Source organism: Rhinoderma darwinii, chromosome 12, assembly GCF_050947455.1.
Source record: "Rhinoderma darwinii isolate aRhiDar2 chromosome 12, aRhiDar2.hap1, whole genome shotgun sequence".
Classification (NCBI taxonomy): domain Eukaryota; kingdom Metazoa; phylum Chordata; class Amphibia; order Anura; family Rhinodermatidae; genus Rhinoderma; species Rhinoderma darwinii.
The window spans coordinates 22,510,574-22,582,662 of record NC_134698.1 but is presented as its reverse complement, the minus strand read 5'-3'; the positions used below and the strand labels follow the sequence as shown (position 1 = coordinate 22,582,662).

General features: G+C 45.3%; 1 protein-coding gene across 1 annotated transcript; it reads left to right on the top strand.

Annotated features, from left to right (window-relative positions):
- The first annotated feature begins 32,717 nt into the window (after positions 1 to 32,717).
- Positions 32,718 to 59,688, top strand: LOC142664426 (BAR/IMD domain-containing adapter protein 2-like 1). Its single transcript, XM_075843493.1, has 12 exons — positions 32,718 to 33,360; positions 40,831 to 40,892; positions 42,257 to 42,328; positions 44,278 to 44,415; positions 46,193 to 46,345; positions 47,168 to 47,335; positions 48,328 to 48,478; positions 49,363 to 49,570; positions 54,626 to 54,697; positions 55,152 to 55,341; positions 59,056 to 59,096; positions 59,253 to 59,688. The coding sequence occupies exons 1-12, from the start codon at positions 32,718 to 32,720 to the stop codon at positions 59,326 to 59,328; spliced, it is 1,974 nt and encodes a 657-aa protein (XP_075699608.1). The 3' UTR covers positions 59,329 to 59,688.
- Positions 59,689 to 72,089: the final 12,401 nt, after the last annotated feature.

Genomic DNA, 72,089 nt, shown 5'->3' with positions numbered 1-72,089 from the left:
TAATGGCAGCATTACTGTATGGGGGGCATAAAGGAGGCACGTTTACTATATGATTGCACAAAGGGGGCACTATTATTGTGTGGGGCACAAAGTGGGTATCATTATTACTATCTGGGGCACTGTGGGTGATGAGTTTGTTTAGAGGATGCGGCATAGGTGGGATGAATGCTAGAAAAGCAGGAAACCAACTTGTCTGTATTTTAAATTCTGCAGAGGCGATCGTGGCTAGAAGAAGTCGTCATAGCGCTCTGGTCAGGATGGAGAAGAAAAGGTAAAATGAACAAATCTAATCTGAGAAGACATCACCTCTGAGTCACTGGATGTCACTGTGCTGTATATGGTCTACAGACCTGTGTAGGAACAGTATTTACCACTATATGGTCACTGGATGTCACTATACTTTAATCACTTATATTGCCTGTAGAGCCCCTGTGTAGAACCGGTGTCTACCACTATATGGTCATTGTACTGTAATCACTTATATGGTCTGTAGGGCTCCTGTATAGGACTGGTATCTACCCCTATATCGTCACTGGATGTCACTGTGCTGTAATTACTTATACCGGTCCTACACAGAGCCCCTGTGTAGGACCGGCATCTATGACTTTATGCAGTGGCTTAACTACCGCCGTAGCGGCCGTAGCGGCTGCTACGGGGCCCGCGGCATGAGGGGGCCCGTGTCGCCCGCCGGTACGGGCCCCCACTATGGCTGGAGGCTCCGCTAGCTGCCGCTATGGCTACTACAGCGCGACGCCACTAAACACTATGGCAGAGCAGGGAAGTATCTCCCCGCTCTGCCATTAAAGGGGTTGTTCCTACAAAAGACATGTATCCCCTATCCACAGGATAGGGGATACATGTGTGATCGCTTGCAGCCATAGGGAGAACGGGGGACCGAAAGTCCCCTGAAGTTCTCCATCACAAACCTCGGACTTCCGGGGTCTGTGTCGGCAGCTCCGTAGAAATGAATGGAGCGCCGGTCGCGCTTGTGCGCATGCGTGACCAGCGCTCCTTTCATTTCTATTGAGCTGCGCAGACTCCTGAAGTCTGAGGTTAGTCATGGAGAACTTGGGGGACTTTCGGTCCCCCGTTCTCCCTATCGCTGCCAGCGATCACACATGTATCCCCTATCCTATGGATAGGGGATACATGTATTTTGTAGGACACACTATAGGTCAGATATTTTTGGGGGTTTGGGGCTGTATGGCGTTACCTACAGGGGGGGCTGTATGGCGTTACCTACAGGGGGGGCTGTATGGCGTTACCTACAGGGGGGGCTGTATGGTGTTACCTACATTGGGGGGCTGTATGGCGTTACCTATAAGGAGGTGGGCTGTATGGCCTTACCTACAAGGGGGGGGCTGTATGGCATTACCTAAAGTGGGGGGCTGTATAGCGTTACCTACAGTGGGGCCGTGTAGCGTTACCTACAGGGGGGGGCTGTATGGCGTTACCTACAGGGGGCTGTATGGCGTTCTCTACAGGGGGGCTCTATTGCGTTATCTACAGGGGGCTGTATGGCGTTATCTACAGGGGGGGCTGTATGGCGTTATCTACAGGGGGGCTGTATGGCGTTATCTACAGGGGGACTGTATGGCGTTATCTACAGGGGGGCTGTATGGCGTTATCTACAGGGGGGCTGTATGGTGTTATCTACAGGGGGGCTGTATGGCGTTATCTACAGGGGGGCTGTATGGTGTTATCTACAGGGGGGCTGTATGGCGTTATCTACAGGGGGCTGTATGGCGTTATCTACAGGGGGGCTGTATGGCGTTACCTACAGGGGGCTGTATGGTGTTCTCTACAGGGGGACTGTATGGCGTTATCTACAGGGGGGCTGTATGGCGTTATCTACAGGGGGACTGTATGGCGTTATCTACAGGGGGGCTGTATGGCGTTATCTACAGGGGGGCTGTATGGTGTTATCTACAGGGGGCTGTATGGCGTTATCTACAGGGGGGCTGTATGGTGTTATCTACAGGGGGGCTGTATGGCGTTATCTACAGGGGGGCTGTATGGCGTTATCTACAGGGGGGGCTGTATGGCGTTACCTACAGGGGGCTGTATGGTGTTCTCTACAGGGGGACTGTATGGCGTTATCTACAGGGGGGCTGTATGGCGTTATCTACAGGGGGACTGTATGGCGTTATCTACAGGGGGGCTGTATGGCGTTATCTACAGGGGGGCTGTATGGCGTTATCTACAGGGGGATGTATGGCGCTATCTACAGGGGGGCTGTATGGCGTTCCCTACAGTGGGGGCTGTATGGCGTTATCTACAGGGGGGGCTGTAAAAAAGGCACTATCTACAAGGGGGGGTTGTGTGACACTCAGGGGGGGGGGGGGGGGCCCAGTCAAAAGTTTGCTATGGGGCCCAATCTTTCCTAGTTACGCCCCTGGTTTTGTTCAGTATTTTTATTCAGTAACAGTATGGTAATATTATTCACTATATGATCATTGTGTGGCGGAAGTATTCAGAAACAATATGCCGGTAAGAGCAGATTCACATCTGCTTTGGAGGTTCTATCACAGATCTGGGTAAAAATACCGGAAACAATAGCGCAGACTGCTGCGCTTTTGTTTTTGGTATGACCACGGACACCATGACTTGAAACCAGACGATATTTTTGTTGTTCTGCTGCTCAACGGAAACACTGACGCAGGTGTGAACAGGCCCTAAGCAGGATTAGTTTGCGTGTGCAATCCCAACATGAAAACACAATCAGCTGCCGTCTTTTAACAATTTAAAGCCCAGTTTCCTCTGCCGCCTTTATAGTGAAGGTGGAGGTAAACAGGTTAAGGATGGGCCGCTACTCTTGGTCCAGTGCTGTGGGCTTGCACCCCAGGCTAAAATGTGCCAGCCAGCCCCTGTGGCCTGCATATCAGGATGTTTTTTTTATTCAATTTCTCGAGATTCAAGGTGATCATAAAACAGCCATTGGGGCATTGTCTTTTTTACAGCGTTCACCGGGTGGTATAAACAACATATTAACTTTATTCGGCGGATCACTGCGATTACGGCCATTCCAAATTTATATAGTTTTTTTTATGTTTTACTTCTTTTTCACAATAAAAACACTTACATAAAGTCGCCATATTCTGAGAGCCATAACTTTTTCCATCTGCAAAGCTGTGAGGGCGTTTTTTTGCGGGACATGCTGTAGTTTTTATTGGTACCATCTTGGGGTACATTTTTTTGGTAGCTTTATATTCCAATGTTTTGGAGGTGATGTGACCAAAAACAGAATATCTGTAATTTTTTTTTATATTTTTCTTACAGCGTTTACCGCGCAGGATAAATGATGTGATTATTTTTGTGTATTTATGGATGTGGCAATACCAGTTGTGTATAGTTTTATATATTTTTTTAATAATGACTTTATAAAGAGAGAGTGGCAGTTTTTGTTTATTTATTTTTCTAAAGCATTTTTTTTAGTTTTTTGGTCCACTAGGGGACTTGAGGATCTGATCACCTCTTAGCTGGTATAATATACTGCATTCTGGCAGGGCCTAATAGGCTTCAGTACATGGCAGACCAGGAGGCCATTGTTAGGCCTCCAGTTGCCATCGCAACCGTTGGCACCCCCGCGATAACCTGCTATTGTATAGAAGAAGCCCCCTCCCTCTGTCAACCACTTAGATGCTGCGCTCGCTATTGACTTTGTCGACTTAGGGCTTATACGGCCTATCAGGACGCGGATCTAGTTGAACTCTAAGACAGAGACCCCTGCCGTTCTCTGTTTTGTAGGATTCAGACTTTCAATCACTGTATCACGCCGCCGCTCCTGGCCATTAACCTTAAAGGCTAAAAGAGGCCTCATCTGCTCTGCTTGTTGTGCAATTCACCGGGTTTGGTGAATATAAATTTTAGTTGCACATTAAAAATAATTTGTTTTTGCATCTCCGCTTTCCAAGAGCGGTAATTTTTGTATTGTTTCGTCAATATCGCTGTATAAGGGCTTTTTTTTTTGCCAGACAAGTTATTTTCTTTAATGGCACCATTTTTGGGTACATATGATATATTGATTAACTTTTATTATATTTTTTGTGGGGGGTATTTTTTTTATTTTTATTACGGTCTTCACCATGCTGTTTAAATACTATGTTAACTTTATTGCTCTGGTCGTTACTATCGTGGCGATACCACATATGTGTATTTTTTTTCACACTTGTACAAAATAAAACCCACTTTTTATGAAAAAAATGGTTTTGTTTCATTTTTACTGTATATGTAAATGCCCGTGTTGTACGTTTTATGGGTGTGATTACGTTTAAGAAATCCAGTGGAATTGACCACATTGATTTGAGAATTCTTTGAGGTGATAGAAACTTCCCCAGAGGGTGTAGTGAGACCCTACTGTCTGTATTCTTGTACCATATTACGTTTTATATGGCCACCGGTTCACTGAGATACGCTTCTTGTGATGTCATCTAGAATGCGGGCAGATTCTTTTTCTCTACACCTCTTAATCTGGATGTGTAAACATCTTATGACATCATCAAGTCTATAAATTGGGGTCACACATTGACCACGGTGTCGGTTTCTCTTGCTGGCTCTCATCATGAAGGTGTCTTTGATGAAGAGGAGGATAGTGAAGATGTTTTTCAAGATGAGGATTGTAGAGAAAATGGAGGTTGGCGGACGTCAATTTCCTGATGATGTAGAGATGGAGGACTTGGAGGAGGACGAGAAAATGGAGGTTGGCGGACGTCAATTTCCTGATGATATAGAGATGGAGGATATGGAGGATAAGAAAGACAAAAAGGAAGTTCGCGGACGCAAACTTCCAGAGGATGTGGAGATGGAGGACCTTTCGGGGGTTACCGTTACCACCAGGGCCTCAAACCCCCGGAAGAGAAAGTGGGCATTTTAATTCATCTGACACTCGGGGCCCATTTACCATCAGGGCCCCGAACCCCCGGGAGAGAAAGAGGCCTGTTCAGTTCCATCTGTCGCTCGGGGCCCATTCACCATCTTTTGTCACCCCAACATGGTGGTCTTTACCACCTAAACCATCTGAAATTGTCATGAAGACTCCTCCAGCGCTGAGAACCAGTGATGTGCAGAACAGAAGCGAGATCCGGTAAGTCTACGTCTTCTGCTCCGTCTTCATCTCCTTGTGGTGAAGGTTTTGTGAATTTTTGGGCTAATTCAGATTTTTTGTCTTTTCTAGGATACAACTGTGAAAAAATAGAAAAATGTTTTACGCTCTCTTATGATCCAGGACTGAGCTGTGTAAGCAGGGCCGCCATCAGGAATTTCAGGGCCCCCTACATCTACATTTTCTGGGCCCCCCTACCGTGGCACCGCCTGTTAACGGTACTCCGTCCAGTACTATATCATGGTACCCAGGGCCGCCAACAGGGGGGGTATTATGGATACTGATGTGAGAGGCCCGGCCAAACCTAATTGAAAAGGGGGCCCGGCAAACTGCCGCGACTTGCCTTTGGTAGAAAAAAACAGGCCCCTGCAATGGGGCCCGTTTTTTTCACCAAAAGAATGTCATGAGCTGCGGGCCCCCCTTTCAATTAGGTTTGGCCGGGCCTCTCACATCAGTACCCCTAATACCCCCTTGATGGCGGCCCTGGGTAGCATGGGGGCCGTCAAACACCGCCGCCCGTGCGACCGATCACGCGCACCCGCAAACTCCCGCGCATGCGCACCGGCGACCGCCTGGAACCGCGCACCGAATTTTGAGGCAGATTTTGACCTGCCCACACTATCTTGCCGCGTTTTTTGCCTGCGGCGATTGAGGACAGCAGACAGAAAACGCAGCGAAAAATGCATTTTCTGCCTCCCATTGATTTCGATGGGAGGTCAGAGGCAGAACCGCGGCAAGAAAGGACGTGCTGCTTTTTCTTTTTTCCGCGACTGGCTCCCATTGATTTCAGATTAAATCAATGGGGGGCGGTTTTGGAAGTTGTTTGGTGCTGATTCTGACGCAGTGTCCAAGTCAATATCAAGGCCCAAAAACTCTGGGAACTGGGCCTTATTGTTAGGGATTATTCAGACGAACGTGTAATACGTCCGTGAAACGTGTGTGATTTTCACGCGCCTCGCACGGACCTATGTTACTCTATGGGGCCGTGCAGACTGTCAGTGATTTTCACGCAGCTCGAGTCCGCTGCGTAAAACTCACGACATGTCCGATATTTGTGCATTGTTCGCGCATCACGCACCCATTGAAGTCAATGGGTGCGTGAAAATCACGCCCAGCACTTCCGCAGCCGTATAAACTATGAATGAAAACAGAAAAGCACCACGTGCTACAAACATACAAACAGAGTGTCATAATGATGGCGGCTGCGCGAAAATCACGCAGCCACGCATCATACGCTGCTGACACACGGAGCTGTTATGACCCTTTTGCAAGCGCAAAACGCCACGTTTTTGCGCGCGCAAAAAGCACACGCTTGTGTAAATCCGGCCTTAGGGTAGGAACACACTAGGCGTGAACGCTGCGGATTTTATGCAGCACATTTTATTGTGTAAAATCCGCAGCGTATCACAGTCGCAGCAGAGTGGGTGAGGTTTGAACAAATCTCATCCACACGCTGCAAAAATAATGGACCTGCAGTGTGACTGCAGTCGCATGTCAATGTATTCTGTGGGATCGCTGCTCCTCTGTTGCAGAAATGCTGCGGTTCTGCCGCAAAAATCACAAATGAGAAAAAAAAAAAAAGGCACTTTTTTAAATTTATAAAAAAGTTTAGACTTGCCCCGGCCGTAGTCCTGGTGACGCGATCCTCTATTCTTAGCGCAGCCCCGCCTCCTGTCATGACGTTTCATCCCATGTGACTGCTGCAGCGGTCACATGGTCTACAGCGTCATCCCAGGAGGCGGGGCTACGTTCAGAAGAGAGAGATGCGTCACCAGGACTACGGCCGGGGCAAGTCTAAACTTTTTTTTCCCTGCAGGATTCCCGCAGCGGACACGCCTCACGAAACCTGCGCCACTATTTGGTGCGGTTTTGCTGGCGGAATTCCCTGCGGCTCCCGGGATAAGCTGTGTAGTTTTACTCAGCATATCCGCCTAGTGTGTCCCTTATGATGTCGCTCCTGGAGCTGCTGCCGCTCTCTAAATAGGCAGTTGGTCCAGTAGAATTTGGAATTATTTTTTTTTGTGAACCAGCTTAAAAAAATACAAAACTTTTGTGTTAGGGCCTGTTCACATCACCGTTCGCTTCCGCTCCGGGGTTCCTTCTGAGGTTTCTGTCGGGTGAACCCCGCAACGGAAAGTGATAGCACAGCTTCCGTTTCCATCACCATTAGCGCAGTCGACTGCGCTATTAATTCCGTCCGAAAACCAGCCGGAATGGTGACGAACGGAAACCATTAGCGATGTTTCCGTCACCATTGAGATCAATGGTGACTGAAACGGAAGCTGTGCTGTCACTTTCACTTTCCGTTGCGGGGTTCACCCGACAGAAACCTCAGACGGAACCCCGGAGCGGAAGCGAACAGTGATGTGAACAGGCCCTAACACAAAAGTTTTGTATTTTTTTAAGCTGGTTCACAAAAAAAAATAATTCCAAATTCTACTGGACCAACGGCCTATTTAGAGAGCGGCAGCAGCTCCATGACCTGCCTATGTAGAGTCGTGTGTTAACCTTAGACCATACTATCCCCCCACCCCCACTTAGTAAAGACACATGACACCGAGGTTGGATGTGAAATGGCCACAGCAGCCGTTTATTAATTTCACAGTTTTATAAAAACAATTTAAATCCGAAACATTCGGATAACTAGTTAGGAATCCACCAGAGAATTCCTCCTAATAATTCACATGACCCAACATGGGTCAGAATCATAAATGACAATTAAACGTTAACATTAACCCGAGCAGAGGAAGTCCTTGAAGCCCCTTCAGATGTTCCTTTCAAGAACACACCGAATTAGCCATCTGCAAACCACCAATTACCTCCAGCCGTAAACCAGCTCGGAAGCACCGTTCACCTCTGCAGATGGCTCCAACCACTAGAAGTCCACTTCAAGGGGATAACACCCGATGAAGCCCTCAAGTGATATACCGACCACTAGAAGTCCACTTCAAAGGGATAACACCCGATGAAGCCTTCAAGTGATATACCTTCTACCAGAAGACCACTTCAAAGGGATAACACCCGATGAAGTCTTCAACCATGTACCTTTTTTGGGGGACGCATACCCCCGATGCGACCCCCCCACCATTTTGTACTGACTGGCCTCAAGGACTCCCCCCGCCAGCTGCCATGACAACAGAACCTACTCCGGAAAAAAGAAAAACAAGTTAAATAAGCACACAAAATAAATCACAACGCTCCTAAACAGACGTACATAAGACCTAAGGAGTAACAAACCAAGGGTGGGAGGGTGGGAGCTTGCTTGTGCTATGTTACTCCTCCCGCTGCTTCCGGCTCAATGCCGAGAAACAGCGGGAAGCGTAGTAACGGCCCCCCGTCCCCCTTAACTCCTCCCCGCCCCTCCTTAGCTTCTTTCACCTCTCCCTCACCTCATTAACCCTTTCCCTACCAGGGCGGTCATGTCGGCTTCCCTTAAGCCTGCGGCTGCGTCCTGCCTCTTCTGGAGCGACATCATAAGGGACACACTAGGCGGATATGCAGAGTAAAACTACACAGCTTATCCCGGGAGCCGCAGGGAATTCCGCCAGCAAAACCGCACCAAATAGTGGCGCAGGTTTGGTGAGGCTTGTCCGCTGCGGGAATCCTGCAGGGAAAAAAAAGTTTCGACTTGCCAGGGCCGTAGTCCTGGTGACGCATCTCTCTCTTCTGAACGTAGCCCCGCCTCCTGGGATGACGCTGTAGACCATGTGACCGCTGCATCAGTCACATGGGATGAAACGTCATGACAGGAGGCCGGGCTGCGCTAAGAATAGAGGATCGCGTCACCAGGACTACGGCCGGGGTAAGTCTAAACTTTATCAATTTAAAAAAGTACCTTTTTTTTCTTGTCTTGTGTGATTTTTGCGGCAGAACCGCAGCATTTCTGCAACAGAGGAGCGGCGATTCCACAGAATAAATTGACACGCTGCGGCTTAAAAAGCCAAAGCCGCACTGCAGGTCCATTTTTTTTGCAGCGTGTGGATGAGATTTGTTAAAACCTCACCCACTCTGCTGCGACTGTAATACGCTGCGGATTTTCCACAATAAAATGTGTTGCATAAAATCCGCAGTGTTCATGCCTAGTGTGTTCCTACCCTAAGGCCGGATTTACACAAGCGTGTGCTTTTTGCACGCGCAAAAAACGTTTGCTTTTTGCGCATGCAAAAGGTCCATAACAGCTCCGTGTGTCAGCAGCGTATGATGCGTCGCTGTGATTTTCGCGCAGGCGCCATCATTATGACACTGTTTGTATGTTTGTAGCATGTGGTGCTTTTCTGTTTTCATTCATAGTTTATACGGCTGCGGAAGTGCTGGGCGTGATTTTCACGCACCCATTGACTTCAATGGGTGCGTGATGCGCGAACAATGCACAAATATCGGACATGTCGTGAGTTTTACGCAGCGGACACACGCTGCGTGAAAATCACTGACAGTCTGCACGACCCCATGGAGTAACATAGGTCCGTGCGAGGCGCGTGAAAATCACTGACAGTCCGCACGGCCCCATAGAGTAACATAGGTCCGTGCGAGGCGCGTGAAAATCACGCGCGTTGCACGGACGTATTACACGTTCGTCTGAATAAGCCCTAAGAATAAGGCCCAGTTCACAGAGTTTTTGGGCCTTGATATTGACTCGGACACTGCGTCAGAATCAGCACCAAACAACTTCCAAAACCGCCTCCCATTGATTTAATCTGAAATCAATGGGAGCCAGTCGCGGAAAAAAGAAAAAGAAAAGCAGCACGTCCTTTCTTGCCGCGGTTCTGCCTCTGACCTCCCATCTAAATCAATGGGAGGCAGAAAATGCATTTTTCGCTGCGTTTTTTGTCTGCTGTCCTCAATCGCCGCGAGCAAAAAACGCAGCAAAAAAACGCGGCAAGATAGTGTGGGCAGGTCAAAATCTGCCTCAAAATCTGCCTCAAAATTCTTTAAGGAATTTTGAGGCAGATTTTTTTTTGCCTGCAAAATACTGTGTGAACAGGGCCATACATAAACAACACTTTGAGATAATTTACTCACTGTCAGAAGAGCTGCTCCCACTCCAGTCCTCTTCCGGCGATGTCTTCCAGGGGAGGTCTTCGGTCCAGACGTCCAGTCCTTCACCTCCAGCCAGGCTCCAGGTAAGTTTTGTCCATGTGGGTCCGCGGCTGCGCGCGCTTCGTTCGCGGGTGCGCGGGCGGCCGGTCGCGGGTGCGCGCGCGGTCGATCGCGGGTGCGCGCGCGGGCGGTCTCCAGTGCGGGCGTTCGTGGATGCGCGCTCGCGAGTGCGCACGCGCGGGAGTTTCATTGTGCGCGCGATCGGGTGCGCGCGCGCGGGCGGACGGTTTGACGGCCCCCCATGACGAGGGGAGGGGGCCCGCAGCAGCAGCAGCAGCAGCAGCAGCAGCAGCAGCTCACGACATTCTTTTGGTGAAAAAAACGGGCCCCATTGCAGGGGCCCGTTTTTTCCTACCAAAAGAATGTCGAGGCAGTTGCCGGGCCCCCCTTTCAATTAGGTTTGGCCGGGCCCCTCACACCACTACCCCTAATACCCCCCTGATGGCGGCCCTGTGTGTAAGGGTGGACTGGCGGCCATATCCACGTGTGAAGAAGGACCCTCCTCTTCTTCATGTCACAGATCATCACATGTTAAAGGGCCGGAGAAAACCGCACAGCAATTCTACTGGATTCTGGAATAAACATATATTTTCTTTACAATTTTTAGTGTTTTCATATATATATTGGGGAATTTATCCAGGGAGCCTTTTATCTACAGGGATCATAAGGTTGTGGAAAAGTCAGGTGTAATAATCTGCAGGATATATCAATAAGTATCTATCAGCAGGTAGAGAGGACAGAGCAATATTCTGCAGATCTCCAGAGAGGTCAGTGGTGTAATAATCTGCAGAATATATCACTATGTATCTGTCAGGAGGTAGAGGAGCAATGTTCTGCAGATCTCCATAGAGGTCAGTGGTGTAATAATCTGCAGAATATATCACTATGTATCTGTCAGGAGGTAGAGGAGCAATGTTCTGCAGATCTCCAGAGAGGTCAGTGGTGTAATAATCTGCAGAATATATCACTATGTATCTGTCAGGAGTTAGAGGAGCAATGTTCTGCAGATCTCTAGAGTAGTCAGAGGTGTAATAATCTGCAGAATATATCACTATGTATCTGTCAGGAGGTAGAGGAGCAATATTCTGCAGATCTCCAGAGAGGTCAGTGGTGAAATAATCTGCAGAATATATCACTATGTATCTGTCAGGAGGTAGAGGAGCAATGTTCTGCAGATCTCCATAGAGGTCAGTGGTGTAATAATCTGCAGAATATATCACTATGTATCTGTCAGGAGGTAGAGGAGCAATGTTCTGCAGATCTCTATTTCAGTGGTGTAATAATCTGCAGAATATATCACTATGTATCTGTCAGGCGGTAGAGAGGAGAGAGCAATATTCTGCAGATCTCCAGAGAAGTCAGTGGTGTAATAATCTGCAGAAAATATCACTATGTATCTGTCAGAAGGTAGAGGAGCAATGTTCTGCGATTCTCTAGAGAGGTCAGTGGTGTAATAATCTGCAGAATATATCACTATGTATCTGTCAGGAGGTAGAGGAGCAATGTTCTGCAGATCTCTAGCGAGGTCAGTGGTGTAATAATCTGCAGAATATATCACTATGTATCTGTCAGGAGGTAGAGGAGCAATGTTCTGCAGATCTCTAGAGAGGTCAGTGGTGTAATAATTTGCAGGATATATAACTATGTATCTGTCAGGAGGTAGAAGAGCAATGTTCTGCAGATCTCTGGAGAAGTCAGTGGTGTAATAATCTGCGGAATATATCACTATGTATCTGTCAGGAGGTAGAGGAGCAATGTTCTGCAGATCTCTAGAGAGGTCAGTGGTGTAATAATCTTCAGAATATATCACTATGTATCTGTCAGGAGGTAGAGGAGCAATGTTCTGCAGATCTCTAGGGAAGTCAGTGGTGTAATAATCTGCAGAATATAAAACTATTTATCTGTCAGGAGGTAGAGGAGCAATGTTCTGCAGATCTCTAGAAAGGTCAGTGGTGTAATAATCTGCAGAATATATCACTATGTATCTGTCAGGGGGTAAAGGAGCAATGTTATGCAGATCTCTAGAGAGGTCAGTGGTGTAATAATCTGCAGAATATATCACTATGTATCTGTCAGGCGGTAGAGGAGCAATGTTCTGCAGCTCTCCAGAGAGGTCAGTGGTGTAATAATCTGCGGAATATATCACTATGTATCTGTCAGGCGGTAGAGGAGCAATGTTCTGCAGATCTCCAGAGAGGTCAGTGGTGTAATAATCTGCGGAATATATCACTATGTATCTGTCAAGAAGTAGAGGAGCAATATTCTGCAGATCTATAGAGAGGTCAGTGGTGTATTAATCTGCAGAATATATCACTATGTATCTGTCAGGAGGTAGAGGAGCAATGTTCTGCAGATCTCTAGAGAGGTCAGTGGTGTAATAATCTGCAGAATATATCACTATATATCTATCAACAGGTAGAGAGGATAGAGTAATGTTCTGCAAATCTCCAGAGAGGTCAGTGGTGTAATGATCTGCAGAATATATCACTATGTATCTGTCAGGAGGTAGAGGAGCAATGTTCTGCAGATCTCCAGTGGTCAGTGGTGTAGTAATCTACAGAATATATCACTCTGTATCTGTCAGGAGGTAGAGTAGCAATGTTCTGCAGATCTCCAGAGAGGTCAGTGGTGTAGTAATCTGCAGAATATATCACTCTGTATCTGTCAGGAGATAGAGGAGCAATGTTCTGCAGATCTCCAGAATATATCTTTGTGTATCTGTCAGGAGGTAGAGAGGACAGAGCCATCTTGACTAGCCTAAGTAGAGTCATGTGCTGAGTAACCATTTTACCTTTATTCCCCTTCTTTCGCCTTCCCAATAAAGACACGTGACAACCGAGGTTGGATGTGAAATGGCCACAGCAGCCGTTTATTTATTTAACATTAATTAAATGCAATTTAATCCGAAACATTCGGATAACTCTTTTAGGAATTCGACGAGAGAATTCCTACTATAATTCACATGACCCAACATGGGTCAATTAACACTAAACGGAGCAGGGGAAGTCCTTGAAGCCATTTTTCCGATTTCCTTTAAATTAGCCATCTGCAAACCACCACCAACTATTTACCTCCAGCCGTAAACCAGCTCGGAAGCACCGCTCACCCCTGCAGATGGCTCCAACCACCAGAAGACCACTTCAAAGGGATAACACCCTATGAAGTCTTCAAATGATCTACCATTTTTTGGGGGACGCATACCCCCGATGCGACCCCCCCACCATTTTGTACTGACCAACCTCAAGGACTCCCCCCGCCACAGCGAAACAGGCCTTGACCACCTTAAGCCTGTGAGTCCCTCCAAACCACCACCGCCCTCTCAATTCCTTCTGCTAAAGCCAGGCTCCACATATCAATTCCAACCTGGGTCAAATGTACTCCATCACTCCTCCAATAATTACCGACTCCTGACTCCAGATCCTTGTGTCGAACACAAATGCCCCCGTTCCTAGCAACAAAACGCGACACCGCCCGGTTTACCTTAATACGGGCTTTATTGACCCTCTCAACCGATCTTGCCAAACGCCAAAACTTCATCGGAACGATGTCCGACCAAACATTCACCAGGTGAGGAGAAGATGCCCATAAACACAATAGATCGTGTTTAATATCCCGCACTAACTCGCGAAACGGGCGCACCCCCAGATCATTCCCCACCCGCATGTATTACCAGAACCTCCGGAACCCTATCTAACTGAGAGTATGTCTGAAACTCAGCAAGTACCCGGCTCCACAACATACCTCGGAAGCCCAGCCAGTGTAAAACCGCATCGTGCCGCAGAATGCGAAGCTGGCGGCCATCTGGGCGAACGTCCGCCCGCAATGCCCCCAGTGCACAAAAGAAAGTCCTAAAATCCACACTAAGTAAGGGTGGTGATCTGAAAAGAAAGAACAAAACCGCAAACAACACTATCCGCTTACCCCGACCCGCTTGATCAGTCTTGGACCGCCGCAAAAACAACTCGAGTCTATCTTCATATAGCCCCATGTCCGCCTGCCGCAATCCCCCAGCCCTAGCCGCACTAGGAGAAAACCTAGCCGCACTAGGAGAAACCAACTCCCCAATTCTGAGTGCTCCGAAAAACGCGAGGGAAAAAGCCAAACGGAACAAGACTACCTCATCAGGCGAATTACAAACAGCCCCCAGCGATGCTCCCAACGACCCAAGGAGGGAAAAAGAAACGGGTTGCCTCTGATCTGCTACCGCCCTGCCCCGACGCAAACCTTTTAGAGCTTGCCTTACTAAAAAATGTTTGGACACATCCTGAAAACCCCATAATTTGAATCCAAATGCCAAACCAGCAAGAAAACGATTCACTTTTGCCGGGGAAAACCCCGCCTCCCAAGCATCCCCCAACCAGTACAATAATGGCACAAACCTGTCTTGCGCCGTGCTGACGTTACCCAACACTCTTACCCACTCCTCCCACTGCTGCCAACACGCCGAATAAGCGCTCCAAGTCACGCTAGCCAATGACCTTTCAATCAACTGTTCCACGGGACCGAAACCAGACCCCAGAGATGTTCCGGGCAAGCCAAACCGACCAGCTCCGCTCCCGGTGCCATTTGACGAAAACGATCCCACTGCGAGCGAGAAAGAGCATCAGCAATACAATTGGAAACCCCAGGTACATGCACCGCAACCACCCACGTGTTTAAAGACAAGCACACCAAAACTAGGTGACGCAACAACTGAACCACCGGTGGAGAAGATGCTGATAAGTTGTTAATTGCTAACACCACCCCCATGTTATCGCAGTGGACACAAACCTTTTTATCCCTGAGCCTATCCCCCCAAATGGTCACCGCCACCACGATGGGGAACAGCTCGAGCAGGGCCAGATTTCGCGTAAGACCACCAGTCACCCAGCTGTCCGGCCACACCATTGTCCTCCTGCATACGCACCAAAACCACCAGACCCTGCCGCGTCAGTAAACAGCTCCAACTCGCCCATCTCCTGTACCTGCGACATCCACAACGATCTACCATTATACTGCCCGAGGAACTCGTCCCAGACCTGCAGATCCGCCCTGTGATCCCCACCAATCCTCACAAAATGATGCGGCGCCCGGATACCTGCCGTCGCTGACGCCAACCTCCTACTAAAAATTCTACCCATTGGCATAATTCGAAGGCAAAATTCAACTTTCCAAGCAGCGACTGAAGATCCCGAAAAGTGATCTTCTTCAATTGGCAAGCCCGCCTGACCTGCCGTAGTGGCAATAATTTATCCTCAGGAAGCCTGCACTCCATTGCCACCGAATCAATTTGGATCCCCAAAAAACTGATGGTAGATACCGGGCCCTCTGTTTATCCAGGCGCCAAAGAGATTCCAAAATCCGTTGCAACCTTCTGCAAGGAATACAATAAATTACCGCAAACCGGGGAACCGCTAGGGCCTACGCACAAAAAATCATCAAGATAATGTATTAAGGAATCGACCCCAGCTACACCCTTCGTCACCCATTCCACGAAACTACTAAACGCCTCGAAGTATGCGCAAGAAAGGGAGCAACCCATTGGAAGGCACCTATCCACATACAATTCCCCGCTCCAGAAGCAACCCAACAGCCGTTGGCTTTCTGGATGTACCGGCAGCAAGCGAAAGGCCGCCTCAATGTCAGTCTTTGCCAACAACGCACCGGGCCCTGCCTCCCGCACTAACGCCACCGCTTTGTCAAATGACGTGTAAACAACCGAACATAAGTCGTGATCTATCCCATCGTTCACCGACGCTCTCCTGGGAAACGACAAATGCTGGATCAAACGGAATTTGTGAGGCTCCCGCTTTGGCACAACTCCCAAGGGTGATACTACTAAATTCTCAATCGGCGGCTCGGCAAAAGGCCCGGACATCCTACCCAAAACCAAACAAAAACCCCTCATAAATTAACTTGGCCGCAACCCTATCCAGATATTCACTTAGATACGGGGCCATCCTTTCTACCCTCACCGGCGACCGCCCCTTGACCAACTGAAGAGGACTGAGGGCCTGACCGCCTCCCTTTCCGCATACATTTTGAGGCCCCATGTGAGGAGCCATTGCACTCCGAACAGACATGTTTAAATTTACAGGTGGCCCTGAACTTACACGGCCATCATTGAATTGCCAGCAGAACCCCAGTTTTGACCCGGAACCTTGCCCGGATTGACTAGACTGGCCCCCTTGGCCAACGCTCCCGGGAAAGGACTGCTTAACCGGCGCCGTAACCCGCAACCACAATGCAATATCCTTTTGATCCCACCGGATCGCCGTCCGGACCGCCTTCCGCTGGCGAAATTGCTCGTCGTACCGCAAACACGCCTGGCCCCTGTACGCCCAATAGGCCTCCCCGATGGCATCAAAATAACAAAACAATGCCGAGCAATTTTCCGGCGCCTTTTCCCCGATCACGCTTGCCAAAATAGCGAAAGCTTGCGACCAGTTGGCGAACGTCTGCGGGATAAGCCTATACCGCCGACGTTCTTCCTCCTCTTTCTTACTCTCATCCCGCTTGCCCTTATCCAATTTGAATTTCGCAAGCAGCAGAAGAGAAAATATCTCCACGTATTCATCCTTCCAAATCCTTTCACGTACCTCTTGCTTAAGGTGAGCCCCTAAAGGGCCCTCAAAACAGACGTAAACCTCGCCCCGAGCGCGATCATCAAGCCGAATCCTATCCCCATCCTTCTGCGCCTCGGTTTGGACAGACACTGCTACCGCTTCTTTTGCCACCCCCGGGACCTCCACCACCATGGACCGCGACTGTACATCACGAGGACCTTCCCATACCACAACCGGAGACCCCGCCGGCACTACAGGCGCCGCTGCCCTATCTAAGCGCCGGACTAGCTCGCGCAAACAACCCACTAAATCTGTCAAGCCATCGCGCACGGCAACGCCACTACCGACAGCCGCTACCCCGCTCGCTGACCCACCCCCAACACCCGACATGAAAATTGCTGGATACGGTAACGTAGGAGTTACACACTCACCAGGCTGCCCAGGTGCTGTATTCCCGCCAGCCGGAAAATCCTGACCACGTTGCGACTCATCCAGCTCTCCATCTTCCAAATCCTCTCTCGCCGCCGACTGGTACTCGCACCGACATCTTCGACACGGGGATCCCGGCACGCTGACAGGTGGGCCGACAACCTGCCGCCCGACCGCAGGGACCCAGACTTCCGACCGGACCTGTTGCCTCGTCGTCGTCGCTGATCTTGGCGTCCTCACCGATGCTCTCGAGGAAGCCTGCCCCCTGGCCGGAACATCACCATGCGGGGCGGCCGTATACTGCCCTCCGAACACAGCGTCTGAAGGCGGGGGTGTGACAGGGAGCCCGGCCTGCGACTCCCAGTTAACCGCCGAGCCCCGTCGCGGCTGGGGATTCCTGCCAGGACGCAGGCCCTAGGAAGAGGCACCCGTCCCAGCAGCCTGGCCTGCAGCGTCCTTAGAAGGGCTCCCCCTGCGACGCCGGGCCCGCGGGGCCACGTCTGGACTAAGACGCTCTGGTGGGCGAGTCCTATGGGAGCGGCGGGGTGACTTAGCCTGGGCAACCGCCGCTCCCGCCGAAGCCCTCTGCTTTATTACAGCAGGGGCCGACATTAACAGCTCTCCCCCCACCGCCATATCCCCAGCGTCTGAGAGGGGAGCGGGGGAAGGGAGCGCATCAGCGCGGGCTGCCGACCAAGACGACGGGCCCGCCTGAGGGATCCGGGCCAGCGATGCCACAGTCTCCTCCAGCCAGCCCGGATCGTGATAAGCAGCTTCTGCCCGCAGCTGATCGAGCAGCAAGGCCGGAGACGCCATAACAGGTAAGTAGCACTATCTAACCTGACCTAAGTTTTTTGCTTGTTTCTCCTCCCGCTGCCTCCGGCTCAATGCCGAAAACAGCGGGAGGAACAGTTAACACACCCCGGCTCCTCGCATCTCCCCCTCCTCCCTCACCTAACCTGTCCTTCCTATTGGTTGAACCCTCCCTCCTACGGCAATCATGGAGGCTTCCCGTTGAGCCCTCCGTGCTGCCGTCCAGCCTCTGCTGTAGATCTCTAGAGAGATCAGTGGTATAATAATCTGCATAATATATCACTATGTATCTGTCAGGCGGTAGAGAGGAGAGAGCAATGTTCTGCAGATCTCTATTTCAGTGGGAGGCGGATGCTTCTTTTTACCGCTAGCTGATTTTTTCAACTAGTGGACAAAAGAAGCGTCCTGCCCGATCTGAAGTGAATGGGAGTAGGAATCTTTTGGCTGACGGCAGGAATAATTCTTCGGCCGATTTTGCAGCAGGACCCACCAAGCAAAATCCACCGTGTGAACATGGTCTTAGTGACCCCTTTTGTGGTGCAACTTACTCGGCGGCAGCGGCAGTAAAATGGAAGAAACTAGACACCAAAAATAAAAAGTTAAGCCCCCTGTGTTTTATCATAGATAAGTTAGACTCCCTGTGTTTTACCATAGATAAGTTAGGCCCATGGCCGGCCTTATATACGTTCGACCAGAGCGGTCGCACAGGGCGCCAGCTGCCACACTGCAAGGGGGGCGCCAGCGAGTGTGTGTATCCCTGCGCCGTTGCAACTAGCAGCGCGGATACACACACTAACTACAGTCGCCTTTCCACCCGGGCGTTTCTTCACTTAGTGGCCGTCGCTACCGATGTATCAGCCATAGCAGCTGCTAGCGGTGACACCGGGCATGAGGGCAGTGGCGCCGCTAGCAGCTGCTGCGGCTGCTATAGCGGTAGCGACGGCATTATATCAGAGCAGAGAGGTATCTCCCTGCTCTGCTATCTACTAGCGCCACTGTAGCTCTCTGAAGGAACAGAATCCCCGTGTGGCCGGGGATTCCGCTCCTGGAGAGCTGCTTGATGTCTCTGTCCATATATGGACAGTAACATCAGGGGAAACTCCTGAAGTGGAATCCCCGGTCACAGCGTTGCAGACGCTATGACCGGGGATTCCACTCCATGAGAAGCTAATGACGTCATGGACACAGACGACAGGAGCTTCTCCTGGAGTGGAAGCGAAGGTCACAGCGTCAGCAACGCTGTGGACGAGGATTCCGCTTCAGGACTTTCCCCTGATGTCACTGTCCATATATGAACAGAGACATCAAGCAGCGCTGCAGGAGCAGTATCCCTGGCCACATGGGGATTCAGCTCCTTCAGGGAGCTACAGTGGCGCTATCTATACTGGAAGGGGGGGGGGGTTTCAATCTACAGGGGGGTGTGGGCTGAGTGGCACTACCTACAAAAAAGGACAACTGTGCAGGAGCACACAAAATACCAAGCTTTCCCAGCTATCAAATAAATGTGTGGAAATAAACGAAGATATAATTTTTATTTAATCTAGCTAAGAGGATTAATCCTTTACCTAGACTAAATAAAAGTTATATCTTAGTTTATTTCCACACATTTATTTGTTAGCTGGGAAAGCTGAGTATTTTGTGTGCTCCTGCACAGTTGTCCTTTTTTGAATGTCTATTGCCCGCCAGCTATCAGGGTCATTTCGTAGTCCTTGCACTACGTACAGGGGGGCTGTGGGCTGTGTGGCACTCCCTAGCAGGGGGCTGTGCGGCACTCTCTAGCAGGGGGATTCTGCGGCACTTCCTACCAGGGGGCTGTGCGGCACTTCCTACAGGGGGCTGTGTGGTGCTCCCTACAAGGGGGCTTTGTGGCGCTACCCACAAGGGGGCTGTGTGGTGTTACCTACAAGGGACTGTGTGATGCTACCCACAAGGGGCTGTGTGGCACTACCCACAAGGGGCTGTGTGGCGCTACCCACAAGGGGCTGTGTGGCGCTACCCACAAGAGGCTGTGTGGCGCTACCTACAAGGGGCTGTGTGGCGCTACCTACAGGGGAAATCTGTGAGTGGTGGACTGATGGTCATTTTACTGTGAGTGGTGGGATGATGGTCATTTTACTGTGAGTGGGGGGCTGATGGTCATTTTACTGTGAGTGGGGGGCTGATGGTCTTCAAGTGGTTTCCGCCTCTGACCTCCAATTGAAATTAATAGGAGGCAGAAAATACCTGCAGCGCTCGTTTGGAGCTATTTTTCCTGCGTCTTTTGCATTCGCTTCAACAGCTTAAGAAAAAACACAAAAAAAAGGTCAAACAACGCTGTCAGTTCCTGAAGGAATTTTGGGGCAGATTTTTTTGCCTTAAAAAAATGTGTGTGAACAAACCCTACGAGTGTAGTGCTTGTTCTCAGCTTTTTTTCTGTCTTTCTCAGAACTATTCTTGGTAGGGGGACCCTGAGGAAATTTTATTTTTCCAGTCCTGCCTCGGGTCCGAAAAGGTTGGGAAACTCTGTACTAGGCCACAGGATCCCATCGTGGAGCAGCTCAGTTCGTCATGGGAACGGGGCCTAGGTGAGTAAAATTTTTGTTTTTGTTTGGGGACACGGTCTACAAGGGGGAGGTGGGGGACTGTATGGCACTGTCTACAAGGGGGAGGTGGGGGGGGCTGTATGGCACGATCTACAAAAAGGAGGTGGGGGATTATGGCACTGTCTAGAGGGAGGCTATATGGCAAAATCTACAGGGGGCACTATACTGTGTGGGGGCCACTAAGCGGACATTATACTGTGTAGGGGTACTACAGGGGGCATAATACTGTGGGCACAATTAGAGGACAATATACTGTGTCCTTGAAGGGGTTGTAATATATTATATTGTTAAATATTATTATTATACTGTCTGGGGGCACTAAAGGGGCATTATAATTGTTTTTATGGGGCATTTTTTTTTAATGATGGGGTGGGGCGCCGAAAGATCATTTCGCAATGGGCACCATCTATCCTAGGGCCGGCCCTGGTTTGGCCCCTGTGTTTTACCATAGATAAGTTAGGCCCCCTGTGTTTTACCATAGATAAGTTAGGCCCCCCTGTGTTTTACCATAGATAAGTTAGGCCCCTGTGTTTTACCATATATAAGTTAGGCCCCTGTATTTTACCATAGATAAGTTAGGCCCCTGTGTTTTACCATAGATAAGTTAGGCCCCCTGTGTTTTACCATAGATAAGTTAGGCCCCTGTGTTTTACCATAGATAAGTTAGGCACCCTGTGCTTTAACATAGATAAGTTAGGCCCCTGTGTTGTACCATAGATAAGTTAGGCCCCCTGTGTTTTACCATAGATAAGTTAGGCCCCCTGTGTTTTACCATAGATAAGTTAGGCCCCCTGTGTTTTACCATAGATAAGTTAGGCCCCTGTGTTTCACCATAGATAAGTTAGGCCCCCTGTGTTTTACCATAGATAAGTTAAGCCTCCCTGTGTTTTACCATAGATAAGTTAGGCCCCTGTGTTTTACCATAGATAAGTCAGGCCCCCTGTGTTTTATCATGGATAAGTTAGGCCCCCTGTGTTTTACCATAAATAAGTTAGGCCCCCTGTGTTTTACCATAGATAAGTTAGGCCCATGTGTTTTACCATAGATACGTTAGGCCCCCTGTGTTTTACCATAGATAAGTTAGGCCCCCTTTGCACCAATAAAAATAAAACTCACCTTACCCATTCCCACGATGGCCTGATGGGTCCTGTCACAGATTTTTAGCCTCTAAATGACCGAACAATGAAACACAAAGTATATTAGAAAGTTGTAGACATTTTTACTGTATATTGAATAAACTTTAACCTCTTAATTTCACGGCCAATTTGAGTGTTTTCATTTTAGCCTTTTCCTTCCCGTCTTCCGAAAGCCATAACTTTTTTTGTATTTTTTCGTCGACATAGCCATATGAGAGCTTGTGTTTTGCGGGACAAGTTGTAGCTTTTCATAGCACCATTTATTCTACAGCATAATATACTGGGAAGCTGAATCAAAAATTTTTTGTGATGTGAAATAGGCAAAAAAACAGCAATTACGCCATATTTTGGGGGGTTTTGTTTTAACGGCGTGAACAGTGAACAGTGAGGTCCCTGTTTTTCTCAAACCTTTTTCCCTACCTACTTGTACGACCCGACCTAAACGACAGCGCACAACTGGGAGGCGTTCCCTATACTGGTAAAAGTGAAACTGACAAAGAAATAAGACAGAGACAGTGCGAAATAACAAAGGGTCACCTGGGAAGTACACGTAGGGAGAGGCAGGGTAATTGCGCAGCGGACAAGTCCGGGCACAAGAGGCGGAGTCAGGCAGGCAGGGTCAAAGCGGGAGAATGCGGAAAAACAAAAGTCAGAAGGCAAAGAAAAGTCAGGTGTAATGATGGGGTAGGGAGACAGACAGGTGAGCCCTAATCTACCCGCCACTCAGTCCCTGCCTACTTGCACGGCCCGTCTTAGGCGACGGCGTTCAACTGGGCGATGGTCCCTACGCTCAATATGTGCACGACAGACAAACAGACAAGGGTACACAGAAGCTAAGGGAAATGGGGCAGTTGCCCATGGCAACACCGTGAGCAACAGGAGTAGTGAACGAGCCGAGTCAAACCAGGAGTGTAAGAGGTACCAAACGCAGAGCAGGAGCGTAGTCAGTAAAGCCAGGGTCAAAATGAAGCAAGGTCAATAATAATAATAGAAGGAGCAGCAGAGCCAGGAAACAGGAAAGCATCACAGGCAAAGTCAAGCAGGAAGTGAAGGTATAAACAGACCGAGGGCGGGAGCTAGAACCGTCTGGCCAGGCTGTGATAGGTTCTCCCACTCCTGAGCCTACCAGCCTGAGTGTTAGCAGATCGAGTCACTCTATCAGACCTAGGAGCAGGTGCAGACTGATTAACCGCGAGCGTCGACACAGAAGCTGTGTCTGGCAGATCCTTTACAGTACCCCGCCTTTTATGAGGGGCCACTGGACTCTTTCTAGGTGGACCTGGCTTATTGGGGAACCGAAGATGGAACCTCCTGAGCAATACCCCAGCGTGAACATCCCGGGCGGGTACCCAAGTCCTCTCCTCAGGCCCGTATCCTCTCCATTGGACCAGGTACTGGAGGGAGCCTTGGACCATCCTGCTGTCCACAATCTTGGCCACCTCGAATTCTACCCCTTCAGGGGTGAGAACAGGGACCAGAGATTTCCTCGAGGTAGCCAAGGACGGGGAGCAGCGTTTCAGGAGGGAGGCATGAAATACGTTGTGTATTCGAAAAGACGGGGGTAACTCCAGTCGGAAGGAGACAGGGTTAAGGACCTCAATGACCTTGTACGGCCCTATATACCGGGGAGCAAATTTTTTGGACGTGACTTTAAGGCGCAAATTTTTTGAAGACAGCCACACCGGAACCCCGCCCACAAACAAGGGGTTAGCAGAACGTCTTCTATTTGCCTGAGTCTTTTGTATGCTCTGGGACACCTCTAGGTTCTTCTGAACCTGGGCCCATACTATGCACAGTTCCCGATGAACGACATCTACCTCGTCATATAGGAGCCCAAGAGCAGAAAAAAAAAGATCAACAGAGGAAAGTTCAGGGGCGTCAGGAGCCAAGGAAAAGGCCCATTCTTGGGGCCCGTCCTGGAGCCGGGACATAATTTTACCCACTCACTGGCTCTCAGAACCTGAGGAGTGGGGCCTTAGACGAAAATAGAGCCTACAACTCTCCCAAAAGGAGAAAAAAGTCTTCCGGTCCCCTGAGAACCGGTCAGGCAACTTGAGCTGGGGTTGAAGAGGTGAGGTGGGTGGCACTACCAGGGTAGCACCACGCTGGTTGCCCCTCTGAGCCAGGGCTTGGACCTGTAGGGAGAGGCCCTGCATTTGCTGAGCCAGGGTCTCAAGCGGGTCCATAGTTGTGTCAGGGACCAGGGTAGAAAAGGTATATGGGCCTGTGATTATGTAATGACGGGGTAGGGAGACAGACAGTTGAGCCCTAATCTACCCGCCACTCAGTCCCTGCCTACTTGCACGGCCCGTCCTAGGCGACGGCGTACAACTGGGCGACGGTCCCTATGCTCAATATGTGCACGACAGACAAAAAGACAAGGGTACACAGAAGCTAAGGGAAATGGGACAGTTGCCCACGGCAACACCGTGAGCAACAGTAGTAGTGAACGAGCCGAGTCAAACCAGGAGTGTACGAGGTACCAAACGCAGATCAGGAGTGTAGTCAGTAAAGCCAGGGTTAAAATGAAGCAAGGTCAATAATAATAGCAGGAGCAGCAGAACCAGGAAACAGGAGAGAATCACAGGCAAAGTCAAGCAGGAAATGAAGGTATAAATAGACCGAGGGCGGGAGCTAGAACCGTCTGGCCAGGCTGTGATAGGTTCTCCCACTCCTGAGCCTACCAGCCTGAGTGTTAGCAGATCGAGTCACTCTATCAGACCTAGGAGCAGGTGCAGACTGATTAACCGCGAGCGTCGACACAGAAGCTGTGTCTGGCAGATCCTTTACAGTACCCCGCCTTTTATGAGGGGCCACTGGACTCTTTCTAGGTGGACCTGGCTTATTGGGGAACCGAAGATGGAACCTCCTGAGCAATACCCCAGCGTGAACATCCCGGGCGGGTACCCAAGTCCTCTCCTCAGGCCCGTATCCTCTCCATTGGACCAGGTACTGGAGGGAGCCTTGGACCATCCTGCTGTCCACAATCTTGGCCACCTCGAATTCTACCCCTTCAGGGGTGAGAACAGAGACCAGAGATTTCCTCGAGGTAGCCAAGGACGGGGAGCAGCGTTTCAGGAGGGAGGCATGAAACACGTTGTGTATTCGAAAAGACTGGGGTAACTCCAGTCGGAAGGAGACAGGGTTAAGGACCTCAATGACCTTGTACGGCCCTATATACCGGGGAGCAAATTTTTTGGACGTGACTTTAAGGCGCAAATTTTTTGAAGACAGCCACACCAGAACCCCGCCCACAAACAAGGGGTTAGCAGAATGTCTTCTATTTGCCTGAGTCTTTTGTATGCTCTGGGACACCTCTAGGTTCTTCTGAACCTGGGCCCATACTATGCACAGTTCCCGATGAACGACATCTACCTCGTCATATAGGAGCCCAAGAGCAGGAAAAAAAAGATCAACAGAGGAAAGTTCAGGGGCGTCAGGAGCCAAGGAAAAGGCCCATTCTTGGGGCCCGTCCTGGAGCCGGGACATAATTTTACCCACTCACTGGCTCTCAGAACCTGAGGAGTGGGGCCTTAGACGAAAATAGAGCCTACAACTCTCCCAAAAGGATAAAAAAGTCTTCCGGTCCCCTGAGAACCGGTCAGGCAACTTGAGCTGGGGTTGAAGAGGTGAGGTGGGTGGCACTACCAGGGTAGCACCACGCTGGTTGCCCCTCTGAGCCAGGGCTTGGACCTGTAGGGAGAGGCCCTGCATTTGCTGAGCCAGGGTCTCAAGGGGGTCCATAGTTGTGTCAGGGACCAGGGTAGAAAAGGTATATGGGCCTGTGATTATGTAATGACGGGGTAGGGAGACAGACAGTTGAGCCCTAATCTACCCGCCACTCAGTCCCTGCCTACTTGCACGGCCCGTCCTAGGCGACGGCGTACAACTGGGCGACGGTCCCTATGCTCAATATGTGCACGACAGACAAAAAGACAAGGGTACACAGAAGCTAAGGGAAATGGGACAGTTGCCCACGGCAACACCATGAGCAACAGTAGTAGTGAACGAGCCGAGTCAAACCAGGAGTGTACGAGGTACCAAACGCAGATCAGGAGTGTAGTCAGTAAAGCCAGGGTTAAAATGAAGCAAGGTCAATAATAATAGCAGGAGCAGCAGAACCAGGAAACAGGAGAGAATCACAGGCAAAGTCAAGCAGGAAATGAAGGTATAAATAGACCGAGGGCGGGAGCTACAACCGTCTGGCCAGGCTGTGATAGGTTCTCCCACTCCTGAGCCTACCAACCTGAGTGGTAGCAGATCGAGTTACTCTATCAGACCTAGGAGCAGGTGCAGACTGATTAACCACGGGGGTCGACACAGAAGCTGTGTCTGGCAGATCCTTTACATCAAGAGACCAGCCGAGGTCAGGTCACAAGATGTCAAAAAGCAAGGGGAGTCTGAAAACAAGGGAAAGCACCAGGCAAGGAAACTCTAATTACAGACAAAGGCCTACTATCCCAGGCTGAACTAAATAAGGTGAGGACGGGAGCTCAGGAACATCAGCCAGGCTTTGATTGGCCTGACGCTCATGAGCTCCTATTGGCTGCAGACTGCCTCAGTCTGCCAGGCCGTGCGACGCCCGAGCAAGTAACTCTCGATGTCCTGGAGAGTACGTGACAGTACCCCCCTTTTACGAGGGGCCACTGGACCCTCAACCCCCGTACCAGGTCTATTCGGAAACTTTTTATGAACGTTTTTTATAAGGGTCCGAGAGTGGAAATCTCGGACTGGGACCCAAGTCCTTTCCACTGGACCATATCCTTTTCAATGGACCAGGTACTGGATAGACCCCTGAACCTTTCTACTGTCCAGCAACCTGGCCACCTCAAACTCCTGTCCCTCGGATGTTAAAACTGGGATGGCGGTTTCCCTATGGGAAGGATGGGGGGGAACAAATCTTTTCAGAAGGGAGGAATGAAACACATCGTGGATGCGAAGAAGGGGGTGGTAATTTTAAGCGTAAGGAGACGGGGTTGATCCTCTCCATGACTTCATAAGGACCGATGTACCTGGGGGTGAACTTTCAGGAGGGTACCCTCAGGCAGAGGTTCTTGGAAGATAACCAAACCGGATCTCCCACCGAGAAATCAGGATTAGCCGAACGCCTTTTATTGGCTTGAAGCCGCTGGTGGTCCTGGGCTGCTCTGAGATTACTCTGGACGTGGTCCCAGATGACCCTCAATTTCCCAGTGAGAAGCTCCACTTAAGGGATATCTGATACACATGGGGAAAATGAAGATAACCGGGGATTAAAACCATAATTAGCAAAGAAACTCCTGACGATGTGCTGATGTGATTATTGAGGGCAAGTTACCCAAGCACCAAAAACCTGAACCATTTATCCTGAGCGTCGGCCACGAAACATCTGAGATACTGTTCCAGAGACTGATTGGTCCTCTCAGTCTGGCCATTAGTTTCTGGATGAAAGCCCGATGAAAAGAACAAGTCTAGTCCTAACTGCTTGCAGGACGCCCTCCAAAACAATGATACAAATTGGACCCCCCTGTCAGAGACGATGTTAACAGGTACCCCGTGCAAACGTAAAATATGTTTAATAAAGAGGTTAACTCTTTAGCATTGGGCAATTTCTTCAGGGGAATGAAGTGAGCCATTTTACTAAACCAGTCTACAACTACCCAGATCACCGACCTGCCCTGGGATGAAGGCAGATCGGTGATAAAATCCATGGCTAGATGGGTCCAGGGTCCTTCGGGCACCGGCAAAGGACACAGCAAGCCTGCAGGTCGGGATCTGGGAGTTTTAGACCGGGCGCAGGTCTCACATGAGACCACGTAGACTCGGACATCCCGTAGCAGCCCTGGCCACCAGAAACCACGGATGACAAGGTCCCTGGTACCAGAGATGCCTGGGTGACCTGACTGGACTGAGTCATGACACTCCTGGAGGAGCCTCAGCCGGAGGTCTAGGGGTACAAACAATTTGCCCTCTGGAAGGGGCATAGTCCTGGCTGGCCGTGATCTCTGTGGTCAGGTCAGAGTCTACGGTTGCCAGTACCGCACCAGGAAGCAATACTCCTTCGGGTTTGGTCTCAGGCGGAGGGGTGGCCAGAAAACTACGGAACAAAGTATCCGCTTTAATATTCTTTGAACCAGGCCTGTAGGTAAGAACAAAATTGAACCTGGTAAAAAATAGAGCCCATCTAGTCTGTCTGGGTTTGAGTCTCTTGGCTGAATCTAGAAAGACTACATTTTTATGGTCAGTGAGGACTGTGACCCGATGTCTTGCCCCTTCGAAAAAATGGTGCCATCCCTCCAAGGCCCATTTGATGGCCAGCAGTTCCCGATTACCCACATCATAATTTTGCTCAGTGGGAAAGAACTTATGGGAAAAGAAGGCACAGGGTCGGAGGTGAGTGAGAAGTAGGACCCTGAGACAAACTTCTCCCACACCCACCTCGGAAGCATCCACCTCCACAATAAAGGGTTGAGTATAATCCGGTTGGAATAGTACCAGGGCAGAGGAACAGCACCCCTTAAGGAGCTCGAAGGCTCGGACCGCCTACAGAGACCAGTGGAGGAGATCCGCACTTTTACGGGTGAGGTCAGTAAGGTGTTTGGCAATTACTGAAAATTTTTCGATAAAACGTCTGGAATAATTAGCGAACCCTAAAAACCTTTGGAGGGCTTTCAGGGAACAGGCCGAACCCAGTCAGATACCGCCTGGAGCCTGGCAGGATCCATGCGGAAATCCTCAGGGCTAAGGATGCGTCCCATGAAAGCTATCTCTTGAATACCAAAACTACATTTTTCAAATTTAGCGAACAAATTATTGGCCCTGAGAATGTGCAGGACAGTCCTGACATGTTTGACGTGCGGGTCCCAGTCTTTGGAAAACACCAAAATGTCATCTAAGTATACCACCAAGAAGAGCCCCAGATAGGGGGGCGGAGCTAACCGCACTGTGAGATGGTCGCTTGATCCCGGCGCTCCTCACTGAGACACAGATTTCCACGGCTGGAGGGCTGTTAATCGCACGAAAATGGTCCGTACGAATCGGGATAAGTCAAGTGACTCCCGGGGGACATCGAAAACCGGCAAAGCGCAATCGGAAATGGAGAAATTCCTCCATAAAAAGCACTTCTCCCCGGCCGGGAAAAGCAAGATGGCGCCGGAGAAAGCAATCCCGCCGGAAACACGCCAAGGTGACGACTCTGATGAGGAAAGCTCCTGTACGCACTCGGATGCTGGAGGTGGGTCAGATCCCTTACCCATAACTAGAGCTTTCCTGAAAAAAGCTTTGGCTAGCGCGATGTCCCCAGTTCTAAAGGAATTGTCTTCCATTAAAACGGACATACAGCAAGTGGGGCAAAGAGTAGCAGTATTGGAGGACACTCAATCTGCCATTATTCAACAGGTTGAGGCCGTGCAAGGTGCCGTAGCTTCGCATTTCTCCCACTTAAACCACACTTACATACAGCTGGAGGATCAGGAGAATCGTAGCAGGCGGAAAAATGTTAGGCTGCGAGGCATCCCCGAGACGGTCCTTACGGAGGAGATCCTGCCAACGGTAAAGACCATCTTCTCGATCATTTTGGGACAAGAAAAAGCGGCGCAGGTTGTCATTGAGAGGGCCCATCGAGCATTACGACCTAAGCCGTCTAGAGACGAACCTCCCAGAGACGTTATTTGCGGCCTGCTCAATTTTTTAGACACGGCTGCCATTCTTTCGGCCGCAAGAGGAATTCCCGACTTGGCATTTGAGGACCACAAGATACTGGTCTTTCAAGACCTGGCTGCCAGCACCTTGGCCAAGCGACGGCTGATGAAGCCCTTGACCGAGGCCCTGAGGCTAAGGAAGATACCTATACGTTGGCTATTTCCGTTTGGCTTGGCGATTCTGCGGGAGGGCCGACAGATTACCATTAGAACGCCAGAAGATCTCGAAAAAGCCTGGCCGAAAATAGGCATGGAGAAAATTGACATACCGGACTGGATGCCGATACAACGAGATATCCCGGCATGCGAGATTTCTGATCCACACGCCTGGCAGAGACCCCAGAAATTTAAGGCTCAGCGGAATAACACAAGGAGAGGGTTTGAACGTCACCCGGAAGCCCCCTGAGCACGAAAGAGGACCCCGCTAGAAGGGACTTGTTCACTGTATATCCTTTAATTGTTGGCAGAAATGTGGTCAGATTTATGCTCTACCATTGTGTTATTTTGGTGCTCAGCACTATGTTCGCCCTCCTTCTATTGCACATAATTTGTAGCTTACATAGAAGTCTGTGTTCTCTCCTAACATTGAATAAGGTTGGTTTCATTGTTTCACCCCTCCCCCTGCAACTCTTCAGTTGAGCCGCGACATTTTAACATAAGGGACAACCTCTATGGGATGGGAGGTCCCCCTTTAGCCCTTTTTCTCCTATGGAATGTCGCTGCCTCACTATATCTCTATTTGTTATCTCATTTGTATATAGTTCTATGTGTGTTCTGCATTCATCCGGTATTCACGCCTATAGTGTATTACGAAGCTAACTGTTTCCTTATTGGGTCATGGCCCCGATTACTTTCCTAACACTAAATGTAAACGGGTTCGGTACGCCGCAAAAGAGGTCTCAGGTTTTCAAAATGCTTAGACAGGACAGGCCAGACGTCTTGATGTTACAGGAGACTCATTTTCGCCAAGGGCGGATACCCCGCTTACCTCTGTCTTCATACAGTCAGTGGTTTCATAGTACCCATACATCGGCCTCCAGGGGTGTGTCTGCAGGTATTCATAAAGATTTCCCACTTAAAGTAGAAAACTCAAAGGTGTATCCATCTATCTATCTATCTATCTATCTATCTATCTATCTATCTATCTATCTATCTATCTATCTATCTATCTATCTATCTATCTCTCTATCTATCTCATATCTATCTATCTATCTATCTATCTATCTATCTATCTATCTATCTATCTATCTATCTATCTATCTATCTATCTATCTATCTATCTATCTATCTATCTATCTATCTATCTATCTATCTCATATCTATCTATCTATCTATCTATCTATCTATCTATCTATCTATCTATCTATCTATCTATCTATCTATCATCTATCTATCTATCTATCTATCTATCTATCTATCTATCTATCTATCTATCTATCTATCTATCTATCTATCTATCTATCTATCTATCTATCTATCTATCTATCTATCTCATATCTATCCTATCTATCTATCTATCTATCTATCTATCTATCTATCTATCTATCTATCTATCTATCTATCTATCTATCTATCTATCTATCTATCTATCTATCTATCTCTCTCTATCTATCTCATATCTATCTCATATCTATCTATCTATCTATCTATCTCATATCTATCTATCTATCTATCTATCTATCTATCTATCTATCTATCTATCTATCTATCTATCTATCTATCTATCTATCTATCTATCTATCTCTCTATCTATCTATCTATCTATCTATCTATCTATCTATCTCTCTATCTATCTCATATCTATCTCATATCTATCTATCTATCTATTTATCTATCTATCTATCTATCTATCTATCTATCTATCTATCTATCTATCTATCTATCTATCTATCTATCTATCTATCTATCTATCTATCTCATATCTATCTATCTATCTAGATAAACAAATATATCTAGCAGCACCGGTGTATGATTTCTTCCTTCTCCTATTATCCCGATAGTTGAATCTGTCTCCATTATCCATATTCTGCCAATTGTAAACCCGACCTTTGGAATAATCATCTGCATCTCTATTCCATTTCCTTCTTTTAACCTCTTCTTGTTCCATCCTTAATCTCTGTACTTGCATTTTAAGATTATCAGAAGGAAGAAATCTACTGCACAAGGTGGACTTATCACGACTGATTCCCCGTCTTTTTTGGGGGAGACCCCGGCGACTTCCACACCAGCGGGAAGCGTACCAGACGTGGGGGAACAAGGCAACACTGGCGACGTAAACTACAGAGGCAGCAGACCGACACAGATGATGAAAAGGGGAGCGATGGCATTACGGAAACGTTAGTTGTAAACATATCTTCCAAGGTACTGTCTGAACCACAACAAAGGCTTCTAGATAAGGGGCTTTTTTTTGCCCCTCATCTCTGACGGATTGGTTCCAGGTTGAAGCTGATCTGTTTAAATTCTTTAGAGCTATCAAATTGAAATGCTGGTTCTCTGGTAAACCTATATCTGATCGAAATGTTGATACTGATTCTGAATTAAATCTTAGAAAATTTGGTCTTTACAAAGAGAGCAATTTTATGCCACCAATTAATTTACCGGTTGTTGATGCATTTGTTGCAGCTGTAAAAGGTGAAATTGAGAATCTTAAAACACAATGTACTAATGTATTTAAATTTACTCATCCTAATTTAACCAGTGAGGAGTCCAAAGCATTAGAGGAATTGGCTAGTGACACTGATATCACTATAAAACCAGCTGATAAAGGTGGGGCAGTAGTGATAATGGATACTACTATGTACCTTAGAGAAATCATGAGACAGCTTAATGATGATACAGTGTATAAACAAATCCCATATGATCCCAAATTTGAAATTGGTAGGAGGATTAGAAATATATTAGATGAAGCTAAGACGGGTGAGATTATAGATGAGAATTTGGCAGAGTATCTATATATCACACAACCTAGAACCCCTATTTTATACATACTTCCAAAAATACATAAGTCCCTAGTTGACCCTCCGGGTCGACCCATTGTGTCAGGGGTTGATTCTATTTTCTGCCACATTGCCATTTTTTTGGATAAAATTTTAAGAACATATGCCATCGGGGCGACCTCTTATATTAGGGATACATCTGATTTCATAAATAAACTTAATGAAGTAGTTCTACCTGTGGATACGAAAGTCACATTAGTATCGTTTGATGTGGTTAATTTATACACTGTGATAGACCATACCAGGGGTATACAGGCGGTCAATAATTTCCTCAATTCATCGGATTATACACCTGACTGCTGCACCTTCCTTTTGCAATTATTAGAGATTATTCTAAGTATGAATTACTTTCTCTTTGGTGACAATTTTTATCTCCAGCTACAAGGAACGGCGATGGGGTCAAATATTGCCCCCACTTATGCCAATATATTTATGCGATCATTTGAGGAGGCCTTTGTCTATGGATCCCACCACTTTAAACATGTTATTAAGTGGTGGCGTTACATAGACGATATTTTCATGATTTGGTCAGGGGATAGTGATACTCTCTTGGACTTCTTTTCATGCATTAATATGCATGATGATAAGGTCAAATTTACATTGGTACAGTCAGATACTGAGATTCAGTTTCTAGATGTCCTGGTTAAGATCAATAACAACACCTTCAGTACTGAGCTCTACACAAAACCTACAGATTGCAACAATCTACTTCTATATAGCAGCAACCACCCACGTAGTATGGTTGAGAATTTACCAACTAGCCAACTGATGAGGGTCAAAAGGATAGTCAGTGACACAGACACCGCCACCGTGACTCTCGGAAACATGATCAATCGATTCCGTACTCGGGGTTATCCAGCAAGAATATTGAATAAGCATAGGTCAAAAGTAGCTCTAATGGATAGGGACACACTTCTTAGACCTAAGGAAACTAAATCAAAAATGGATCGTATTCCATTTATTTCAACATTTACAGATCAGAGTAAGGCTATTACAGATATTATCAGACGGCACTGGCCTATGTTAAACAATTGTTTGACACATATTCCTGAATTCTCGAAATATCCGCTGCTCTCTTATCGCAGATCCAAAAGCCTTAGGGACAGATTGGTGAAAACCGATGTTGGGTCCCTTAAATCCACTGGACAGACATATCTGGCTAAACCCAGGGTTGGCTGTTTCCCCTGCTTAAATTGTATAAATTGTAAGCTTATACAAAAAGGCCCCACTTTTACACACCCCATCACGCAAAGAATCTTCCAGATTAGACATTTTCTAACGTGCAACACAGATTTTGTTGTTTATGTTCTACAATGCCCCTGTCATCTACTATATGTGGGTGAAACCACACTTGAGTTAAAAATCAGATTAAACCAACATAGGTATACGATTAGAAAAAAGCGTTTGGATTTACCTGTTTCGAAACATTTTTCGGAGATGGGCCATACAGAACAGCAACTAAAATTTTGGATCTTGGATCACATACCCCCCCTGAGACGAGGTGGCAACAGGACTAGACTATTAAAAACTAGGGAGTTGCAATGGATCAATAGGCTCAACACCCTGAAACCAAATGGGCTCAATGTCGATTATGCGTTTAGTGGAGTAATGTGAGAGATTTTCCTTCCTCTTTCCATCATGCCCCATTATGTTGATACACTTGATGTTATTATCAGTAATTATTAACATGTATACTTATTGGTTTTATTACCTGTTTGAAATATTGATATTTATTTTTCTCTATTTTTCTTTAGAGCGTTCTTTTGAACTTGTTTGAAGATTACCTCGACAGACGAAGAATATCACGGACTTTTCTGTGTATAATTATTATCCAATATTATTAAAAATTATTATATTTTTCATGGAATTTTTGCAATTTTTATTTTTTGCGGATATCATATTATAATATTCTATAAAAAAATATATATCAGTATATGTAGTATGCCATTATATCTCTAGAGGGTGTATTATATACATATCGATAGAACCTATAGGATTGAGAGGTTTGGACGTAGATGCGGTATTTATTTTGACTTCTCAAAGAACAAATATAGGAGTTACGGGAAACAATACGGCAAGGGGACATATGACATGTCTGCATTGTATTTGTTTTACCCACTAGTGAGGTGGGGATGGGCATTTATAGAATGGCCACCGGCCACACCTTGAACTCCATTTCTAACAACAATACTTAAAACTCTGGTGTGAACAGGGCTGTACCGCTGCGCTTATGCCTCTCTCCTCTTTGGATGCCCTGTTGGGACATTCATTTGAATGTATTCACACTCTCCATTGATAAAGCTTTATCTTAGATTGGGAGCTATATAGTCCCCATTATGGTATGATTCGGTTATTTAAGATATATATACACATACCTTTTGATATAACCCTAAACAAATGGGACTTTTCCCTATTTAAAGATGTCCGCATCGCGTCTGCGCTTCATTGCGCATGCGCGAATGCATACCGGATATCCGCAATATTTAGAACATGGCAATATTCCAACGCATGCGCAATAGCGTTTTTTTCGCTTACCGCTATGGCGGCGCCGTGATAGCACGTCCTTTGAGGTGATTTTCAATTTTAATTTGTTTTTATGTTTCACACATGATTCACACACATGTGAACACTACTCTTAATTGGATACTTTAACTGTATTGTGAGTTATATGCACATTAACTGTTGCTTATCCATCTTACTTTGACACTATATGTTTAATTCTGATGTGTCACTTTTTACTATGTATTTATTACGCTATTTATTTTTTTGTTGCTGTTATATACTTTTTCTTTGATTATGTTTGATTCACACACTTGATTGTCACTATGTTATATACTTGGAATGTATCACATGTTATTTGCTTGAGAAAGGCTCTAGAGGACAGAGCTGAAACGTTGCACAGGGGGCAATAAAAGTACCCTATTTTCACATTTACTGCGGAGTGCTGCCTATTTTTTGAATATTATCAAGTTTGGAGCGTGGTCTGTTCCTGAGGATTTGCACCCACCATACACCGGTGCTGCTAGATATATTTGTTTATCTATCTATCTATCTATCTATCTATCTCATATCTATCTATCTATCTATCTATCTATCTATCTATCTATCTATCTATCTATCTATCTATCTATCTATCTATCTATCTATCTATCTATCTATCTATCTATCTATGCCTTGTCTTTCAGCATCTCTATGGCTTGTTTAAAGCTTCCTGATTGGTTGATTTCTAGGCCCAGGTAGGTGTACCTGTCGGTCGCTGTAAGTGTGGCGTTATTTAGTGTGAAGGTCGGGTTCCTGGGGGACTTTGAGTTTCTCTTCTGGAACACCATGATGTTGGTTTTCTTTGCATTGATGGGTAGTGCCCACGTGGAGCTGAATTTTTCTAGGATTTGCAGGTTGTCTTGGAGACCTTTCCCGGTTGGCGATAGCAACAGAAGGTCATCTGCATACAACAGAAATGTCACCTGGGTGTCATGGAGGGTGAGACCTGGTGCTGAGGAGGATTCCAGAGCTGTGGCCAGTTCATTGATGTAGATGTTGAAGAGCGTTGGGCTGAGGCTGCAGCCCTGTCTGACTCCTCGGCTCTGCTGGAAATCAGCCGTTCTTCTCCCGTTCACCTTCACGCTGCATCTGTTCTCTGTGTAGGAGCTTCTGATGACGTCATAGGTTTTACCTCCTATTCCGCTCTCCAGCAGTTTCAGGAATAGGCCCGGGTGCCACACTGAGTCAAAGGCCTTCTTAAAGTCCACAAAACAGGCGTAAATCTTCCCATGCTTTGTATTGTGGACGTGGCTCTTGATGAGGCTGCGCAGGGTGAAGATGTGGTCAGTGGTGCGGTGGTTTGGCATGAACACTCTGCTTAAAATGTTAATCTGATGAAAGATTTTAATTCCTTTTCTGACTTTTTAATCTGATTATGTGCTGCCCCATTGTTCTCCCCGGGTGATGTATATACATCTCATACCATACAGCATCCGTGTTACTAAAGTATGCGCCACTTTTTGAAGGAATTTGGGCTGCTTTTTGGGCATGAACAATGGTTGGTTCAGTCGATATTTGTTGATTTCTTTTGGTGGTCCAGACAGTCTGGGCGTCTCATTTCCCATTATGAGAATACTCCGCAGCCAGATATCACAATTTAGGATGAATTAAATTTAGTTACCATAGAATATACATTTCTGGGGAAAAAAATAAATTCTGCGTCCAAGAGGCTCTTAGTGTGAAAATTATAACCACTAAATAACCGGTGGGCAAGTAATTGGATTTAAGGGTTTGGTTTTTTTAGTTTGAAAAGTTAGACTGTATGAACTTGATCTTTTAAAGTAATACTATACTCCTTTTCGGGTCTGTTCAAGTTTTTAGCTTTTTTTTCAGGGGTCACGGTATTTTTGCTGTAAAAAAATAAGAAACCCCAATTGAAATTTTACAGGTCCCATTATAAGTCGGTGGCGTCCGTCATGATTCGGATCTGTTCCAAACGGACCCAGCATAGCTCCCATGGCACCGTTGGGAGCATAAGCCGTAACGCTATTGTGAGCCTTAGCAATTTTCCATAGTTTTCACTTTGCCAGGCTGCTCTGTCCCCCGTTGCTTTCTGTTAAAAATGTGATGACGTTTCATCCATCGTGATGACCCATCGCCTGACCTTGGCAGCCAATCTCTGTTTGGCACGATCAGGTCAGATTTACAGCGCTGGATGTAAACAGGAATGTTTCCATTCACTTACTGAAAGCAGGGATCTTGAAAATGATGAATTGATACACCATTAATTAGGAAGTTGCATATTTTTTATTTATACAATGATTACGATTTATTGACATAAAATCGGATTATATATTTTAGGCTTCGTTCACATTTGCGTTGGGGTCCCGTTCTGACGTTCCGTCGTAGGTCTCCGTCAAAACGGGACCCTGAGCAGACTCAAACTGACACCGACGGAAACCAGAGGTTTCCGTTTCCATCACTATTGATTTCAATGGTGACGGATCCGGTGCCCGTGGTTTCCATTTGTGTCTGTTGTGCACCGGACCCATCGTTTTGGTGGGAGCAATAGCGTCGATGATGGAAACGGAAGCCTCTGGTCAGAACGGGACCCCAACGCAGATGTGAACGAAGCCTTATATGAAATATATTCTATCAAGAACTGTGGGAGGGGGTATATGCGCCTCGTTGATACTTGGTCTGTTTTTTTTTTGTTTTTTTTTTACTGCTGGGGTCCATGGACGCCATTGATCCTTTATAATGAATCAGTTCCTTTGTATTTCGTCTTCCTCTGCTCGGTAACCATCGTCACTTGTGGATGCCATGTTATTTCTTGTTTCAGGAATGCTCCGTGCATAGTTGAGAAGCTGCCAATCAGAACTTTCCACACTCACAATGTTACAATTCAACATTTACCTTTCCTTGTTGGCACAAGTTTCCACTCTTGATTACAATGCAGAAATGCTGCTCCCCCTCCTTTGGTTTTGCAACATGGGAGGGGGGCTGTATAATGTTGGTTCTGGTTCGAAGGGGTTCTCCGATTTAGACGTTTCCTTTTTGTTACAAGAGTCCCTCAAAAATAAGTTGATCACAGGATGTTTAGCTACTGAAACCCCCAGCAATCCGCTGTAATCTGGCGGCAAGTGTTTAATTCCCCTGCAGCGCCACCAGAGGGCAAATGAAGCATTACATTGTGCCCGTTTAAATCAATGGGCTGTCCATGTAATGCATGAACGTGCTGGTCCTCCAGAACGAGAGACTCTTTTCGTAGCTGCTTTCAGCTTTTGATGATAGATGCCCAAGTGATGGACTCCCCTCTATTAACTCAGGATGCCCTAATAGCGTATTTGAAATGGGTTTTCTTAAAGGGTAACTAAACTTTCAAAACTCGTGACATGTCATAATGACATGTCCAAAGTTTTGATTGGGGGGGTCCGAGCACTGAGACCCCCACCGATCGCTAAAACGAAGCATCAGAAGCGCTCGGGTGAGCGTTGAGCTGCTTAGTTTCTGATAGTTTTTTCTCAAAAAGCTGAGCAGCGGTGTACTGGCTCATAGACTTTCTATTGAGCCCGTACACAAATTGCTGGGCTTTCCGAGAAAAGCCGATCAGAAACTAAGGGGCTCAACGCCCACCCGAGCGCTTCTGATGCTTCGTTTTAGCGATTGATGGGGGTCTCAGTGCTTGGACCCCCACCAATCAAAACTTCTGACATGTCAGAAGTTTTTTGAAAGTTTAGTTACACTTTAACTAGACATCTTAAGCTCCCTTGTGTGTCATGGAGGAAAGTAGGACAGATGCAGGGCTCGCTTAGACTTGTAGTTGCATTACTGCTCGGTTCTTACGTTTGTTCTACTTGTTGGATTTATTTATTTTTTAGAAGATTTGCAATGGTTATATTGAAACCTGATGTGACGAGAGGTTAAGAATTGTCCACGTGCCAGCAGGTTCTTGAATATTTATCCTGCATTCACTGGTAATGGAAAAGTACATAATAGGTTAAACAATCCGAGAAGCGGAAAAGCCAGTATGAGCAGCTTCACTTCTTGGCTGTTTAGTACGTCGAGGTCTCGCCTTTCCCGTTTATACAGATGAGGTAAAAGAGCAAATAAAAATAAACTCCATGGAGGATGAGGTTTATGTCACATCTCATTCTTGAAGTGGAATGTAAGATATTCGTCTGTGTATCTGGCCTATGCGCAAACTTCAAGGTTGTGTCGTCTGTACACACTAATGTGCGACGCTGCTCCTAGCTCTGCTAACTGTGTCCTTCCTTACCTTTTCTCTTATCTCAACATATCCTGAAGTGTGGTGAGATATCATTAGCTTTTAAAACAAAATCAAAAAACATGATTTAGAGATACTCTGTCACAAGATGCCTAGGCTATATGTGTCTGTGTGGGCAACAGGTGGCTCTGATGTGAATTTCAGCCTGTCCAGGGTTTTGCTAGCATGTCGCGATATTGAATTGGGTTCATGAGAAATTGGAGTCCTAAACCAAATTCAAGCAAAGGACACATCTTTACATAGAGGATAATATTAGTACTAATCGAAGTAAATATACAGAAGCAAACTATGATCACAAATAGGGTTCATCTCGTGCATGTTTATCCAGACCATCATGGGTCCACCCCTAGCCCAGTTGGCCCGGGCACCTGCCTAGGTTTGCCTGGTGCTGATGCCAGCCCTGCGCTCACTAAAAGTCGTGTTTGAATATGTACATTAATGGTCCTAAAGTGAGCTGTCGTATAGTGAGTGATCTGTGCAAGTTAAAAGGGGTTCTCTACCTATGGAGAAAATGTAATTACTAAAACGGGCTAAGATGGTGAATGACTTGATGGCAACCAAGCAGCTGTTCCTCTTTCCTGCGGTCAGTTTCCAGTTCTGTCTCCGTCTTTTTTTCGCTCCAAATTTGCGGATACTTTGCATTTATTATCTCCACTAGCATTTTTTTATCTTCATTGTTACGTATGCAATAATTAATTTATTTAGACTGGATCACCTATTATCCATTCTGGTTTGTGACTTACTGCCAGGGATTTTGTGTTACGGTGGGCCGAATACCCCTAATTTATAAAATCCTTGAAGCCGCCACACTGTGCTCCTATTTTTATTCGGATCTGTTTTTGAATTTTATGTAATACCCTTTATGTTGTATGTCCCAATAAAATATGTTAATTTTTTCACTACATCTATGGCGTAATGACTTCTTTTTCTCTAAGTTTTCTAAGATGGTGAATGACTTGATGGCAACCAAGCAGCTGTTCCTCTTTCCTGCGGTCAGTTTCCAGTTCTGTCTCCGTCATTTGAGGCAGACTGGTTGCCGTGTAGGGACACACTGCCCTTTAGCTACATCCTTCTATTTGGGGGTGCCAGATTTTTGTAAAAATGTATGCTGATGGGAATGTTTTAGAATTGATGAATGGACAATGAGAAAATCAAGAATATAGTGCATGCAAATTAAACTGTAATGTTCCAGCACATATCTCCAATTAACAAAGTAAAATGATGAATTTGCAATAATTCGGGGGGAGGGGGGGGAAACACATAGGTCTGCATAGGAGCTGTATACACAAAACGGTAGGATATTTTCAACCAAGACTATTTGCAACATTGCTTTATTTTTTATTCGGGATGCATTGGAACAATAATAAAGAATAGTTTGCAACGGTGGACATAGAATATAACCCTGTGATTAAAGGCTATGTATATAGAACCCTGTCTAAATGACTCCACGGCACGTTACATTACTGGTCTGGTAATAAGTTATAATGTATTAGGCAGCATGCTGGTAACCCTTGCAGTATGACCTGCATGGAAATTCCCAAACACACATGCGGAAAATCTAAAGAACAACGTGTGCAATTTGTTTGGTTTATTACAGTTTCAGATAAGCGAAAACTATTAAGGAACATTAATATCTATTGATTTATCTATGAATAACACAAGTCATGTGCTTTTTATTCACAGGCCAGGTCCTTCTGGAAATCTCCAGTGTACACAAAAAGCTGAATGAAAACCTAGAAGAAAATGTACGTATCCTCTTCTTACAAACCTTAATCGTAAGGCTATGTGCACACACACTAATTACGTCCGTAATTGACGGACGTATTTCGGCCGCAAGTACCGGACCGAACACAGTGCAGGGAGCCGAGCTCCTAGCATCATACTTATGTACGATGCTAGGAGTCCCTGCCTCGCTGCAGGACAACTGTCCCGTACTGAAAACATGATTACAGTACGGGACAGTTGTCCTGCAGCGAGGCAGGGACTCCTAGCATCGTACATAAGTATGATGCTAGGAGCCCGGCTCCCTGCACTGTGTTCGGTCCGGTACTTGCGGCCGAAATACGTCCGTCAATTACGGACGTAATTAGTGTGTGTGCACATACCCTAAGACTTACGTGATTGCCGGCCGGCTTCCATACCGTTGTAACGCCGTTACTTAATGAGTCCGACATAGGCTTAAGTAGTTCTCTGCACTCTGTGGATGTCTGCAGATTCTCGGTTGCGGATTAATAAGTTGTAGGCTCATTGGTCTACAGACTCTGTTTTGAAAATCCAGTGATTGCCAGATATTTTGAAGTAGACGCCCAAGAATGATGGTATATTGACAATAAGGATTCCAGAAAAGTATGTGTGTAATGTCCAAAGCTATTACTAACATTAGGCAGTCTGCAATTCCACCAAAAATAAGCTGATCACAGGAGTATTCCAGCAATCAGCAGGCAGGAAGTGTTGAGTTCCCCTGCAGTGCCACCACAGGAAAAATAAAGCATTACAAGGTGCCCATTGAAATCAATCAGCTGTCTTTATAATGCACGGACACGTTGAGTCCTCCAGAGGGAGACACACTTTTTGGAGCCGTTCTGGTTAATTAACAGACGTACCGATAGAGAGAGAACCCGGCAATCCGCCATTGTGTTTATTTAGGTTCTTAAAACTGCGGCACCACAACATCAAACTGATTAAAAACACTCCCTAAACCGCAGGTGAACTTATGTTTATATATTACAAAGTTGCATATACAAAAAGTCCCTAATATGTCAGTAATTTCCCGTACTATCAGAATCACTATCTTTCTGAGCGGGCGCCATCTAATAATCGATGGAGGCAGAATTGTCTATTCTGAGCTGTAGCCTGGTGAGGGAATGATTGGAAATCTCATTACTCTGCTCTATTACTTTATCAGTCCCATTCCTAATGGAAGCAATTATAAAATATATTATAGACACAAGTCCCTAATATACAAGCGGGTTACCACAAGTGACCCCACATTTATTGGTAGTATTTGTATGGTCCTATTTGCGCTATGATTTTGCATACATCTGCATTTTAATACTTGTGGTATATACAACTGTAGTCAGAGGAATAACGCTAAAAATTTATCTTACAGTTCCGAAAGTTCCATAGCGAAATAATTGCCGAGTTAGAAAGGAAGACGGAGCAAGATGTAAAATATATGAATGTAAGTACGTCTGTAAGTACATCTGTGTTCAGCCTTTTTAGTCTTCAGAATGTGGAGATCAAGATCTATTCTATATCTGCGAAAGAAAAAGATTTAATACACCAGTTTGGCGCTGGCCCTATATCTGGGACTTTCTGTGCCTGGGAATGGCACAGCTTAAAAGCGCTTATACATAAGAGATGGTGACTGGCGTCATTCTTTATTTCGTTATTGGTTTTGGAAGCTATTGAATTTGAAACAATACAGTCACTATAAGATAATTCTGTCAGGTAGGTACACTAGGGAGACGTGTGCGGAAAGAAATTGCGTAGTTGCCCATATCAACCAATCAAATTCCAGCTATCATTTTAGGAAAATGAAGTTCATGTCTTGATTTGTTGCAATGGGCAACGGCTCCACTTTTCCCTTGCTTTAGTTTTGATCCCCCAGAGTAATCATTAAAGTGTCTTAAGTCCTGTAAAGAAAGTGATAGCATATCCTTAGGCTATGCCATCACTTTCTGATTGGTGTGGATCCGACCTCTAGGATCCCCACTAAACCTGAGATTATAGGTGCAACCGCACTACTTTAGTTAAAGCAGCACTTCATCCCTTTTTAATCTCTGGATCGGTGGGGGTCGATCCTCACCGATCAGAATGTGATTGCATATCCTCGTGATCTGACATCGCTTTCTGTAATGGGAATAAACCTTAAGGTGAATATATCGCCAGACCCTGATACATTTCTATATTGTGTCTCTTGCACTATGTCATGAGACAGTAAAGCAAGTTCTTCCACCATCTGTGTTCTATCACCTCAGTATAGAAACCATAATGCAGAATTTGGGTAATATCCTCTGGTCTGTTGTCAGCAGCGGTCACTTTCTTTCTTCGCACACAAGATAGGGCAAATGACCAACCTAATTAATTGGTTGTTCACACCAAAATCCGCCCACAAACCTTATTGACGTGGATTCCATGTGGATTAGCCCCATTGAATGCGCGTGTGGATCCGCAACAAAATCTGTGTAAAAAATCAGCGCATAATGTGGATTTTTCTCACGGATTTCCCTTGAAATCTGTTAAGGATTTTCTACCTCCTAATCCCTCATATGAACATAGATTTAGACGAAGTTACAGCGCAAAGAATCTTTTTTCAGGCCCAAGAAAAACTTTATTCAAAGGCCTCCCTAATATAGTTATTATACATAAACACTGACTCCATCCATATAGGTGTACTCTGGATGGAGATGCTCTCTATGGCTACACACAGACTTTTGTCTGAACTTTCCAACCCCTAATAAGCACTTTGTAGTGGCTCAAAATGTGGTGAACTAACACCAAGTGACCATGACGGTCAATAACTGGCTGGAGCAGTGACCTTACCATTGACAACATGTCGCCCCTGTGGGCAGAACTTGGTCCTGGTGACTAATGGTACGTTCACACAGCGGATTTTGCTTAGCAGGTTCCACTGCAAAATCGCCAGTGTACTTATTTCTCCACCCATTGATTTCAATGGGAGGTTCGGGTGGGATTCGCCAGAAGATCGGGCAGGACACTTCTTTTTTCCCGCTAGATGAAAAAATCAGCTAGTGGGGAAAAAGAAGCGTCCGACTCCCATAGAAATGAATAGGAGGCAGAATTTTGCAGAGAGTTCATTCACAAAAATTCCGCTGTGTGAACAGGGCCTTAGTGTCCAAACGTAAAGTTTTAACTATATTAAACATAATTTAACCTTTTGAGCCACTTAAAACATTTTTAAGGGTCTAAAAACCCCTTTCAATAGCAACAGTGATTTGACTTTCAGGCAACTTTTTTCACCCCGTGTCTTTCCTCTCGATATCTTGTCATGCAATAACTATTGGAACGCGTTCAATGTTGCCGAGCAGTTTTTGATGGAATTTCTTTGTTACCTTTACTCAAGCTTATCTATAAAAATGATATGGAGGTTATTTCTTTTTCTGTCAGGCTACTCTGAAGCGATACCAGACCGAACACAAACATAAAGTGGACTCTCTGGAGAAATCTCAGGCAGAACTAAAGAAACTCAGAAGGAAAAGTCAAGGGACTAGAAATGCTTCAAAATATGACATGAGGGAAACGGAGGTAGGTATCTAAAGGGCTCGTCTGGTTGAGGCAGCCCATTTTCAAATGCCCAATTAGAGGAGCGGTCAGTATTTTAGTACCTTTTCTAGTCACCAGAGAAGAGCGTGGCTACAAAGAGGGTCCCTTGCTGATCAACGGAGGAAGCAGCCTATAAGTCACTGCAGAGGAAAAGTAGCATTACATGCATGCCATTCAAATGCACTGGGTCTGCCAGAGAGAGGGGTCCCTTTTAAATACCTGAATTAAAGGCATCAGATGACATATATATCGATAGTTCCTCAAATGCTCAGATTTGTATGAAGCAAGAAGTTCTTAGAACAAGTTTGAGGGTGTCACACCTGACTGGCCAAGAGGGTTCGCTGACGGACTGGAAACGTTATTCGCATATAGCGGATACTGCGAGTGCTCCGAATGGCGCTTAGGTGAACCATTTAAGTTGGTTTAACTTCACCCATTGGCTCAGATTTATTTATTGCAATGTATAGATGTCCTGATTTAAGGAGGACGCCCTTCACACTTTCTCATGAAGGACTATTTTTCTCTTGACACATCTTGTCCTGCTTGTAGTCAAAGCCTCATACAGAATGCTTAGAAAAGGTTGTTTACGGAAGTCTATTTTTCATGGTCTATGTCCTTGGCAGTTTTCTGCATTGTTCCTCGTGTAGACGGTTGATCAGACAAGGTCAGGAGCATACTGCGTATCAGGGCTTCTTATCCAGGAAAATAAAAAACTAGGCTTCAATTTGCTTGGGAACTGAACAATAAACATTCCATGCATTTGGCTTTCTGTCAAACTGAGAATAATAAGTATTTGGGGGATACATTAAATATACCTCTTATGGATTTTTACCACTAAGCTGACACATTTCTTGGCCATTTGTGTCATGGAGAATAACAGCTATAAATTGCTGTCATGTAGAAACCATACTGTCACCGCAAATTACAGGGGAGCACAAAGGCTCTTTTTTACACTTGTGTGATGCTTTCATTCACCCCATTCACATCACATTTTGGCCTTCCGTCGGAGATCTACGTCAGGAAGACACCCGACATATAGCTCTGACGAAAGGCCAAAACTTATACCGCTGTATTGCATACAGTGGGATACGTCGTCCGAGGACTGGCCCTGGGAAAACTCCTAAAGTCAGAAGCTTTGCAAAGCCGGAGTCCCTGGCCGGAGCATCGGCATCGCTCTGGTCAGGGAATCCAGTTCTGGAGAAGCCCCTGACATCACTGTCCATATATGGACATTGATGTCTGGAGCTCTCCAAGGTATACGTTTAATGTATACCTGTGATGGAACCCTTACAGTGGCATTCGTCACCCATAGGCTTTCATGCTTAAAACCTATACTGTTCGGTTTACGCCTCTTTTTGTGGGATCCCTCAGGATGGAATAGCATAGTCTGCTATGCTATTGCATCCTTCAAAAAAAAAAGGTAAATCAGTCCGACGCAGACCAAAAGGACACTCTTTTGGTCTCCGTCGGGATAAAGGAGCCCTTTTGAACAAGTTTATCGTGTACTTTTGGAGCTTTTCCGACTAACATGAAATGTAGGGCAAAAACGCTATGTGAATTGGGCCTAACAGAGCCATGATAGATCTGTTTTGGAATGGATCCCAATGAATCCGGATGGATCTCATCGACTTATAATGGCATCCATCAGGTTTCTTGTATTTTGAAGACTGAGACCCCTGACCAGTGCTTAGGTTTAATTCTTATGCTATCCTTGCCATTGAATACATTTTTAATTTCTTCTTCATTTCTAATCTCATAGTATTTGGAGACAATCACTTCCCATCAGAATGACATCCAGAAGTTTATAGCTGAAGGCTGCAGGGAAGCGTTACTGGAGGAGAAGAGGCGTTTCTGCTTCCTGGTCGACAAGCATTGTAATTTTTCAAATTACCTGAATAACTTCCACATACAGGTGAGATTGTCCAAGGCAAATGCATGTGTTTGTGGTACTGTAAGCAGAGGCGTAGCTTGCAGCTATTGGGCCGAGGTGCACAAGTTCCTCCACCTTACTGGTGACATGATATCCCGCTGCATGGGAGCTGCATACATTATACAAATCACGTATTCATTCACTTGATAGTAAGATGATCTGTATATCCTACAAATGGCAAGATAAATCATAATGCATCTACACTATGTGTATTTTTAATTATGTGGTCCATGTCTTTACTAAAATCTACTTTTTAATGTGTTACTACTCCCATTGCTAAGCTTTAGCCAACAGGGTCCGCACAGTTTGTTGACTGGGGGCGCAGCAGAATCCGCTGTCATCCGAGCCGTAACTGATCGCTGTGTTATGGAAAGTCCCCGGGCACTATTTTGTGTTGATTATTGCTAGATATGTTTTGGGTGTACATTGTTGTATCCGGTGAAGGAGAATGTGAGCACACACTAAGGTCAGGGCTCGACAAGAGACGTTTCGTCGATGATGTCAAAGTGATCGTGTTATCTGACAGATTGTATGCCATAAACTATCCAAAAAGGGAACCCGCACATTGGATGCGGAATCAACGCAAGGGATAAGTCAATCACACGTAAGATCCACAAACCGTTGTCGACCTCCACATGTCATCGGGTTTGTTGGTCCACGTATTGGACATTGTTTTAGCTCCCGTGATTAGTCGTTCTCAAGTTTGAGCTACGTTCCCCATCTATTTATATTGCCTGCCATAAATATTAAACCTCTTCTTAGACTTTGTAACCATAGTCTATTTGTCTATGTTTTTTTCTTTAGTCTACTGACTTACTAACGTCCAGAATCCCCAAGTGGCAGGAAACGTGCAGCGATGTCTCACACGTGCCGGAAACCGTCATTAACAATATCAAAGAGCTAAAGACTCCTGGATCCACTCCTATATCTGGCACCCCCGAACCTTCTCCACTCATGGACAAGAAAGCACTGGTATGACCCCGAGAATTACACGATCACTTCTCACCCTGGTGCATGCGCTATTATTGTGTACTAGATATTCTCCTGTCTGCCTGGTACCGAGTCATGTTCTGCTTAGCGGTGCTGAAATCACTACTTGTCTGGGATATGGTAATTATGCGGGTGCCTTGTGCTAGAAGTACAACGTGTGTTTTGCTGCCTGTGTTTCGATGTTATATTGACTAAATGCAAACACCACTGAGGAGCCGAATTTCTCATGTTGGCTATAAACTGGTAGTTAGTGGTTAAGTCTCCGCTTTCTTTTACCTGCGGCTCTCCCACGTGTTTTTTGGGTGTCACCCAGCAACAGTAAGGCATGGTGACCTCAAATTGGCCCATGTGACCCACATTTGAAAAGAGGGAGAGAAAATGACCCAACTTCCGGACGGTGCGACCCATCCAAATAATGAGGACGTCTTTCAAACGCTTGTGGATAGTAACCAACAATGAGCGTGCTACAGGGGTTTGAACTTCTTGGCTATTTGGATGAGGTGCACAGTCCAGAAGTCATCATTTTTATCTCCTTCATGTGATACCGCTGCAAACCGGGTGGAGCATTTCGGACCTTTGCAGCACCCACGCTGGTATAGGTGAGAAGATAAGCTACTGCCATCTGGTACTTGCCTCCAATACCGGTATAAACCTATTGTCCTATAAAGCGTTCTGCTTATGATTCCATGTGACCCACATTGTCAGCCGGTCTAGATTACAGGAAAGGAGCCATCTGCAGGGTTTGAGAAATATGTATGGTTACTGCCACCATTATCTGCCTATGGTAAAATAGAACTAGGTTTAGACGAGATGATCAGACCGAATTCATGATACACCCCATGTGCCGGGATCCCATCATCTGTGTTGCTACAGGGTTATTGACCATCATCACAGACTGATCTCTGCTTTTAGTGTTTTGGGAATGGTGTTCAGTTTTCCTCCCGTTTTTTTATTTTTCTTCCATTGTGTTTCAGATGGCTGGAGAATATGACACCATTTCTAGGAACACGCTGAGGATGCCGCCGGCGCCATCCAGTCGAGCACAGACTAGTCCCCTGGTTGATATGTTTAACAACCCAGCAGCTTCTACAAGGGTGACTTACGACAGACTGAAATCGTCACAAGGTGAGCGAACGTCACAAACACTGAGTACGCCAACCAATATCGCCTAGGGTTCTGCTCGGCTGTTTGGGTGTCAGACATGAAGAACACGCTGGGTCATGCAGTTTTTCGGCTTTGGCTTGGACAAATGACATGGAAGAACAAGGTAGCCCAGGAAAAGATCAGGAACTAGAAAATCGTATTCCTACGAAGAAGGAAATGAACGCCGGCTCTCATCTCATGATAGGACTGAATGTTGTCAAGCAGCTTTCCTGGATTCCTACAAGTCGTGTCTGCTGAGAAATGCGTCAGCAGCCCGTGTATCCCATCATATCTAATCTGATCCGCCATCCATGGCACTGACAGAGCTTCATGTCAAACCGTGGATTCTGTATAACCAAATAAAAGTCTAAATTAAGTTGTAAAAAGGGTGTTCCGATTTTAGCATATAAAGCTTATTCTTTGTATTGTGAGAAGTTCTAAAATTTTCCAATATACTTTGTGTATCAGTTCCTCATGATCGTTTGCAGTCATTAAATGCCAACATACATTGTTTATTTCTAGAGCATACAGATCTGCCCCGGTCATGTGATGCACTCGTTACAGTACAGTTATCAGATGTGGTTCTTGAAACAAGCCGTGAACCTGTGTGATCATCACATGACCAGGGCAAGTAAACAAGGAAGGTTCCTATTGAATGACCGCAAGCAGAGATCTTGAAAACTTTGAGGAATGGATACAGAAAATATATTGGCAAAAGTATTCTTTTCATTGTACAATTAATAACCTTTATTTGCTCAAAATTGTAGTTCCTTCTAAGGAATTATTGATCCTTTTTAGTGAATCTGTATTGTACAGGTTTGGTGTATGAAAAGGACATGTCACTATCTCCATTTTTTTCTTGGCAGCAGAGGGTGCAGACGAGGGCATCCTGCCACGATCCATGTCCGTTGCAACAGGATTGAATCTCATGAAGAAGCCAAAAGTCAGAACCATTTTCCCCCACACAGGAAATAGCAAGACTCTGCTCAGCTTTCAGCAGGGAGATACCATCAGTCTTCTTATACCGGAGGAGAAGGATGGCTGGCTGTATGGGGAGCATGACGTTACCAAGCTGTAAGTGGTTTATACAGTAAAAGTTCATTAGTCCGGCACCTGATTATACGGAAACCCTGAAGCTCCGGCATGGAACAAAATTGTCCCATGCCATAATAGTTGCATTTTAAAGGGGGTATTCCCATCTGGTAATCTCTAGGATATGCCATAATATAAAGATCAGTGGGGTCTGACTTCTTCTCCGCTGCCGATCCGAGGAACCAAGTCCTGTCAGGTTTTCTCCTGCACAGCTGGGTACGAGTGACTGTGCAGGGGAAAAACTGGAGGAGGAGCCCCTTCACTCTAAGGCTATGTTCACACTGAGTATTTTGCAGGAGGAATATCTGCCTCAAAATTCCGTTTGGAAGTTTGAGGCAGATTTTCCTCTCCCTGCACGCCGATTTTCGCTGAGTTTTTCGCCCGCGGCCATTGAGCGCCGCGGGCATAAAACACAGTGAAATACGCTTTCTCTGCCTCCCATTGAAGTCAATGGGAGGTCAGAGGCGGAAACGCCCGAAGATAGGGCATGTCGCTTCTTTTTCCCGCGAGGCAGTTTTATGCCGTGGGCATAAAAAGCAGCGACAAAACACTTTCTCTGCCTCCCATTGATGTCAATGGGAGGTCAGAGACGTAAATGCCCAAAGATAGGGCATGTCGCTTCTTTTTCCCGCCTCCCATTTTCCGACACGGTTTCCGCATCAAAAAAACTTAGTGTGAACAGGGCCTAAGGCTCTTTTCACACGACCGGGTCCGAGTGCCAGCTGATAAAAACTGCCATTTTGGTCTGTTTTTCTCTGTCGTTGTGCATCACTTTCCGAACCAGGCCGTGTTTCTGTTTTTAACAGCTGATTTTTGACTCATTTTGCATCCGTTTTTTCCCTGTCGATTTTAAAAACGGATTAATTTAATTTGTCACATTTTTTTTGCCACACAGCGTCTGTAGATAATGCCACACACTTCCCTCTGTAGATAATGCCACACACTTCCTTCTGTAGATAATGCCACACACTTCCTTCTGTAGATAATGCCACACACTTCCCCCTGTAGATAATGCCACACACTTCCTTCTGTAGATAATGCCACACACTTCCCCCTGTAGATAATGCCACACACTTCCCCCTGTGGATAATGCCACACACTTCCCCCTGTGGATAATGCCACACACTTCCCCCTGTAGATAATGCCACACACTTCCCCCTGTAGATAATGCCACACACTTCCCCCTGTAGATAATGCCACACACTTCCCCCTGTGGATAATGCCACACACTTCCCCCTGTGGATAATGCCACACACTTCCCCCTGTGGATAATGCCACACACTTCCCCCTGTAGATAATGCCACACACTTCCCCCTGTGGATAATGCCACACACTTCCCCCTGTAGATAATGCCACACACTTCCTTCTGTAGATAATGCCACACACTTCCCTCTGTAGATAATGCCACACACTTCCCTCTGTAGATAATGCCACACACTTCCCCCTGTAGATAATGCCACACACTTCCCTCTGTAGATAATGCCACACACTTCCCTCTGTAGATAATGCCACACACTTCCCCCTGTGGATAATGCCACACACTTCCCCCTGTGGATAATGCCACACACTTCCCCCTGTAGATAATGCCACACACTTCCCCCTGTAGACAATGCCACACACTTCCTTCTGTAGATAATGCCACACACTTCCCCCTGTAGATAATGCCACACACTTCCCCCTGTAGACAATGCCACACACTTCCTTCTGTAGATAATGCCACACACTTCCCTATGTAGATAATGCCACACACTTCCCCCTGTTGATAATGCCACACACTTCCCCCTGTAGATAATGTCACACACTTCCCCCTGTGGATAATGCCACACACTTCCCCCTGTAGATAATGCCACACACTTCCCCCTGTAGACAAAGCCACACACTTCCTTCTGTAGATAATGCCACACACTTCCCCCTGTAGACAATGCCACACACTTCCCCCTGTAGATAATGCCACACACTTCCCCCTGTAGATAATGCCACACACTTCCCCCTGTAGATAATGCCACACACTTCCCTCTGTAGATAATGCCACACACTTCCCCCTGTGGATAATGCCACACACTTCCCCCTGTGGATAATGCCACACACACTTCCCCCTGTGGATAATGCCACACACTTCCCCCTGTGGATAATGCCACACACTTCCCCCTGTGGATAATGCCACACACTTCCCCCTGTGGATAATGCCACACACTTCCCCCTGTGGATAATGCCACACACTTCCCCCTGTGGATAATGCCACACACTTCACTTCCCCCTGTGGATAATGCCACACACTTCCCCCTGTGGATAATGCCACACACTTCCCCCTGTGGATAATGCCACACACTTCCCCCTGTGGATAATGCCACACACTTCCCCCTGTGGATAATGCCACACACTTCCCCCTGTGGATAATGCCACACACTTCCCCCTGTAGATAATGCCACACACTTCCCCCTGTAGATAATCCCACACACTTCCCCCTGTGGATAATGCCACACACTTCCCCCTGTAGATAATGCCACACACTTCCCCCTGTAGATAATGCCACACACTTCCCCCTGTAGATAATGCCACACACTTCCCCCTGTAGATAATGCCACACACTTCCCCCTGTAGATAATGCCACACACTTCCCCCTGCAGATAATGCCACACACTTCTCCCCGTTAGATAATGCCACACACTTCCCCCTGTGGATAATGCCACACACGTCCCCCTGTGGATAATGCCACACACTTCCCCCTGTAGACAATGCCACACACTTCCCCCTGTAGATAATGCCACACACTTCCCCCTGTAGATAATGCCACACACTTCCCTCTGTAGATAATGCCACACACTTCCCCCTGTAGATAATGACACACACTTCCCCCTGTAGATAATGACACACACTTCCCCCTGTAGATAATGCCACACACTTCCCTCTGTAGATAATGCCACACACTTCCCCCTGTAGATAATGACACACACTTCCCCCTGTAGATAATGCCACACACTTCCCCCTGTAGATAATGACACACACTTCCCCCTGTAGATAATGACACACACTTCCCCCTGTAGATAATGACACACACTTCCCCCTGTAGATAATGACACACACTTCCTCCTGTAGATACTTCCACAGCCCCCCTGTAGATAATGCCACACACTGCCCTCTGTAGGTATTGCCACATATCCCCGCTGTAGGTAGTGTCACACAACCCCTGTAGGTATTGCCACAGAGCCCCCCTCTAGGTAGTGCCACACAGCACCCTTGTACATAGCACCCTGTAGATGCCCGCCCCCCGTAGTTGGCACCCCCCTTCCTGTAGATAGCGCTGCTGAAGGGTACCCCTCCAGGAGAAGTCCAGTGACATCATGGACTTCTCCTGGAGCGGTCCCCTACTCCTGAAGTAGAATCCCCGGCCACAGCGGCACGTCGGCTGGTGATTCCACTCCAGGAGAAGTCCCAGACTTCACTGTCCCTATATGGACAGTGACTTCTCCTGGAGCTGAATCACCGGCCGACGGGCTGGTGTCAGGGACAGCTGTGACCGGGGATTCCGCTTCAGGAGAAGTCCCTGACGTCACTGTCCATGAAGTCAGGGACTTCTAAGGGAGCGGAATCACCGGCCACAGCGTCTGCAACGCCGTGGCCAGTGCTTAGGATTCTGGTCCTGCAGGGAGCAAAAAAATCTCCTCACATGCACTTCGCGCTGTGAGGACAAGAGAGCGATCGGCAGAATGCACGGCCGTCACTCGGATCACATCCAAGTGGCAGCCGTGTTTTACTCGGCCCCATAGACTTCTATGGGAGCCGGGAGAACGGCTCAAAATAGGGCATGTCCCGACTTTGACGTGCCGGTGTACCGGGCTGTCAAAAAAAAGCGGTTGTGTAAATAGCCCTATTTGGGGTTTATTGTTCCTACTGCGACCGTGTGACGACTGTTTTTTGATCGGCCGGGAATCCCCGTAGTGTGAATAGGTCCACACGTAACAGATTTGCTGCAGAAAACTTCTGCAGCATTTACGCATCAACTAGCAGACAGTCCACTGCGGAAAATCTGCACCATTCAATGCGTATTTTGACTGCAGAAAATAGTGCAGATTTTTGCTGCGTTTTTTTTCAAGGGCTGCGTGATGGTGATAATTCTTCTTCATGTGATGTCATTTCCACCCCTGTAAAAAAAAAAAAAAAAAGAGAATTCTGCAGCAAATTACGCAGTACATCAGAAAAACGCAGGGAATTGGTCCACTTTTCGCAGCAATAATTCACATGCTGGTTCTAAAATTACACTGCAAGTCAACTTCTGGACTGAATTTTTCTGCAGTGTGTGGATGACATTAGTTAAAGGACACCCACTTTGCTCCGCAGCAATTCCGTTACATGTGGACAAGCCCTAAGAATCGATGGTGATCGGATTCCCATCGATCTGTAAGTAGTCCTAGCGATAGTCCATCACTTACTATGGTAGGTAAACCTTTTCAACTTGCTCTGCTACTTGAAATGTGGAGTACGCAGGGCATCCCCGGCAGCGGGATTATGAAGGGCTTCAGAGGGCTATTAAAGACTTCAATAGAGAAACAGCCACCTCTCCATTGAAGTCTAAAGGTGCAGCGGCCGCAAATAATCGGCAAAACGAGGGTCTTGGGAGCCATTCTCCCTATAGGTGCGGGTCCCAGAAATTGCACCTGTAATGCATATATACTGTGGCTGTCATAAATGTGTAAGATGGGAATACCTTAATAGTGGCACGCAGATGCGTTTCTGATAACATTGTTAATATCGGCTATTAATATCAATGACCGCCCAATAAAATTTGGGGAAATGAGGACCCTTGTGGACCCACCGTTGAGAAAGAATAAAATAAATCCAATGGTTCTTGATTTTATAGCATCTCCGTGGTCCCGAGGATGCCGATTCATCTGAATTTTACTGTATATATTATTTGTAAACTTTTAGCGATTGCAAACATTCTGTCAGAACCCAGAAGCGCTGTAATTTGCATAATTCATTCAGAAATATCACTGTTTTGTTGAATAATTCTGTTTTTCCCCCCTTTGCTGCATCCAGAAAAGGGTGGTTTCCCTCATCCTACACCCGGCCGCTAGAGCAGAACGGAAAACCATCGACACCAGTGCCAAGGTAGGGCTTCCAATATGCCAGCTGTAGTGCCTCCCTAAGTAGTCCATGGTTTGCTTTGCGTAAATTACTGAACCAACTCAAGCAGTTTATGCTTTACAATAATATGCGCTGCCTTGTTTTACACGACCACAATCATGGCTCAAAACATTCAAAGTGGATACTCGTGTGACATTCAATAATACCCAGACAATGTAAAAGACGAGGCACACACCTAGGACATACAAAGCTGGAGGGCATGGCTGCTGGCCAGGTTTAGTGGTGGTTTGAATAGATCCGCAGCAGCTGGCACCGTGGTGAGTTAATAGCTGTGCATCATTGGCAACGCTTCGTACTTTATGCAATGTGTCGAACACAAACATTTCTTAAGAGGCGGGTGAAAGTGTCAGACTCCATTGTTAAGTGTGGGGGAGGGGGAGGTTAGGCTTTATAATAACATGACTGTGTTCTCTTGTAGTGTGACTCCTAGCCCCGTTCCAGTAAGAAGCGTCAGCACGGCCAATCTACTCGAAAAAAGAGACATGGTCCTTCCGGAACCCGATTACTTAGAGCAATCTTCATTTAGGAACTCCCCCGAGCGGGAACGATTTACCTTTAGCCCATTTATTGCCAAAGAACCTTCCCCTGCAGCAAGTAATGGATCACCAGTAAGCAGAATTCTGTTTTATGCTACTAGCTCTGAAAACATGACTGTGATGCTGTTTTTGTGACGTGCACGTGCGTGTGCATGTGCGCGTGCGTATCTTAGAACCTGATGTTACATTTAAAGGGGTATTACTAACTTAGACGTTTATGGCATATCCACACCTATATAGAGAACAAGGTTCACCCGACCCCCCCCCCCCCATTCTCCTGGCGAGGAGTGCGGCTCTATCTATTCTGTTCAATGGATGTTATGGAAATGTTTCTCTCCTAGCCTGTAATCAGCGGCTGCCGCACCAGGGAAGCAGGGGTTGTTCTCGATTATAGGTGAAGGTCCCAGAGCTGGGACCCGAAACTATCAGACATTTATGGCCTATCCTGTGGATTTACCATAAATTTCCAAGTTGGGCATACCCCTTTAAAGAAGTTAAAGGGATATCCCTCTTTCTTGAGGTAGCTCCGCTGCTGGTTGCCTTATCGCTGGAGGTCCCACAACTACCGGGGGAAGCTGATGAAGCATCAACATTATCGCTTCAGAGAAATATTGTGTTTTACGGCACTCCTAGTAGTCCAGAGCGAGAGCTGTTCTTTGCAGTGGATCTCCACTCTTGCTAATAAAGATGGGAGGGGGGGGGGTACCAGGGGTACCAGGCAGGGGATTCCTGACTACGGGTGCTGCCCTCTACTGTTTATCCCTATAATTACAAACCCCATCATTGATGATTTATCACCCGCATTTCCCTGCAGGCTGTTTTAGAAGGACAGAAATGAGAGACAAACCACATAAAATGCCGTGCATACTTCCTTAAGATATGTGACTTATTCACCTAAACAAACATTAAGTAACCAAGCAGGTTTTTTTATTTACTTTTTAGAAATAGACATTTTTATTATAAAAAAAAAATATATATATATATATCACGGTTTGTTGCAACTTTCTAAATACTTTTTATTACAAATTTTTGAGATACAGCTGCTTTGTATCCTGGTATAAGGAGCAGCTGTATCGTGCGCTAAAACCTTTTATCTGTCATGGCAGTGACTGGTTCAGTGTCAGCGGTCACCTCTTATCGATCACATATCGATAACAGGTGGATCCTGCATGTCAGAGACATGCATGATCCGCTTTGACTGAACCAGTCAGCGCCACTGACCTGACGGATTCAGGTCTCAGCGCAAGATACAGCTGCTCTGTATACGGGATACAAAGCAGCTGTATCTCAAAGTTGCACCAATCACACTCCCTCCACTGTTTTCTTTAAATAAAAATGTATATTTCAAAGGTGTACATAGCCTTTTAAGATCTATAAGAATAAAATCTTTAAATAGATCATCAATTTACATAGGCATAGATTGTATTATTGTTAGCTGATGTTTTTTATGCTCTTGGTAACTTGGCAGTGGTTAAGAAGCCGTCATCAAGGATATGAAATTATTTTGGTCATTTGTTCAGAAGCTCAAAAGTTTCTAAGTGTAAGTTAAATCAGTTTATTAATGAAGCAGCCACTGCCGGCACATCTTAATATCGGGTCTCGCACGTATCTGAGTACTAGATTCACACCAGAGGTATACATATTCTCCAAAAGCAGCAACCCACGCTCCTCTACTCTCATACTGGTAAAGGCCCTTTTACACGGGCCAATTATCGGGCAAATGAGCGTTCACAGAATACACGTCGCCGATAATTGCCCGAAACGAGCAAACGCTTGTTCATCAGCTGATCGTATCGTTTTAAATACTGAAAATATTATCCTTGTCGACATTACATCTCTCTGTGTAAACAGGAGACGCGCTGCCGACATGATACAAATACATGTGCACGAGCGATCGAAATAACAAGCACTCGTCCTCATACCAGCTCCTTGTGAAAGGAGCAAGCGAGTGCCGATCAACGAGCGGTCTCGTTGATCGGCGCTCGCTTACCCGGCCCGCTCCGCTCGTTTACTTTATAACCGGAACCATTACCAGAATTTACCCTTGCAATCTGACCCGGGGACGGGGGACAATTATTCTCTTGCATAAAATATCTGATCTGTATGAATGAATCAATCTTAAAATTATACGGATGCGGCCCGCAATCATGTATGAATAGAACGATCCTCCACTTTTATCTTGTGTCAACACGTAAATGTACAACGATTCAAAGATCAAGTGACTTGACCTGGTGCGGGACTGTATTGGGTCTCCGATCCACAGACCACAGTGTTGAGGGGTTGTTACTATGTGGTCCAAAAAAAAAAAAAAGTTAATGCAGGACTGGCCAAATCCAGGTCCTTGTGGGGAATAGAAAATCAAGTCTCTTGATCATAACCTGACCAATGTTAGACATCTATGAGTCGGAGAATGACCACTGTTGGTACATGTAAGATCTGTTTACATCACATTTACGTACTCTGGCGAACACCTAGCCGTGCAATAAGATCAACCACTCATTCGTGGTCAGGTTAATATTGTTGGTAGTTTTGTTCTAGAAATAGATGTCCGCAGCTCGTGAGATCTGCTATAAAGCATTGAAGACAGCGCTGCGGTTCCCGCATTGTTCTTGTGTTTTGTATGAGGTCAGCTTGCCCTTGATTGTCAATGTCAGGAGCACTCCGATACGCAGGACTAGTGAAGAGGAACGCTGCACACGGATCTATTCCTTTATGCATAAGAAGTACTTTTAAGGAGAACCATACTTCAAGGAATACATGAGAGATACTGAGAATAACCGCAATAGGTCTGCAGAAATGTTCCACATGTTACATCTGTAGCTCACTCAGATATTTACACTACGCAATGCTTACATTGGGGATTTGGGGGAAGCCCTCAGGGTTATATCCGTTTTTAACAGTATCTACACACCGTTAGTAAGAAGTAGGGGATAGATGGAAGGGAATAACACATGTCTGCAGGATCAGACTACACAGGGGTTATTTGTAGTCTGTAACCATGGCGACACACTGGTCTACATAGCAATAAAAAAAATGGTTGCAAAGCTTTTCATACACTATAAGACTATAGGCACATTTGGGTTTAGGTTGCCACCATTAATCCATCTTATTCCTCCGGGTCTGGCGTGGACATGAATATAGAAGTACTGGTTGACCTCTATGGCAAACGGATATCGGGAGCGCAGCAAACATTTGTATATCCCCACTGTCCTCTTATGTAGGCCTGCTGTGCCATTTCCCTAGCGAGGACTGACAGATCATGTAGGTGTTTATGTGGCTGCTGGGCACCAGACCACTGCTCCAAGTTCACCAACATTTCGGGGGTGCTATATGGCGCACTGTAGACTTGTGAAGTTTGGGCACTAGTCCACACAGCTAGGACTGTGGTTGAGTACTATGTCATATTCAGACAACAGAATAGCTGCCGCTTGTAGCAGAACTACAAGTTTCAGAATGCTCTTTTCCCATCGTTTTGGGTGGATATTCATACCAGGACTACTACTTGTCCTGCTCCTGTTTTTGAAGTGCAATGATTTCATTAGTTGTGAAGGAAGACATAATATAAAGCACTCTTCTGTATCTTTTATGTTGTGAAGGCGGATATGGTGCACTGCTGACATCATGTGGTCACTTCTGAGTATTGCAAGTTACGGTACTTTACAAATACATCTAGTGCAGTCCCATTTACTGTGGTGTTATATTTACATAATGTGTTCAGTCATATTATATGCAGTGAATAATTCGATTTAAACTTTTTTTTTTTTCCCTTACTTTTCACCTTAACAGAAAACAACACCAAACGGGGTTATGAAGCATCCATTCTTAAGGTATGGCATTAACATTTGTTTCTAAGGCAATATGATGTTGTCTTTCTGTTTCTCCCAGCCCTGCCTAAAGGCACAGGCTGACTGAGCTTACAGGTAAATCCAGCGTTGGTTAACATTTTGCTTGTTCTAACTTTTTTTTGTATTATTCTGTTACAGTGGAGAAAACCCATTTTCTACAATCAAGCTCCGACCTACCGTTACCAACGACCGATCCGCACCAATTATTCGATGAGCAGAATCCGTTAATTTAATTTTTAATTGTCTTTTTTTCTGTTTCTTCTATTATGTAAAATTATTTCTCTTTGTTTCCCCCGTCTTTGTTCTGATTTTTAAATGATTTGGGCTCTAACATCCAATAAAAAAGGTGAAGTCTACAAGAAACTATTTGAAATACAGAAGCGCCATGTCTGAATGACTTCTTATAATGGCTGCCGATGTTTATGAGCACCAATAAGATATTGTGGTAAACAGGTTTTCCACGTCCATGAAACCAAATCTGTTCTTCGTCATTAGCACTCTGAATGTTTTCATGTAATAATGAGGACTTGATCTTGAAGTGTAGGTTTGCCCTTGGAAAGCATGATTCATGTCTATAATGCTGCAAATATTTTGCTTTTACTTTTATGATATTTCGTTCACATCCAAAGACGCATTCAACATTTGCAGTGGCGCTTTCTTAGCCAGAGCTTTACATCTCGCAGTTACCACCTGCTAGTTCAGTGCCTGTACACAGAATATCCTACTGACTTCGATTCTAAAAAGTGTAGTCTTGAACAGACACCTAAAGGGATTGTCCAGGTTGAGGGCTGTTTTTTATGCTGATGACTTATCCTTAAGGTTAGGGGTCCTACACGCATACCCCACACCAATCCGCTATCCCAGGTGCCGTAAGCTATGTAGGTTAAAAACAACCTTGAAGCACTCCAATGATCAATTTTCAAAATGATTTTATTATGAACAATTCACGTTATTCTTGTTCATAAATGATATTTCTTGTATAGGCGATATTTCTCTCGACGTTTCAACCTAACCTAGGTCTTTATCGTAATCGCTATAAATAGACAATAATAATAACATGACATATAAGAAAATAACATAATAAAACGTAACGAACAATTGAATGAGATATACAGATAATATGAACTCTGCAAATAAATCCAAACATGATGGTCAATAGAGCATACATATTCAATGAAATTTTAAAGAAATATATCAACCATGAGGGTTGAAAAGACATACATATTTGTACAACGCAGTATTATAATACTATCGTATAGAGGTAAGAATTGATGATAAATTAAAGCTATCTTATAAGCAGCATATAATAAGGTATTGAGATACTCAACTAAACACTGTAACAGCCATGTGTATTATAGTAAGTATTCCCAGGAAATATCTATAAGGGCTGAGGATGTGATGTGTCCTCAGACCATACCATAAAACCGGTAATCATAATCAGTGCACAGTAAAGAAAGAGAAGCCAATGAAGTTGTATCAAGGGATTAAACATACCTGTTAGTAGTTAGAATATGATATGTAACGGCGTCTACCAGACGCTCTCAGATTGTGGTCTAACCATGGAAACCGCTAAATTTGAGGAGAGAGGATATCCCCCATCACTTCTATCGCAGGAACTGGATAGATCAATTATGACAAATAGGACCACATTATCTACTATTAAACCTAAACAAAAAAGATTTCCATTAGTACTCACGTACCATCCGATTATACCCAAACTATACCAGAGTATTCGGAAACATTGGCCAGCACTGCACACGGCTTATCCTGATATCATAGAATTTAGTAGTCCAGTAATGATGTGTTCCAAAAGATCATTTAATATTCGTGATCGCCTGATTAGAGCTGATATCGGCAGCTCCACGAGGGTTCCTCGACAATCCTTTCTCCAAACGAAACGCCATGGTACCTTCCCTTGTCTGCATTGTGCATGTTGTTCCAACATCATTAAGGGTGATAAGATTCAACACCCACACTACAACAAAACCTTTCCAGTAAAAGGATACTTTACATGCAATTCCAACTTCGTGGTTTATCTCATCAAATGTCCATGTGGTCTGGTCTATGTAGGCGAGACCACACAACACATTAAAGATCGGTTATCTAGTCACAAATCCACTATACGATGCAAGAAAACTTGGTTACCTCTCCCTGACCATTTTGAGAAATTCAATCACAATCTTTCCCAATTAAAATTCCAGGTTATTGAGCAGGTACACAGACCTAGAAGGGGTGGCAACCACATTAAATTATTGAAAAAAAGAGAATCGTATTGGATACATACACTGGAGACTCTTGCACCAAAAGGTCTCAATAGGGAATATGATCTTCTGTTTTGAACACTGTTCACATTTTAGTTCACCCTTGAATTTCCCTATATAATATCTATATTCATCTTTTTCAGACACGATAGGCAACTTGAGATCGATTAGATGACCAGATACAGGTACCTAAAACCGGTTCACCTTTCTACCTTTTTTTCCCTTTTTTTATTAAACATATTATCTGCTGTATTTTTCCCCTTTTTCTTTTCTCTTCCCTGACACATACATTGGTTACACTAATTTACTTGTACATTATTTGTCACTTTTCATCCTTATTATCAGTACTCTAATTTTATATTGGAATTTATCTACATAACTTCGGTTTTGCTATCCCAAATACGATAGTATAGTCAGACCATAATTGCATCCATAAGGACCTTCTTGTCCCCTGAAATCAAGAAAATTAGTTACCCGACTTGTTAGAGCATCTTAGTTCCATCATGTTCTTTTCAATTAGCGATTAGATCCATGGTAATACCAGCTCTTAGCTTGCGTGCCAAACACACAGTTACGTGTAGTGCGCAAGCGCTATATTCCGTGTGCGTTCCAAACACCGGATATCCGGCAGTGTCGCGCGGTATTTAAACATCTCCTCGGGGTTTCCATGGTTAGACCACAATCTGAGAGCGTCTGGTAGACGCCGTTACATATCATATTCTAACTACTAACAGGTATGTTTAATCCCTTGATACAACTTCATTGGCTTCTCTTTCTTTACTGTGCACTGATTATGATTACCGGTTTTATGGTATGGTCTGAGGACACATCACATCCTCAGCCCTTATAGATATTTCCTGGGAATACTTACTATAATACACATGGCTGTTACAGTGTTTAGTTGAGTATCTCAATACCTTATTATATGCTGCTTATAAGATAGCTTTAATTTATCATCAATTCTTACCTCTATACGATAGTATTATAATACTGCGTTGTACAAATATGTATGTCTTTTCAACCCTCATGGTTGATATATTTCTTTAAAATTTCATTGAATATGTATGCTCTATTGACCATCATGTTTGGATTTATTTGCAGAGTTCATATTATCTGTATATCTCATTCAATTGTTCGTTACGTTTTATTATGTTATTTTCTTATATGTCATGTTATTATTATTGTCTATTTATAGCGATTACGATAAAGACCTAGGTTAGGTCGAAACGTCGAGAGAAATATCGCCTATACAAGAAATATCATTTATGAACAAGAATAACGTGAATTGTTCATAATAAAATCATTTTGAAAATTGATCATTGGAGTGCTTCAAGGTTGTTTTTGATCTTATTCGTGGGTAGTCCAGCCCGAACCTCTACAGCACCAATACTACGTTCATTCATTTTAGGTGTGCATCCTTACATATTTGAGAATATTTATCGTAAGCTATGTAGGGGTCGGTGCCGGAAGCAGAAGGCTGTTCACTTGTATAGGAGCAGAGCTGCATCAGCGCGGCCGCTATACAGTGGTTGGAGCCATCTGCTTCCGGCACCGACCCTGCACAGCTTGCGGCAGCTGGAACAGCTGATCGGTCCGAGTGTCAGACCCCCATCGATCATATACTGATGACCTATCTTGTGGATAGTTCACCAGTATAAATACCAGCCCCCCCCTCCCCCCGCCTGGACAACCGCATTGAAGTAAAACTCCAGACAAATTTTCATAATCAGTCAAATGGACATACTATGGTGATGTAACATAGCAGGGCTGATAATTATTGCACTCTGGTCCCCTAAAAGCAAGTTTTCAAGGTATTCTGTACTCTATAGGTCCTTAACATCACCAGCAACAATTACTGCTGCATGTTACTGGGCTGTACAGCAGAAATTGTCAAAACGATGCCCCCCTTTTTTTTTTTTTCTTTTTTTTTTTTTTTATACATCACTTACTACTCTGCAGCTATTGGCTGAAGCTGCACCAAACAGGCTTCCTGCTCTGCCCGCCCCATGCATTCTGCATATAATACTAAGAGCTCTCTGCTCCTTTTTAGCTGCTTTCAGACCAGAAAGATGGAGGAAGTAGTTGAAAGCAGCAGAGGGCTCATTATTATCGGTGTTATTTGCAGAGTGAATGCAGGAGGCAGGAAAACAAGTTTCAGCCAATAGCTGCAGAGCAGGAAGTGATGTCCGAGATGGCGGAGCATTTTGGCAACTTCTGTGCGGCCCAGTGACATGTAGCAGTTTTATTGTCTGGTGTGTTAAGGACCCTTTAGTGTACAAAGAATCTTGGAAACTTGCATTTAAGAGAACAGAGTAAGAGAATTAATGGCATGTTAAATGACCCTAGTAAAAAATAAATTGCCGAAGTCTTATTTTAACCATATATACTGCTGTTAAAAAAATAATAATTCTATAATTCATTCAGCCAATGCCTCTGTCTGTTGACAGTGTTGTCTGATTCCAAGTAGCAACCAGCAGAATTGTGAATGCAGCTCTGAATGTGACTGGATTATTAGACATTATATAACTCAGGAACTGTACCATAAAAGCATATTATTTGCAAACATTCTCAACTTTAGATATCCATTATTTCTAGATATAAACTTAAAAATTATGTTTAAACATGAACATATGCTAAAGGAAGAAATCTATGCAACATTAAAATTATGGCTCCTCAATTATATGTGGCGGGCCTGAGCAACAGGAATCCATGGGTGATATATTTTGATTCAGATGTATGAACCCAACCTCAGCGTGCAGGGTCTAGGCCATGATATATTAACCCCGTTAAAGAGGTTGTCTGGTTTGGACCACCCAATCATTTTTATGGGTGTCCATTATTTCAATGGAAACTGGTGCTCCAGACCCGCCAGCGTCCATAGAAAGCGATGGATGCCTATTATGTAAGTAAGGACCCAGGGAAGGTGATGTCTAAACCAAATGATCCTATCAAACCTGTATATGCTGCAGAATCTCTCATAATGCAGAACAGTCAGTCCTAATACATCTATTATGTGCACTGACCTGGTGACCATAGTCATGTTTTTTTCCGGGGTCCCCAAAGTAAATCAGTTATTGTTTATATTGAGGGTTAAGTTTTAAGCCAATCAATCATTTGTCCTGACCGTAAAAACTGTGTGTGTATGTATATATATATATATATATATATATATATTGCAAGATATGTATAGCTGTATCTTATTATCTGCTGAGTGCGTTTTCTCCTCTGTATCTATTCTTTTTCTCCGTTATGATCTATACGTATTCGTGTAAAATGTTACTTTCAACTGTGGTCTGGAACCTGCAGCTCTCCAGCTGTTGTGAAACTGCAACTCCCAGCATGCCCTCACCGCCTGCGGCAGTCCGGCCATTCTTGGCATTGAAGTATCCCAATAGCTGGAGGGCCGCAGGTTGCAGACCACTGGTATACACGATCTTCTCTCAGTGTTTTAATGCTTCCACATTTGGCAATGAGTTAAGGGTTAAGTTATTTTGATTGTTATGTTACTGATAACATTAAATGCCTTTATATAAAAAAATATATATATGTATAAAACTGGGACTTCATAAAAGGAATATATATATTTCCTTGAATGAAATCAGAGAACATCCGGTTGTAAGATCTCTAAAAAAATAAATATTCTCATATAAAAATTACTTTGGTCTGTGTTTATTGATATCGGTACTAAAGGGTTCTTCCATCTCTGGTCATCACATCCGGCCCGACCCAACAGTGTCAGAGCTTCTAATGAAAACTGTACATGGACAGTCTTATTCACACTGACTAGGAGACATCTCCACTTCCTTGGACTCCATAAGTAATCTGCACCGGTTTCCCATTCTCTATAAATTCTCTTTATTCTAATGAAAATTTCAAGAATCTTAACCCGAGGATACATTTGGTAGGTTAGCAAGAAGTAGGGGACAAATGGTAGTTTAGCTGCAGGATCAGACTACAGAGTGAGTTTGTAGTCTGTAACCATGGAGACTCCTAAGGTCTGCATAAGAGTTGTAGACCCGGAATGGTAGAAGATATTTTGTCAAGGTTAATTTCAAAGGCAGGAGTCAATAGGTCTTTGGCTGAGATTTATAGACGACATATTCATTCTATGGAAAGGGACTCAGACAGACTTTGATCAGTTTGTATCTGATCTCAATATAAATCAAATTGGTCTCCATTTCACCTCAGAGAGTGACCCCAATAGTCTGGCATTTTTAGATGTTAGGCGATCAAGAGGAACAGGAGGTAAAATTGAAACTGAGGTTTTTAGGAAGTCTACTGCAACAAACAGTCTCCTGAGATGGGAGAGTGCCCATCCATATGCCCTCAAAAGAGGGATACCGAAGGGACAATACCTCCGTCTCAGTATTTGAACAGTTTCTCCTAAGACATTCCTGGCACAAGCAGCTGACATGAGACGAATTCCGCCAGAGAGTTTATCCTGACCAGATTCTCAGAGAAGCCTTTACAAATGCAATAAACGCCAAAAGAAGAGCTACTCATACCAAAAGCAAGAATATCTGCAAAAACCAATAATATACGTATCAGGGACCTATGATGGGGCTCATAAACTGGTCCGAGAAATCATTCAGAAACATTGGGGGAACCTTATGGAGGACAATGACTTGAAGGAAGCACTAGGTGAAAGATCACAGATTACTTACAGGAGAACTAAAAGTCTGAGAGACGAACTAGTGCAGGGCCATTTTAGACCAGCACCCCAAAAAGACTGCTGGCTTAATAGAAGACCTCTAAGGACCTTCAAGTGTGGCAAATGTCTGGCATGTGAATCAATAGTAGTATCGAAAACCGTCATAAGTACAACAACTGGTAGGGAATACTCAAATGGAGAATTTATCAATTGTCTATCTAAAGGAGTCATTTACATGGCGAAATGTACATGCCCAATGGACTACATTGGTAAAACGAAACCGGAGTTCAGAAGACGGATAAGGGATCATTTCAACGATATCCTTAATAAAAAAAGATACCCCAATCGCTAGACACATATGGGCAGTACATGGAGGTAACCCTGGGGCTATTAAATTCCAGGGAATCCAACATATTGAGCCTCATCTAAGAGGGGGTAACTGGGACCGGGACCTGTTACAGGTTGAAAGTCGATGGATTCATAGAATGAGATCAGTGGCCCCAGAAGGCTTCAATGAAAATTTGAACTATACCTGCTTCCTCTGATACGCAAACCATGCCCATGAATACAACCATTATTATAATGACTCACAATGGCTCAAGCGAGGGATATGTGTAAGGATGGAGATGTATATGTATTTTTGATGGTGCAATCATACTCCCATAGTGGAATATGTATCTTACCATCCCTATATTTACTATGTGGAGTTGTTCACTCAGAATACGCAAACACAATAATAATTTGAAAACCATGTTTTAATAATGGATCTAGTGTCCTATTTTGGCAATATAGGACATTACAGCAATGTATGGCTAGAAGAATGGAGCTCTTCGAATATGCCCTAATGAGCACAATGATTAATGTGTACGCACACTATGGAATAAGGAAGCATTTAGCCAATAGGGATATAGCTGAAGAAATCCCTGTATATGCACCGATAATCCGGCCCACTGGGGAGGGAGTGAGGAGGCGATGTCAATGTGAGACTGATGACGTATCCGTGCTCGCGACTGATTGGATGTCCGACGACTGAGCCCCCGGAAGAGGCGGAGTTACCTGACATATAAAAGCAGTGTGTTTAGAAGCTGCCACTGCCATATGATCTGCTACACTGCTATGCTCAATACCTCCCTGACGAACCAGTATGTAACTGGGGAAACGCGTAGGAGCTGGAGCTTCAGTTAGGGAAACGGTCACAATATTAGGGATAGGTTCCAGAGACAACAGGGGTCGTTCTTTTCAGAACGAGTGCCCGGTGTGTTGTCCACAGTGAGAGCTTAAGGGACAGACAGAATGCCATTGTGCAAGCTCATATGATCCAAGCCTACCCTGCTGTAAATTCAAGGAACTATAACCCTGTATTCATCACTGTGTATAGATATGGATGGGTATGTCCAATTATACAACAGTATAAACAATACTATATTGATATACCATTTTATATGGGTTATATTAAAAGCTAAGTTTTAGATACTAATCCTTCTTCTACTAACAAGTTCATTTCAAAGGTGCTACATTTTTCATTTTAGATGCATTGGAACAAAAAATAATAATTACAAAGGTGGACAAAATCCTTAAAAGTGGTCATTATCTACCCCGTACACAGCGTGCCTAGAGCAGGAGATCCTCCAGAACTGTAGCCTTGAAAACAGACCTAAAACCATGACTACACAAGAGCATCCAAGGCGCAGCTGTATAGGAGACTGGCAAATAGACGGTCAATGTTGAAAAATGTATGTGGCATCTTGACTCCAGTTTACCAAAAGATATTGGGCTATTTTCCCTTATTTCTGAGATTCACGGGAAATCCAGGAATAAGATGTATCAACTGACCACTAGGTTCCAGGATGAAGACTACTACTGGCCACCAGGTACCTCCTGGTAAACAACCCCCACTACTGTAAAAGCATTGACTGCTGCTCATATGTGTAAAAGATCAGATCGCACCAGATACGGAGGTGAAAGGGTTTTGCACGGATATGGGCCCAACCCGGTTCTGAGTAAGAAAAGAGTATCCGGCACACCAATTGAAATAAAAATCATTTTTATTTTATTTTTAATGCCAGTGGCAGAGTGCAACGTTTCGGTCTTAACGACCTTCTTCAGGCACTGAACCGTGCTGGGGATAATGTTTAAAACGAGCGCTCTGTAAACTAATAGCGGCTGCCCGCTGTAATGTGGCGCTGACAATACAGCGGCTCAGTGCCTGAAGAAGGTCGTTAAGACCGAAGCGTTGCACTCTGCCACTGGTATTAAAAATAAAATAAAATAATCTTTATTTCAATTGGTGTGCTGGATACTCTTCTTGCTGCTCATATGTAACAGAGCTGCAACCATTAGAGCTGTGTCCGTTAAAGGGTTTGTCAGGGATCAGAGTAAAGGGCCTGCTTTTTTTTCCAGAAACCGCACCACTGCTGTCTACAGGCTGTGTCTGGTATTGCAGCTCAGCCCAGTCAAATGAATACAGACTATGGAATTATGAATACACATGTAGCAGTTCTGTACAGATGCAGGGGGCGCTCTCACATCTACATATACAATACATTTATTATTTATGACAAAAATGAGTTGAAAAATATAATTGATATATTCAGTTTACTGCACAAAAGAATAATTACATCAGCACATGCAATTCTTCATGATAGGAGAGGGTTCACTTATTTAATAGCAGCCGTCTACCAGGAAATCTTCGAACACTTCATGCTTCCCTCTGCTGACAAGCTTTATGGAGATGCTGATTTGATTTCATTTTCCAGCAGGACTTGGCACCTGCCCACACCGCCAAAAGTACCAATACCTGGTGTAATAACCACAGTATCACTGCGCTAGATTGGCCAGCAAACTTGCCTGACCTAAACCCCATAGAGAATCTATAGGGTATTGTCAAGAGGAAGATGAGACACCAGACCCAACAATGCAGACGAGCTGAAGGTCACTATCAAAGCAACCTGGGCTTCCATAACACCTCAGCAGTGCCACAGGCTGATCGACCTCCATGCCACGCCGCATTGATAACACCTCAGCAGTGCCACAGGCTGATCGCCTCCATGCCACGCCGCATTGATAACACCACAGCAGTGCCACAGGCTGATCGCCTCCATGCCACGCCGCATTGATAACACCTCAGCAGTGCCACAGGCTGATCGACCTCCATGCCACGCCGCATTGATAACACCTCAGCAGTGCCACAGGCTGATCGCCTCCATGCCACGCCGCATTGATAACACCACAGCAGTGCCACAGGCTGATCGCCTCCATGCCACGCCGCATTGATAACACCTCAGCAGTGCCATAGGCTGATCGCCTCCATGCCACGCCACATTGATAACACCTCAGCAGGGCCACAGGCTGATCGCCTCCATGCCACGCCGCATTGATAACACCTCAGCAGTGCCATAGGCTGATCGCCTCCATGCCACGCAACATTGATAACACCTCAGCAGGGCCACAAGCTGATCGCCTCCATGCCACGCCGCATTGATAACACCTCAGCAGTGCCACAGGCTGATCGCCCCCATGCCACGCCGCATTGATAACACCTCAGCAGTGCCACAGGCTGATCACCTCCATGCCACGCCGCATTGATACCCCCTCAGCAGTGCCACAGGCTGATTGCCTCCATGCCACGCTGCATTGATAACCCCTCAGCAGTGCCACAGGCTGATCGCCTCCATGCCACTCCGCATTGATGCAATAATTCATGCAGAAGGAGCCCCGACCAAGTATTGAGGGCATATATTGGACATACTTTTCAGTAGGCCAACATTTCGGTATTAAAAAAAATTTTCTTAAATTGGGCTTATATAATACTCTAATTTTCTGAGAGACTAAATTTTGGGTTTTCATTAACTGTTACCGTAATCATCAACATTAAAAGAAAGAAATGCTGGAAATAGATCACTCTGTGTGTAAGGAATCTATAGAATATGAGTTTCACTTTTTGAATTAAATTACTGAAATAAATTAACTTTTTAATGATTAATTAATTGAGAAGGACTAGTACTTTATAGGTTTAGGTAACTGGACTAGAAGTAGAGATATTGTAGAAGACAAATGTGTAACAATATATAGTATTATATGTATAAAGATAGGACACATGGCTCTGCACATACATATATATGGAGCAATGTGCTGTAACTTGTCAGTACATGCTGGGAGTTGTAGTTACATAGCAGCCTGACAGCCACAGGTTAGAAAGCACTGATACAGATAGAGGATGTTAAAGAGGCTCTGTCACCAGATTTTGCAACCCCTATCTCCTATTGCAGCAGATCGGCGCTGCAATGTAGATTACAGTAACGTTTTTATTTTTAAAAAACGAGCATTTTTGGCCAAGTTATGACCATTTTTGTAGTTATGCAAATGAGGCTTGAAAAAGTCCAAGTGGGTGTGTTTAAAAGTAAAAGTCCAAGTGGGTGTGTTTAAAGTAAAAGTACAACTGGGCGTGTATTATGTGCGTACATCGGGGCGTTTTTTACTTTTACTAGCTGGGCGTTGTGTATAGAAGTATCATCCACTTCTCTTCAGAACGCCCAGCGTCTGGCAGTGCAGACACAGCCGTGTTCTCGAGAGATCACGCTATGTCGTCACTCACAGGTCCTGCATCGTGTCAGACGAGCGGGGACACCGACACCAGAGGCTACAGATGATTCTGCAGCAGCATTAGCGTTTGCAGGTAAGTAGCTACATCGACTTACCTGCTAACGCTGATGCTGCTGCAGAATCAACTGTAGCCTCTGGTGCCGATGTGGCCGTCACGATGCAGGACCTGTGAGTGACGTCACAGATCTGCACTGCCAGAAGCTGGGCGTTCTGAAGAGAAGTGGATGATACTTCTCGTCAGAGCGCCCAGCTAGTAAAAGTATTAAAAATGCCCCGATGTACGCACATAATACACGCCCACTTGGACTTTTACTTTTAAACACACCCACTTGGACTTTTGCAAGCCTCATTTGCATAACTACAAAAATGGTCATAACTTGGCCAAAAATGCTCGTTTTTAAAAAATAAAAACGTTACTGTAATCTACATTGCAGCGCCGATCTGCTGCAATAGGAGATAGGGGTTGCAAAATCTGGGGACAGAGCCTCTTTAAATAGTGAGACAGGTTATATAAGAGGAGTCATCACATTATTGTACAGTAGTCATATAACTGAGCCACCCATTGTTTATTAACACTTACATCACAGTGCCCTCAACTCCTATGTCACAAAGCGATGATGTCACAAAGGAATAGAATGGACGTGGCCTCAACTCCTATGTCACAAAGCGATGATGTCACAAAGGAATAGAATGGACGTGGCCTTGATTATCACCGTTCACATGATGAGAGCGCAGAGAGAGTGAGAAAAGAGAGAGAGAGATTGTGAGCGCCGTCTAGTGGAGAGAAAAATACTTGTGAGTACCCAGCTTATTCCATTTATTACATTTAACAAGGGTGATAAGACTTTTCCTGCAGATTATTATACACCTTACTCCTCAGCCGCACATCTAATTCTACAGCAGCTGATTGGCACAGATCACTGAGCTCTGCTGCATGGTCGTGGGCATCGTATACATGGAGGAACATATATCAATGGGACTCACCTGTATAACATATAGAATTATCTTCTAAACAATAATTCCACAGTAAAGATCATTTAATTGGACACTAACGAAATCCGACAGGTTCCAGATTATCAGACATTCCGGATTATGAAACGGTCATAGTTAAATGGATTGTTTTATTAAGTTAACCCTTCTCTGAAGACAGTCATCCGGCGATCACCTGATCACTAAAGATCTCACTCCTGGGACATATGGACAGTAGTGGTTTTGATGAGACAACCCCTTTATAATGTTCAGGAAGACAGAGCAGTAAGATACTAAATGTACAGCTAATGTTCGTCTATGGGGTTATGTACGCTGCCGTGTATTTAGCTTGTGGTGTTTCTATGTACAATCTGTGTAAAACAAATCTCAGCATCATCCATCAGATGCCATAAGCCAGACAAGTTCTGCCCATAGATTCAAAGGAGACCTAAAAAATGGTGGTGATTTCTGAGTGAGCGCCATATTTTATAC

Bases quoted from the DNA above. Each gene is read 5' to 3' on its own strand.
- LOC142664426 (XM_075843493.1), top strand. From the start codon at position 32,718: ATGAATTACTTTCTCTTTGGTGACAATTTTTATCTCCAGCTACAAGGA. The intron at 48,479-49,362 runs GTGAGCGAACGT...TTTTCTTGGCAG, and splicing joins CAGACTGAAATCGTCACAAG to CAGAGGGTGCAGACGAGGGC. The intron at 49,571-54,625 runs GTAAGTGGTTTA...TGCTGCATCCAG, and splicing joins GAGCATGACGTTACCAAGCT to AAAAGGGTGGTTTCCCTCAT.